This window comes from Clinocottus analis, unplaced genomic scaffold, assembly GCF_023055335.1.
Source record: "Clinocottus analis isolate CAN_PGR_092001 unplaced genomic scaffold, fCliAna1.0.p SCAF_15, whole genome shotgun sequence".
In the NCBI taxonomy this organism is placed as follows: Eukaryota; Metazoa; Chordata; class Actinopteri; order Perciformes; family Cottidae; genus Clinocottus; species Clinocottus analis.
The window spans coordinates 1,246,741-1,315,863 of NW_027175876.1; the positions used below are offsets into that span (position 1 = coordinate 1,246,741).

The 69,123-nt window shown below is 43.1% G+C and overlaps 5 protein-coding genes and 1 long non-coding RNA gene across 7 annotated transcripts in view; 2 read left to right on the forward strand and 4 right to left on the reverse strand.

The window, feature by feature from the left end:
* Window positions 1-10,346, reverse strand: part of gpcpd1 (glycerophosphocholine phosphodiesterase 1) — a 12,929-nt gene extending 2,583 nt beyond the window's left edge. The window contains exons 1-20 of one of the 2 annotated variants that reach the window (XM_068576827.1): window positions 9,993-10,346; window positions 9,641-9,725; window positions 9,142-9,223; window positions 8,898-8,982; window positions 7,545-7,583; window positions 7,341-7,416; window positions 6,378-6,419; window positions 5,950-6,073; window positions 5,472-5,718; window positions 5,198-5,360; window positions 4,913-5,042; window positions 4,709-4,763; window positions 4,522-4,614; window positions 4,294-4,371; window positions 3,846-3,885; window positions 3,480-3,538; window positions 3,172-3,237; window positions 2,456-2,592; window positions 1,919-2,054; window positions 1,329-1,489 (exon numbers count right to left, since the gene is read on the reverse strand). In XM_068576827.1, coding sequence (XP_068432928.1) covers window positions 1,329-1,489; window positions 1,919-2,054; window positions 2,456-2,592; window positions 3,172-3,237; window positions 3,480-3,538; window positions 3,846-3,885; window positions 4,294-4,371; window positions 4,522-4,614; window positions 4,709-4,763; window positions 4,913-5,042; window positions 5,198-5,360; window positions 5,472-5,718; window positions 5,950-6,073; window positions 6,378-6,419; window positions 7,341-7,416; window positions 7,545-7,583; window positions 8,898-8,982; window positions 9,142-9,223; window positions 9,641-9,689 — 1,862 coding nt within the window. In that variant the 5' untranslated portion in view covers window positions 9,690-9,725; window positions 9,993-10,346. The remainder of the gene's footprint in view (window positions 1-1,328; window positions 1,490-1,918; window positions 2,055-2,455; window positions 2,593-3,171; window positions 3,238-3,479; window positions 3,539-3,845; window positions 3,886-4,293; window positions 4,372-4,521; window positions 4,615-4,708; window positions 4,764-4,912; window positions 5,043-5,197; window positions 5,361-5,471; window positions 5,719-5,949; window positions 6,074-6,377; window positions 6,420-7,340; window positions 7,417-7,544; window positions 7,584-8,897; window positions 8,983-9,141; window positions 9,224-9,640; window positions 9,726-9,992) is intronic. The other variant, XM_068576828.1, reaches the window with a different exon arrangement.
* A 4,611-nt stretch (window positions 10,347-14,957) lies between these two features.
* On the reverse strand, window positions 14,958-19,458 carry LOC137785931 (solute carrier family 23 member 1-like). The gene is made up of 12 exons (XM_068577502.1): window positions 19,411-19,458; window positions 18,849-18,983; window positions 18,286-18,443; window positions 17,076-17,235; window positions 16,743-16,924; window positions 16,514-16,634; window positions 16,261-16,417; window positions 15,930-16,183; window positions 15,688-15,852; window positions 15,497-15,605; window positions 15,297-15,392; window positions 14,958-15,208 (listed from the first exon to the last, which is right to left on the reverse strand). The coding sequence occupies exons 1-12, from the start codon at window positions 19,456-19,458 to the stop codon at window positions 14,958-14,960; spliced, it is 1,836 nt and encodes a 611-aa protein (XP_068433603.1).
* Window positions 19,459-30,434: 10,976 nt separating this feature from the next.
* Window positions 30,435-34,948, forward strand: chgb (chromogranin B). Its single transcript, XM_068576449.1, has 7 exons — window positions 30,435-30,579; window positions 30,720-30,766; window positions 30,865-30,955; window positions 31,259-33,065; window positions 33,145-33,244; window positions 33,738-33,842; window positions 34,581-34,948. Exons 1-7 carry the CDS (start codon window positions 30,534-30,536, stop codon window positions 34,659-34,661), a joined length of 2,277 nt encoding a protein of 758 aa, XP_068432550.1. The 5' UTR covers window positions 30,435-30,533; the 3' UTR covers window positions 34,662-34,948.
* A 62-nt stretch (window positions 34,949-35,010) lies between these two features.
* trmt6 (tRNA methyltransferase 6 non-catalytic subunit) lies at window positions 35,011-40,665 on the reverse strand. Its single transcript, XM_068576450.1, has 12 exons — window positions 40,394-40,665; window positions 40,047-40,177; window positions 39,819-39,928; window positions 39,329-39,420; window positions 39,140-39,223; window positions 38,918-39,042; window positions 38,630-38,800; window positions 38,176-38,333; window positions 37,485-37,570; window positions 36,697-36,799; window positions 36,090-36,176; window positions 35,011-35,694 (listed from the first exon to the last, which is right to left on the reverse strand). Exons 1-12 carry the CDS (start codon window positions 40,501-40,503, stop codon window positions 35,530-35,532), a joined length of 1,422 nt encoding a protein of 473 aa, XP_068432551.1. The 5' UTR covers window positions 40,504-40,665; the 3' UTR covers window positions 35,011-35,529.
* Window positions 40,666-41,432: 767 nt separating this feature from the next.
* Window positions 41,433-55,093, reverse strand: fermt1 (FERM domain containing kindlin 1). Its single transcript, XM_068576954.1, has 16 exons — window positions 54,958-55,093; window positions 53,120-53,274; window positions 47,733-47,830; window positions 47,282-47,417; window positions 47,050-47,187; window positions 46,242-46,428; window positions 46,049-46,151; window positions 45,854-45,961; window positions 44,255-44,386; window positions 43,993-44,042; window positions 43,455-43,579; window positions 42,912-43,018; window positions 42,565-42,789; window positions 42,336-42,460; window positions 42,079-42,220; window positions 41,433-41,967 (listed from the first exon to the last, which is right to left on the reverse strand). Exons 2-16 carry the CDS (start codon window positions 53,268-53,270, stop codon window positions 41,794-41,796), a joined length of 2,001 nt encoding a protein of 666 aa, XP_068433055.1. The 5' UTR covers window positions 53,271-53,274; window positions 54,958-55,093; the 3' UTR covers window positions 41,433-41,793.
* LOC137785588 (uncharacterized) lies at window positions 55,042-58,550 on the forward strand. The gene is made up of 3 exons (XR_011077522.1): window positions 55,042-55,165; window positions 56,154-56,208; window positions 57,756-58,550. It is a non-coding gene; the product is annotated as an uncharacterized lncRNA (long non-coding RNA).
* The last annotated feature ends 10,573 nt before the right edge of the window (window positions 58,551-69,123 follow it).

Below are 69,123 nucleotides of genomic sequence, written 5' to 3' on the forward strand. Positions count from 1 at the left end.
CACACACACACACACACACACACACACACACACACACACACACACACACACACACACACACACACGAGGCTTGCATCATGAGACCATTTCTTGCAAACAGTGTCTTGCAGACATCAGCTACAGCCAAATCGATTACAACCAGCAGTTCCAAATGCAGAGGTTTATCCATAATGTCCACACAGAAGCCCAATATGTAACACTAACTCATGCATGAAGCAAGCCGTTCACTTTCGGTGCCGCTCTTTGCTTCCAAAATTAAATTGAATAGCATGCCGAGCACAAGATGAGAAGGCCTTTCATAACTAAAGACAATAAGCAGCTTTTAAAGAACGGGGAAGTGACCCCAGCCTTAAAAAAAAACAAGTGTAAGATAAACATGGCGGTTGACCAATCAAACCACCAAGTTTAGTACAATCCAGGAAGATAACAAACGATCATTGCCAATGAGAACTCAAGTACGGCGCTCTCAAAAAATATCAGCCAAGCGTGAGTAAATAAACAAAAACAGCACAGGCCAGAAACCAGAGAGACATTACGGGAATCTGAAGAACTCGAGTCAAAATATGGCACCAAGCATTCACAAATTCTGGAAGAAAGGAGGCAGAGTTATAAAAAAAAACAACCTGGAGGTTTTCAAACGGATTGCGATCGAACATTAAAGTCACATAAAATAATGTCTGGCTGTAAACTGTGCCTTCAAAAGCTTCTTCTTTTCTGCAAGGGTGCGTTCAAAAGCTTCTTCTTTTCTGCAAGGGGGTCTAAACGTCTGGGCTAAAGTGCAACAGACATAAATATATCGAGCAAGTGTCCCTGAGAGGTGAAAGGCAGAACTGAAACAGCTGCACAAACAGGTCACGCTGACCGCGACGCTTCGTCCTCCAGCTTTACGCAACAGCAATTTCTCACGTCGTCGCTGCGTACCAGTAACGGACAAAGCGGACAATGAGCGACCGATTCGTTTGTCATCAACAGCTCCGGCGGACGCCAAGTGGCGAACGTGTCTGCCAAGGCTTAATGATATAACCTTGAACCCTGCGGCACTTTGCTAATAAGAAAGGGCCCTTTATACAATATATATAAAGACAAGGAGCAGCGATGTGAGCGCACAAATCAAATTCACAAAACTGATAAAAATCCCAGAGAGGGAGTTTGGAATAAGAGATTGTGGCTTGAAAACACAGAAATAAGAACGTTAAGAGAAGAGAAATCAAACTGAATGTTTGAATAGTTAATAATAATGTCGCCTTAGGTTTGACATTTTATGCTTAAAGTTAGCAGAAATGGTTGCATTTGCGGTCAGCGCTGCGTTGCGTTTTCATTCCACCAACCTGTCGTAGATGAGCCCGTCGATGCCCTGCTCTCTCAGCTTCCTCCTGATCTCGTGCTCATTGTTGTCGTCTCCCCAGCTGAACACCACCAGGCCTTTGGACTGGGCGTCCGCGATGTAGGACAGGTTCTTCAGCAGCTCCTCGGAGTGGCCGCTGATGCCCTGAAGGAGACAGACGAGGAAGTGCAGTCAGAAACAACAACAAAAGAGTCGTCTTGTTTCATTTCGGTAAGTTCATGTCAAAATAATGACTGTCATGTTGTTTCATAACACTGGTTAAGTATGTATGTAATGTATGTATGTAATGACAGCTGACATAGCCGGTTTGTTGTGTGGACTGACATGAGAGCGGTGAACAAGCCCTTTGCTCAAGGGCACTGCAGCAAAGCTTGTTAAGAGAAGGTGCAACAAATTCTAGTATCTGTTCAAAGTAAAAGGTCAAGATAGTTTTAGACTGATTTCAATACATTCATACAGTGTTTTGGTAATCCTGTCTTCCCATTGTTGCATGTGGTATTTATAAAAAAGAGCTTTTGAAGTTATACAAAGTCTGTCATGACGAGTATTCGACTTCCTGCAACAGCTTCTCACCAGGATATTCTCACTCTGGGCGAAACTTATGGCGATCTGAGTGGTCTGGCAGCGGATGTCCATCAGCTCAGAATATTTCTCTGAAATCCCCTGAGTCAGGAAGAGGATCGGGTACTTGTTCTGCTTTCGACGCACCCTGAAGGGAACACAGGAAAAGACGTCAGCAGCTGTGCAGCACACCGACTGTGTTTATAACTCCATGCTGCAAAAAGCAGAAACTTGACCGGCTAAATCAAATTTTCCTTTAAAACTAAATACAAATCTCAAATGTCTAAACTAATCAAAACACATATAAGATGCACTCTTTAGAGAGGATGTACACTGAGTATTTTAGCTTTTCAACCATTTATTCAGAATAATTGAGTCAATAAATGGGATTTGCCTGAAGATTAGGAGAAGATTTTTCATGGGTCTTTGTCTGAAACCTTGTAATCCATTTAGGGAAGCCAAAAGGTTATTGCATCTCTGGGGAGCACGAGAGTCTGCAGCCTCATCAAATATCATTCTGCTTCATCCTCTGCTGTTAAATGTGCTTACATGGTGCAGATATCTGGGTCGAAGCAGGAGAAGACGATGCGTCTTTTTCCTCCTTTTTCCAGAACGCAGGACAGGATGATGTCCAGGTAGGTGTTCATGTTGAAGTAGGACGATAGGTTTCCGTCCCATGACCCGTCCTGTCGACAGAAAGCATGAATCACACACGTTCACCATGAGGACATTCCCTAAGCCTCATTTATTGAGCAAATTATTATATATCGTCGACCCCGTTGACCGATGCCGAGTCACACTGCTCGTCTTAAGCCATGTTTTATCCCTCGTTGGCAGTTTGGGAACCACCAGATATCTAGCATGCTAATATCTGAGTCTGTCTGGGAGCTACAGCCAAGAGAGAGCTCAAAACACAGTAGAGCGGAAGCCCTGGGGGGAGGCGTCGCCTGCAAAAATAGGAAGCCTACTATACTGGATTTGGCACACAGACCAAAGTTGTCGTTGCACCTCGAGGAATCACTGCTATTAATAGTCGGGGCATGTGAACAGGTGGGAATCAGACTGCTTGAGCAATAAATCATGCCTCATGGTAATTTGTCAGTTTCCGTGTCGGCTTTAGGGCTGGTGGGGATGAAATTCTTCTTCCCAGTGAGAGATCTTATAGCGCGTGAACCCCCCCCCCCCACCGCTTCTGTGACGACTTAAAGCCTCCCGATTACGAGAGAGCAAATTGTGTGGCGTGAACACGGCATCGGTGAACTCACCTTCATCTGGCAGATCCATTTGAGCTCAATGTTGAAGCCCACGTTCTCAGGAATGGCTTGGAAGATCTGGAAGAGAGGTATGAAGGACGCTGTTAATGATACTATGATAAAAGACAGGTGGGTGATGGGTAGGTAGGTAAAAATGTACATTTGCAGGACATTTGTAGTAATTTGGCAGGGAGTACCGTCAAATAGGGCGAGGAAGGGAGTTCCTAATTCTTCTCGTTAATCAAGATAAGTCCCGGGGAAGGCGAACAGCTCATAACTGATTCAATAAAGTATTTAACAATCACCATAAAGTAACATACCTGGGAGAGCGAAGGGAACGGCTGATGCTCATCGATTTCCTCCTCCTCCTCCAGCAGATCTGAAAATCGGCAAACAGATGAACGTTAATGCGCGTCACACAAACACAATCTGCTGACTAACACACACACACACACACACACACACACACACACACACACACACACACACACACACACACACACACACACACACACACACACACACACACACACACACACACACACACACACACACGTCACTTTGCTGTGAAGCGATACAAAACGTTCACAACTCTTTTGATCTACTGTTTGTAAAACACTGGCTGCAGCAGCAACAACAGACATGTAAGCATTGTGCGACATATTGTGTGTACTATGGGTGCATACCTTTGGCATCATTTTCTTTCATCGCAGTGGCATGGACCAGCTGCGAAACAACACAAAGAGTACATGATCTACTCTGTAATCGATACGCGATCACATTTCAATGCGTTAGCTTCAGTTCCATGTTTTAATCATGGATTGTTAGCAGTGTGCTATTTTCTTGGTGTCTTATTATGATGACTTAGCATTCTGTCCATTTGTAAATTGTGGGAAGTACACGATGTACTACAATGCTTCTCCCACTGAGAAGGCACTAATGCCAACAAATGCGTCAGCGGCTGATGGAAGACGCACTTACACTGTTTGTTCAATGTTTATCATATTAAAATCGGAAAGATGCAAATGCCCTATGTGACACGAAGGAAAGGACATATGCAGGAAAAGCATCAACGTAACTAATATATATAAAAAAAGGTTTATTTCGTTGTGTTTTTTTCATGCAGGTTTTTACCTTCAGAAGCTGCAGCTGATCAAAAGTCAAGTCTTTGACTGGCACTTCAATAAGCTCCAGAGACGTCTTGTCATTTTTCTGTCGAGGAGAGAGGAAAAAATGAAATAACATTAATGACACCAATAGATTTCAGTCATTCGCTTGACATCTTTAAGTTAATGAAAAATAGAAATGACAGATAGGTTCACGTGTCCTTCATTAAACTCGACAGGCCTGTCAGCGCGTTACCTTCTTGGTGGATATACAGCACGTCAGATCGTGGTAAACAATGGGAACGGCATCCTTGGAGAGGTGCACGTCAAACTCTACATAGGCAGCACCCTACAAAAAGCACACAATATTCAAACGATTGAGGCCAGAATATCGTTAAAAAGGCAAATGTTCAGTCGTGCTTTAACTCGTCCGCATAACTCACATGGTTGGCAGCGCTTTTGAACGAAGTGATGGTGTTCTCCCTGACCCTTTGGTGTCTGTAAAAACACACATTCAAACATGATTTATTGATAGGGGAACTGATGCGCCGACGTAATGAGCCTTAGTTAATGGCACAAAAGTGTGTGTGTCAATGTTTCTTTGTGGTGTGCAGTCTATCTGCTCCGAGTCCGTTGTGAAGACTCACTTAGCTGCATGTGTACTTCCAGCTCCTCTGTGGCCCACGTTCAGAGTACTTCTCTTCTTCCAGTACTTGGTGAAGGAGGAGCTCATGTCACACTGAAACGCCTGGATGGGCCGGATCACCAGGTAGTCCACTAAAAAAACAAAACAACCACAAGGTAAGTCAATAGGTTTTGTCCACGCACATAGTTTGAAAAAAACAACAAGCTCAAAACAAGTTGGGCAGCTCCTCCCTTCCAATCACATAGTAGTGAGCCAGTATGACATTTTGTTTGTGCAGAAATCTCACCTCTCACTTTCCCGATGGTCTGTCTGGAATTTAATCCCATGATGGGAAGCGTGGCCACGCCGTAGTCCTTCCCGCTCTCCGAAAAAGAGGAGGAGAGGAGGCAGGCCGTGCCCACGTAACCTGGATGACCGTCCCCCTGGGCCACGTGCACGCTCATATCCTCCTGTGAAAAACAAACACGGCAAATCAGTGCAACCGATCTAATCACAATACCCGACATGCTCACACGAGATGTGTTTTCACAGGTTTATCAGAGGCAGATCGAGTGCGTTACCTCAAAGAACTCGAAGGTGAGCTCCAGGTTGTACGGGTCCATGCTGTGGATGCTGTACTCGGTCCACTGGGAGGGCTCCAGGGCGTAGCCGCATTCGGGCTGAGAGTGCCGCGACTTGTAGCCGTTGGCACTGATCATGCTGATCTCCAGTGTGGTAGTCTCCTTGTGCAAAGGTAAAGGACTGTGCACGCCTTCCTCCTCATCTTCTTCCTCCTCTTCTTCAAATCCCTCCAAAGTCAGCTTGATTCTGTATCAAACAAACACATACTTAAATACACAGATGTCAAAAAACACAAATAAATGGTGCGATTGAGTCATGTTTTACTCTTAGTTTATCTTATTTATATTCCATAAGCGGCGCTTGTGTCCCACTTAGCTAACAGGGAGTGTAACGGGAGCACCGTGATGACCCTCATGTCACTTTCAAGTAGAACTTTCCCTGGGTGGTGTTAAATTCGACCTTGGTGTCACTGCTCACCTGAAGCGAGACTTCTTGTATTTCTTCTTGGTGATGGACACCGGAGACGTCTTAGAATGATGCAGACGCAGGCGGATCTCTGTCTGGCACGTGAGCCACCCAGAGTCAACACAATTCACCCCGTCTATAAATAGGAAGGACATGGGCAGGAAGCGTGAGATGACAGCGTACATCCATCAAAAACAAAAAAAAAAGCTGTTGGCTCTGTTGTACAAGAACGACTTTCAAAACTCAGCTGCACAAAATACAGGAAGTGACAACTCCAGGGGTTTCAATTTTCCAGGGAGATCACATTACATCGACAAACAGTTCAGTTTTACAGTACACTGACATTTTACATCATGTAATAAATGTGGAACGCACTTTAGTTACAGTTTTTGTGTTTTTGTGTTTAGTGATGACTTTGTTGGTTTTTGTATCCAACTTACTGTGAATTCCAAATTGTCCATCGTCAATATTTTGGTGTGACACTGCAATAAAGGAAAAGAGGATTAGAAACAGGGTAGAAGGAGCTCCCGAGTAAACAGGTTGAGGTGAATTATATTTTAAAACATTTCCTGACAAAAGGAAAATCTCAATTTGATGCCTTAAACGATCTGGACTTCATTTGCCTCGACTTTGACTCCAAAAAAAACTCTTTCACTCCAACTGAGCATAAGCACGTCGTTAAAGATCATTTAGCAGGTGTGTGTTTATAGAAACTACCCCGAACTCAAACAAAAACACTTCAGGGTCGAAGAAGAAGTAGAAGAAGCCTCATATTTGAAACATCATGTGTAAGGATGATTTGCCAGAAGAAAGAAGATCAGAAAAACTCAAATTGGGCAGATGTGGTTGCAACTATTGTACCGTTAAAGCTCATTTTTGAATGATCTCGGTCTAGTGCAGGGTTTAAAAATAGCAGAAAAGGTATAGATCCTGTAAATAGAAATGCATAAAGCTGAATGGACCATCATTTCATAATCGCATCGTAGCTCTCTGAACTGGGATTGAAAGGTGCCTAGATATTTTCTTTCTGCGTTCGGTTAACACAACGGCTTTCCAATGGTCAACAATATCTACTGCATTGCAGTGTTTACTCCCTATCTTTAGATTAGTGCAGCAAGTCCGTGCTCCCTGGTGGCTGGAAAACGCTGCACTCGGGTATTTTAAATTTCGTCGTACACGTTGCACAAGACAACATACCAAACAGGTCAGATTTGACTATTCCTGATACATGACCGTTCATCTTCAGGACAAAAAAAGAACGTCCTTTACTTTTAGTGTTGACGCTCAACTGTTACATATTGTCCCAAGGAAGGGGATAGGAGGTGTTAATGTGGGAGGGGGTGGGGGGTTGAGTATGAATTACTTCCCACAACGTGCAGCTTTTCTCTCTCTCCATTCTATACCTGTGGGGCTCATCATGCGGGGCTGTTGATGGGTCTCCCACATATTGACTATCACTTGAGAGGGACCCCCTGCGTTCTGCAATTCCAATGTTTGGTACAATGTTAGGGATTTCAAATCAGATACATTGCTATACTTTTCAGTCTCATTTCAAAGCCGCTGTTGGACTAGAGTCTCAGAAAGGATTTTAGAGCTGGTATAGTCACCAATCCCCATCTGGGGCAGTCAGTCCCCCTTGTTGAAATCTGAAATGGGAATTAGTTAGTGAAGAGAAGAAAAAGAAAAGGGCTTCAGTTACAAATTTGAGCTGCTGTCTTCATCTGTAACAAAGACATGGTCAACATTCACACCAATATGGTAGTGAACAGCTGGGGCGCAAGGGGGAGATGCTGTTTTTTAAATATTTTAATCAATGGGGATACAAAGTATATGGACATAAAACATTAACAGGTTACGCTTGTGTAAGCACGACTCGCCGATTCTTGGCGTTTTGCTGTTTCTGTCTTTTAAAAAAGAAAACAGATCTAAGCTCAACATTGAGCATGAATTGAGAGCGGCCGTATCAAATCTACAACTCTGTTCATAAAAGGATTTGTAGAGGAAAGCAGGCTCATTGCAGCCACTAATACTGATAAAGTGAATGCTCACATATCTGCACTCATTCCTTTTTTAGTTTTGCACATGTTGCACATTATTGTTATTATCCTAAAAGATATTCAGTGCAAAAAAAATTCATTGTAGCCACAATAGGACATATTTTTGTGGTGGGGCGTAAACATTTTTCTTCCTCCAAAGTGGGAAGTAACAAAAAAAAACTTTGAGAACCTCTGCACTGAGGGAACAAATACGGCTCAAACCTAGAATTGTGAGAAACATGGTCCCTGAGTTTTAAAGCTGGATTGCTAAGATTTTTACCACAGTCATGAGAGTAACTTTGGTTTGTTAAATTTTCCAGAATGACACAGATTCAATGAAGGAATCAAAACACTGGCGAACAGTAACCTCTTGAACATTGCAGCAACCGTTGAAAGCCAGGGACATGTTTCACTTCGCAGGAATTTTGAGCCTGTGCCATTTATAAAAGTGAGGCGCTTCACAAACAACACAGTACAAAAACATGTGAATGAGACAAGACAACTCATGTAATTATAGTCAAATAAAACCACACCCATACTAGAGGTTAATAAGAGAGTGAGCTAGCTGCATTTTTCCAGGTTATTTTCTGGCCCATTCTTTTCAGAGGAGAATGCGTTTCATGCGTGTAGATCAGAGTAAGCTAGCAGGTGCTGGCTGTTCCACTACTATACAGTAAAGGCTTGAACATATGTATACGTATGGAAAGAGATAATAAACTCTTTCAAAGTCATAGGATCAGACAAACTAATATAACTTGTTTTCCCCGTCCCTGCTGAATAGCTGTAACAGGAAAGGTATGAATTTATATGGTCTTTATATTTAACAGCATTTATCTTTAGCTACTGCTTTGACAGCAAATTAGCAAAATCCAATCAATTATTTTAAAGAGACATCACTGTAAATAAAAAGGAGACTCTGTTCACCTTTGACTGCAGAAAGAAGCCTTTGAGATAGCGGTACATGGACACAACTCCTTTAGGCACAGAGACGGTTGTTGTCCATGTGTTTCTGTCGGGGAGTAGACACGCACATTAATATTTAAGACAGATGGAATAGCAAGGAAGGCAGACCACCCTTTGCATGCAACACATTACAAAAGATCACATACTGCCATGATTAAAAAGAGTGTTTTAATGGCGGAGACATTACACGTTGAGTTTAACGTACCCATCAGGGTGTAAGATGGTGGCATTTTCATAGCGCCAGCTCCCCAGGGCCTCACAGCTACCAACAACTGCAATCACCTCGCCTGGAAATGTTCAAAATGGCCTTTTACATTATACTATTTTAGCAGAGATGTAAACAAATACAAAATAAAAAAATAATCACAAAGATGACTTGCATTTATAACAACCTTTACACTTTTAAACTACAATACTTAGATGTGAACATGTTTTAAATGTCTTCTTAAACCAGGAAATACTGATATAGGACATAAATCATCTTACGTTCTGTGTCTAATATTAAATTATAAAATCTTTAAACTTGTTATTAGCTATTTTTTTATAATCCTAAACCTCAATTTTTGTCTTCAAAAATAAGTAAGACCACTCGAACAATTATTTCCATATTTGTGGCCAGATAGAACAATATCTTGGCAACACTACACGTCACAAATAGATCATCATATATGAGAAAAATAAAGGATTAACATCGGATAACATACCTGGGGATGTTTCGCCTCTGACAGCAAAAGTCACCTGAGCGGTCTCCATGATGGAAAGAGAGGCACAGGGAAAGACTGGAAGCAGCTGAAAAGACATCAACAGATTATAACAAACTGACACTCAACAACACAATTTAGGCTCCAACTACTTCTGACTAATAACTGAAAGGTGCTTTTAATATATTATCACTTGAGAAGTCTCCTAGCTTACTCATGCTACTGCTTGCTGACACATGGAAGGAAAGTGGAATGGCTAATTTATCAAACGTTACGTTACCATTAAATTACCACGTCTACTACCTAGCTAACAGTAACTAGCTAGCTAACGGTAAAAGAGGTCGTGGGAATTTACCTCGGGGACTTTGGCCGCTGGCCTAACGGGTTCGCCTCTGGGGTCGTGAGGATGGAGGGGTCACTGCGCGCGCCCGGTTCAGCTATCCCGCAGAGAGGCACCGGTCTAACGGTACGCTTCGAGGAAGCATCAAGCAGCTGGGTCACTGCGACCAATGGAGAGAGAGAGCTCGGCGCTAACTAACTAAATATCCCGAGCGTAACACTAACGGCAGTCGCAACGCAGTTATTAACAACATGGGTGTAACGTTAAAAAAAAGTAGCTACGATCAAAATAACCCGCCCAGGACAAAAGGAGGTTACACAATGGTTGATATGTGGGAGAAAAACATATCAAGCACAGTCAATAGCATCAAGTACGATAAAATGGAGAATGGGACTTCCGGTGTCGACTTTCAAAGTAAATTTGTGCAATTTAGCAATTAGTAAAAATAGTACTAATGTCAATTTGTAGTACAATAACATACACATGTGGATGAAAAATCATTCACATCATTTATATTAATTGCCACAAATTAATAATAAAAAGTAAAAAGTGACAATAAACAAATTATACTCTGTTTATGATGTATTGTTTCTTTATTTTTTTCGACTACATAAATGTGACTTTAATATTCTACACCACAATTACATACGATGTTTTAAACTGAGAAAGCTTTAAATGAGCCAAAATCATGAAATACATTAGATAATATGATACCTTTAAAAAAAAAAAAAAAATCTAGGTCTAAATATAGGTACATTTACTTAATTTATGGACCGGGTTAAATCGATAGCACGACATCAGTCTTTTCAAAATCCTCAATGTCTTCCAGAATCGCAAATTCATCTTCCTGTACTAGTTGTTATTAGCCCTTTTACTTTGAAAGTATAATTTCCATATGTCGGGATGTGTTCTGGCTTCCGCCTGCTACTTGACGAAACTGGCTCATACCGCCCTGTTCTGGATCCTTGGCGTGTCCGTTGCTGCATTTTAGGACGCTCGTAAACACGATCTGAACGCTGGATATTACAAAAATAATATGTATATAATTAATATGTACAATATACATATTATAATAATTATACGAATTGATCCCTTTGACCATTTACGACCAAATATTCAAATTTATAATGTACGACCAAATGATAAAAAAAATTTAAAAAGCGATGGTTTAGGAAAATTCACGTGCACGTAAATGACTCTGCATGTCAACGAGGTCACGACACGTCACCCCACGTACAGTCCAGAAATCGACACAAGTGCACGTGTTGGGTAAAAAAAAACTCAACTTGTTTCAAAGACAAGGCGAAAGTGTTCGTGGAAGTAGGATTGTGGGTGTTCCTGAAAGCTGTACCAAGAGCAATGCCCTCGACTTGTGGCCGTAAACATTTTTTTTCCATTATGTAACCTACAATAACAGAGTCCCAACTCGGGGAAGTCGTCTTCTAGGAAAAGCGTCCAGTTGCACAACTGCAGTGTAACTTGATAACGTGCAGCTCCTAAGACACTTTCACTTTCAGTAGAATAATAGAAATCAATAGAATAAAAACAGTTGATGAGCGTTTCCACATTTTCCACAAGTGTCTTTGCGCCAGGATGAGGTCAGATTTATTTATTATTTTTTTCAATGAAGCTGCAAAAGAAAGAGATGTGACCTTCCTCTGTGGTTCAGACTGAATATTAAAGTTGAACCTGTAGCCCCCTCCAGTGTTTGAATGAGCACAATGCAGGTAAGGAGGAGAACACAGTTTGCAGTATATATTTAAAGTAAATCAGAATGTGTCTTCCTCATCTCTTGCATGCAATATGCATATTAAAATAATCCGACATGTGAGGCAATAAAGCCCGTCAAGTCTTTTGGTGAATCAGGGATTGCAGGGTCCCTCTTGTGTTGGGTAAAGCAGACACGGCAGAGTACTAATGAGCACAATGAGAGCTATCGTTTAGGGATGAGCGGTTTCTTAAAGCTGGCTGTCTGCACTTCTTGTCTGGCTTTGTTAATGAAGACCAACAGGGACCCCGCTGTGATGACGCAGGGCCGGGTCTCAGAGGGGTGAGAGAGAGTCACCTGACCAGGGGGAAAAGTCTGCATGGACATCTGCCCCCACCACCGGATGCTTCACGCGTGGAGAGTTTGGAGAGCCAACTGTCAGAGTGCGTTTATGGGCCATGAAAGAGGAAAAAGGGAAACAGAGAGAAATCCTGACGAGTGAAGAGAGACTGCAGCATTATGAATATTTCAGGCTACTTCTCAGCACCCAGCTGTGCTCTCATGACTTGCAACTTCTTCACTCATTCATTTACACATATTTTGCACACACACATACACACACACACACACACACGCATATATATCTTCCATTGTTGTCGGTTAATTATGGAGTAAGGGGCCATGAATGCTGCAGCAAAATCACCAGAACGTTACTTCGTAGAGGTATTATAGTATTATACTATCATACTTATAGAGATATAATAATACATAACACTGGAGAATAGGGCATACCAAGTAGATCAAATGTCAACACATAACGAATGTTACGTGCTAAAATATGCTGTATATGACATTTAACAGAATGGAATATTAAGAAAAAAAATGAAGGAGAATAAAATATTCCATAAAAACAAATTAAAAAATATATATTAAGTAGGTAAAAGTTGGGTAAAGTTGTACATATATGACATGATTTGTATGTAAATAAAAATGATATGAATAGTACTTCTTTGTAAAACTAAGTCCTGCCAGAGTAAAAAATAACTTAAGAAATAAACATTTTGGGAGATGTATGTTTCTATACAGCCTGCGGACGCTATATTCTAGTTTCTGATGAGAACCTGTGACTGTTATCAGAATTAAACCTTCCTGATGATGTGTCCACACCGCTTGTCAAACAATCATATGGTTCCATTGTTTGGATCAACCTGACGTCAGAATCCTGCAGCATTAATAAGTCAGATTCAGCTCAGCCTGGGAGTCAATAGTCACGACATTCTTCAGATTAATCGAGCTCCAGTTTCACCCCGGCGTGCTGACTCATCCAGTGGTAGCAGATATACGGAGCTCAGCAAAAGAACAGACAGGATTCACACGGCTCGCTGAAGGAGTCAGAGACTTTGAAGCATTATAAGAATATAACGTTGTACAGTGCACAACACCACGTTTCCTACAGCATGGCTGCATAGAAACACACACATACCCAGGATGTGTGCACAAACAGTGACGGATTCATCTTTATCGCGGATGTATTTGCATTTGCTTTCACATCGCAAATCAATTTTCTAAGAATAGAAAAATAATAACAGTTCATATTGAAATTCCTGCTCAAATGTCATGGAAGAAAAAAGCAGCTCCAGCATCGCCTGTTTGCACATAACAATCAGTCATATGACTGAACGTGGGTACCATAAATGAGCTGAGGTGTATTTACTCATGGCTTGAGTCATTGAATCAGCAGTAGTGTGCAGAGGAGTCTCTCTCATTTGCCTGCAGTTTGATCCTCATCTGCTAGTGATGAACACTCTCTCTCCCTCTCATTCAGTCTGTTTGTCTCTCTTCCCGTCCTCCCTTAAACTCTGTTCAACGTCCACAAGATAAAGTTGCCGCTTGAAAGCGGTCGAGGGCTTTACAATAAATCTCATAAAGTGCCTGAAAGCTGAGGGAGGAGGAGGAGGAGGGGGACTGATGAGATCATGTAGATTTCAGAAAGGAGAAAATAAAAGCAATCTCTCAAAGCTGAAGTCTCAAAAAAAAAAAAAAAAAAGATACATAAAGGAAGAATGCTGCTGGTACATTTGAAGCCTGTGAAGAGAATTGCTGAGTTGGCATTATTAGACACCCAAAGAGAAGATGTCCAGCAAATTGCACGTGCACTATTGTACCACCCTTAAAAAACAACATCACAGTGTGCAGCCAGCCGCTGAGCAGCAGCCCAAATGGACCTGTGGGGGGGGAGACAGCGCCACGCAATACCCCACCTGCCTGCCAAGAGGCCGAGGAAATGAACAGAGAGAGAGAGGGAGAGAGAGAGAGAGGGATGAAGGGAACGGTGGGTCAAAGAGACAGATTGAGATGGTCTGTTATCGGTGTTCTAGCTTCTGCTGGAAAGAAAACACAATAACAGCCGGAGGGTTGAAGCCGCCGACATGAGAGTGAAGAGAGGCGCTGGGTGATAACACGTTTATCCACAGACACAATTCAATTTCCTTCGAAAGAGGAGAACCAAGAACCCATTGCTCTAGTTCTCTGTGCCCCGCTGTGTGTGTGTGTGTGTGTGTGTGTGTGTGTGTGTGTGTGTGTGTCATGACCGTACTTGGACACACAATGTTGTAGCAATGCATAGTGTATAAAGATACAATGAGCAATACTATTGTTATTATTATCATATTTATCGTTGCAATAATATTATATTTTTGTGCAATAGTGTTATATCTTTTATATTTTGTGCCTTATTTTTTATTTATACATTTTTTAGCTTAAGTTTATTGTAATTCTGTGTTAGGAGGACCGAGCAAAACTTTTCATTTTATAGAATGTTATCTGTGCTTATGACAGTAAAACATCTTGAATCTTGTGTTTATTGTAAGCATTTGGAGTAAAAAAACAACACTTTTTTTACTCGTTCTCTTTTCATTATTGTTGACAAAATGTGGACGTTCATGTGCAGCTGTTTTTATTTCTCAGAGAGTGAATCACATGGTTTGCACAACCAAAAATAAACCCGCTCCGGGCCGCTTTTGCAACAAGTCGGTCAGAATGTAACATGCTTTAAACATCCCAGTGATGGCTACAACAATCCTGCAGATTGACCTTGTTCGATTAGAAACAGCCGTGTGACCTCGAAAGAAAAGGCTGATGTGACTTTACTTCCGCCGTAACAGACAATGCAGCTCCACAGATTGGCACACCATCACCAAATGTCCTCTCGACGGATAGAAAGAAGTCGAGGTCAGAGCCGCGTAGCTTTTTTTAACGTTCCATTTCACGACTTATAAAGCGAGTTCGTCCGTGACGGCTGTGCTCCTGAGCGGCTCCTCACTCCCCCGGCGGCCCGGCGACCCGTCTCCAGACCTGGAACCCTCCCGCGGGCAGAAAGGGACGTAGCGAACCCAGGATCGGGACGAGAGGCGGGAGGTGATGCCGAAGGGGAGGTCGTACACCTCTTCGGTTCCCGCGGCGTAGGCGGAGTCCTCCGGATCCCTTTTGTCCCAGGTCAAGAGGCCTCGCTCACGTTTGGTCCCTTAGACAGCAGAACGAGAAAGATTATTCCACGACACGTATAGTTCACATGCTGTTTGGTTCAATAGCAATCTTCTACTTCGGCTTACCGGGAATTGTGTTATCCAGGAAGAAGCCCAGAACCCCTCCCACGAACATATTTGTGGTCAATAATATGCGTAACACTTGGTCTACCTCTTTAATACCTGATACACATCGAGGGCGAGACAGAGAAAAGTCCAATACAGTCAGATTGATATGCATCACAGACAGAAAGCTTTTTAAAGAGATGACACTTCCTGTTCGGTACCTGTTTGTAATACATCTGGATTCTTCATTATAAAGTTTGGAATGACGAGGGCAGAAAACATGGAAAACCCAAAAACAAATATATTCCTGGAGGAGTTCATGTCTGTGGACTGTAAAACGGCACGCGTCAGCACATTTTTTAAAAGCGTTTAAAAAAACAAATATGGCCGCATATCAAGTCCTATATGTTACCTGAAGGTTAGAAACTCCCGCGGCGGTTATGACGCCGAACATGACCAGGAACATCCCTCCCATCACAGGGGTGGGTATGGTGGTGAAGACGGCGCCGATTTTACCCAGCATGCCCATCAAGATCATGAAGACTCCGCTCACCAGGATCACCACGCGGCTCCCGACCTGCAGCAAAGCCGTCAGCCATGAATTTACGCAGGAAAAAATGGAAGTTTGGACGTCGAAATATCTCCTCTTTTCACCTTCGTGATCCCCAGGGCGGCCACGTTCTCGCTGAACGACGTGGTGCCGTTGCCCGTGCCGAAGGCCGCCGCCATCAAACTCCCGAGGCCTTCGACGCCGATGCCCCGGCTGATGGCGTGCTTGGGCGGGGGCGGCGCCCCCGACAGCCTGGCGCACGCGTGGTAGTCGCCCACGGACTCGGCCATGGAGCACACTATCCCCGCCATCATCCCGAACGCACCCGCCACGCTCACGGCCGGCGCGCCCCACCGGCCTATTCGACGGTCGCGACAACGGCGGTTATTATTATTGAATAGCCGAGAGATACGGCGGCCTAAGAGGTGGACCTACCGGGATACGGCAACGTGAACCAGGGCGCCTGGTTCAGCACGTCTCCCTTCACGTCGGTGCGCGCCAGGTGGCCGTACCGGGCCGGATCGGATGGCAGGACGTCAGTGATGGTGAGGAGGTAGCAGACGAACCATGACAGCGCAATGCCCAGCAGGATCTAAGAAGACACCCCCCAAAAAATGCATGTTGCATAAGAGAGTAGAGTATGCAGTATCAGTGTGTATCTGTTGTGAATACTTTCCATGGGACCTACAGGCATAATCTGGAAGATGTACAGCTTTGAGGTGTGCAGCTTCTTGGCTCGGCTGTATGCAGGAACAGGGATCGGTATGCGACGGAGGTACTGGGAGAAGAGGATGATGAGCGCCGTGGTCCTGCGTTGTCATGAGGAGAGCTGTCATTAGCGCCATGGAGCTGGGAAACGGGCCGGCGATGACACCGCCGGTTCGTTTCCCCCTCCTCGCCGAGGCGCTCATACGCACATGGCGGAGACGCCCCAGTGGCTGCCGACCTTGGCTCCGACTGAATCGTACAGCGACAGGCCGATGAGGGAGACCGTGGGCGCGATGGTTAAGGGGCCGACGAAGCGCATGAGGAAGCCGATGAGGCCCGAGAAACCGATCAGGATCTGGAGCAGAGAGGCCACCATGATGGAGCCCTGCAGCTGTGGACGGCAGCACAATAACCCGGATCATTAGCATCAACGTCACCGGTCTCTCCCTCTCTGTGTCTCTGTAGAGTGATGTACTTTGAGATGAAACTACAAGGGTTCACTGAGCTTTTCATCGAGTTCTGTGCATGTACAGGTGTCTCACTGTTCTCATGCGGGTCTGCCACACTTCTATGAAGATTGGCGAGGAGGTGTCGACCAGGCTGGCGTTCTGGGTCCAAGCCGGGCATCTCCACTCCGGCATGGACAACATGGCCATGGACGGGGTCAACAAAGCAAAGGTGCCTCCCTGCAGGATGGGAAGCCTGCAAGCGGGACATAAACAGTTCAGTATGCGGCTGCGTAGATCGCATCAAATGGAGGTTTTTCTTTTCCTTTTTTGATGGGGTTTTGAATCCATTTTTGCCACTAAAATTTGCCAAAAAGTTAACGTCACATAACATGGACATACTTCCAGAAAGTACTGAGATGAAGCATCCTCACATGCTCACCACATGCTGATGTGTGGAGCGGATGGGACAGTCATCGGTCACGATCATTAACAATCTGACACGTCTCCATCCTGGTGGAAAAAGCACCAACACGGCTGCATTTCTTGAGGGAACGGAGGCAACATTCCTGTGTTTAAATTCGCTCTCCATCTTGTTTATGCGTTTAGAGGTGTAACTTTTCTGCTGCGTCGTTAACGAGAGCAAAAAATTCAGTACAAACGACCCTTGATAGATCTCACCTCTTAATTTTTCCCCCTCATAGTGCATCTATTTTTTTATGGAAGACCATTTCCGCAACCAAAAAAAAAAATAGGACCAAAAAAAATGTTTTTTAAATTACGACCAACAAAAAAAATAATAATAATAGGACCAAAAAAATAAATAAAAATTAAACAACTTTTTTTTTCGGCCATTAATATATATATATTTTTTACTGTCCTAAATTTTTTTTCTCCAATTTATTTATTTTTTGGACCTAATTTTATTGGATTTTTTTTCTCCTAATTATTATTATTATTATTATTATTATTATTATTATTATTATTATTATTATTATTGTCCTAATTTCTTTGTGTGGCGGAAATGGGCTTCCTTCATTTTCTGTGTTGCCCAACGACGGGGTGCTCTGGATTAGCTCCTCTATTTCTCCAACAGCTAACTTTCTTAACTATGTAGCATTTAGTGCTGGGCAACAGGAAGTTTACCAGAGATGTTGTTTTTTCCCAAAACAGCTAATTGCTGCTGCTTAAAACTTTAAGACTGCGCCCATAAAGAGTTCAACTTTGCCTCCATCTAACTATCTAACTATCTCGCCAACCGTCCAGGTACCGTGCAGGTCATGACCTACGGCGCCGTCCTCCTGACCTGACACCGAAGGTGACCTGCAGCAGGGTGATCAGGCCGCCGGCGAAGAAGCTGGTGTTGATGAGCTGACTCTGGGTCAGGCTGTCGTGCTGCAGGCACAGCCCCTCCGACAGGATGAGGGGGATGGAGGTCATCGCGCCGAAAGACGTCAGGTAATGCTGCGCAGGAGAGGAAACAGCAGTGAGAAGGATGAAGCCACGGTATTGACGACACGCCGGGAAACACAGAAGACGTTCAGAATGCTGGTCTGCCGTTAATCAGACGTCATTTATCGGCGTTAAAGAAGAACCAGGGTTGCTTTTCAGGGACCACAAACAAGATGGAAGCCACGAAGATGTAATGCTAAGCTGGTCTTGATTGCAAGATTTGAACAGTGAGTTTGGCAAGTCGGTTTAAAATGTCTTATACGACAACTTCGGCACCAATTGACGCTTGTTTTTGAGTTTGAATGAAATGTGTTTTAGGACGTCTCGCAGCCCATTTGTGTCGGCGTGAGCACCGTTCTCGTGATGTGGGTTTAATAAAGACATTTACAAGACTTTCAAGGGCACTTTGACACCCACCTGCATGGCCAGAAACATGCAGAGGTACCACGGGGGAACGTCAGTCACACAATACGTTGGTTTGTTTCGATCCTCCTCTGATTCACAGCTGCTCCCGAGTGTCTTCTTCCCTCTTTGTTGATCAGTGACGTCCAACTGCAGCACATTTATAAGCTTATTTATTACATTGTACCTTTCAGGAACCCTTCGATCTTAACCATGTCTAAGGAATAACTTTTTAACCATGCATTTTTACATCAATACTGTTGTGTAAATCATTTGCATAATCATTTAAATCATTTGCATAACCGTATATAGTCGTAGTTTATTGTTTTAACCTGGTTAAAGCTTCTTAAATTCAAATTAAAATAGCATCGTGTGCTGTGTGGGCTCTGGCTGAGGGCTGTGTGAGCTTAGTAAGAATGTCAGCAGAATATGCACAACTTGTAAAATGTGAAAAGCCCACAGGGACTCAGTGAAGGTCAATCCTCTCTATTAAAGAAAATACACAAGTAAATGCAGTACTTCTCGGTTTAAAAAGATTACCTAAGCACATTTAATATGTATAAATCATTGTACTTACATCAAATACAACATTGTTGGGTCCGTTGCTTCCCTTCCCTGCAGCCATTGTGACTTCTTAACGGTTTTAAGCTCCTTGAGATGCAATTCTTCGAAAAAAGAAGCAAAATTGTAAAATATAGACAACTGCAGAGAAACAACTACAGTTTAACACATTTCACATAGTGTGTGTTTAACTAAGGACAAAGTTCAGCTCTCTTATCAGGTATAATATGTTATTTATTACTTAGCACAGGTTTGCAAAAGTTCAGTCAAGGAGACTATATGTTTGCATACCAAAAATCTGCCCATCACTTGTCACGCATACCTCCTTAATCCAATAAGCACAACGGGACAGTTACATCACAGCCTATCATCTGTCTCCTTTTGAATATGACTCTGTACCTTCAGTTCATTTACGACTTTATCATCTATTAACATCAAACAATCATCTTTTCTTCATCTGACTTGTCTCCCCTCATTGAACTGACATCCATAAGGATGGATAAATGGATTCATAGATGGATTCTCTGATGATTCGATGGATGTTTTCTTGAGAGGAGGCTGCTTACCTTTTAAGTTCCTTACAGAAGTGTTATTAATTCATGTTGAGGAACAAAAACAAAACCCCCGAGAGCTCAGAGAACTCTGACGGTTTTGATCGCGGCTCGCGATTAGCGCTCGAGCCTCAAACTGTCGCCGTCGGTTGACGGGAATTAATTGGGAAGATGGTTATAGATAAAGAGACGCAGGCCTTTTAAAGAGAGGGGCTTCCCCTCACTCGCGGCGTGGAGATTTGATATCATCGTCTCTGTGAGATGCTGATGAATGTGTCAAGGCAGGTGCAGAAAAAAACACATCTCTGTGACAACACCCTTCTAGTTTTATAGCAGAGAGGACGCTTGCTAGTTTTAGGGCAGCGACAGGTTCAAGTGTAGTGCTTCACAAGCTTGAAGCAAGTGACATCATCGACCACAAAGTACTGAGGAACGCAGGCAAGCACTTTAAGATGCTCTTTTTTTAATAATAATAATGATAATGCTAATATGTGCAGTCGGGCTTCACACTAAGGGAGTCATTTATTTTACTTAAATATGCTCTTTGCAGAGCATCAAACTTTAATGTCATTGGCTCCGATGCAACACATCGTTAGGCCCCTGCGTCATTATCAGTAAGTAATACCGCTTTATCATCTTGGGACTTATACTGGCAAGTTATTTTTTTACAATTTAGAGAAGCAACTTAGCCAATTTGTAGGGAGAGATAGTGCATCCTGGTTTGAGCTTTTACTTAGATCACGAGATCTTTCTTCTGTTGGGTAGCTGCTCCTGCTAACGCTAACTGTAGATAAAGGGGAACACATATTACTTCTGCAAAACGCACAGACACACACATACCGAATCACGCTGCACATCGTCCTGCACAACGGTCACGGACTAATTGTGACACGCTCTGACAGGGAGAAGGAGGACGCAGCGATGGAGGCGCTGGGGTTTGAGAGCAGCAGAGAACATTCAGTCAACAGACGTCACGGCGCATAAAGTATTTGTTCACGCGGCAGCAATCCATTGTGTGTCAAGAAGCACAAGAACAACAGCTCTCATTGTTTCATAACCTGCAGGAAGCATCGTCGGACAAGCGTATGAAACTAAATCCAATGATATTGAGCTTGAGCGTTCAAATGCATACGAAGAAACTAATCAGAATCAGCTTTAATGGCCTTGTACTTTTGCACAAACATGGATGAATGTCTCTCGGAAAGGTTTTAAAGCAGCAGTGTGGAGGATTCAGTGCCATCTAGTGGTGACGTTGCAGATTGCATCCAACTGAAGAGCGCGTCGGAAAACTGCAGTGACCTTAATGTGAAAAACGTAGACTTTGCATAAGAAGTGGACTCAGTCATCGTGTCGTCATCCATCGGTTTGAAGCTTTGAGTTCGTCATTGAAACTAACTACAATAATAAAAACAAATATATATTATATTTTGCCAATAAATAGACGTATATCGCACACAATGTTCCTTTTAAAAGACTCAAAATGTGGATGTGTGTGGGTCTCCCCCCGAGGAGGTAACAGCGTCGTTGTTTCAAAGACTTTATTGTTTTTTTAATGCCACGCTATCGCTTCTCATGAATGTCTGCAGTGAGCGATAGTGAGCAGTGAGACGTTCACACAAACTAGAGACTCGGCCTGAAGAGCATCGGCACGTTTTACATCAAACCATGAACATGCTTCTTGAACTAATCTCCTCCAGCTGAGTAAAATCAGATTATCGGATGAATGGATTATACTTGTCTCGGGTTCAGTTCAAATGTGAGGTTGAAAAGAAAAAACCTTCTTAAACTGCCACAGATATCTTTACACAAGTGTGAGTGTTCTAGCTTTTGATTTATTGATTTTTAGACAAGAAACTTCCTACAAATTCAGTGTTTTTGTACCTCGCCCTTCATATCCAAATGAGAAGCGATTTGCATAAAAACCTGCACGCCTGAAACACACACACACACACACACACACACACACACACACACACACACACACACACATACACCGTCTCTGAATTGATTTGAGTATTGTTCACATTTGGGTGTTTTTCTTTTTGTGAGGGAGCACGAATGCAAATTCATCAGGATCACACGTGGAAGGCAGAGACGCTCGTGTGAATATTTAGCGAAACTATTTTGCACAACAATCACAACAAGCTCGTTCGCTGCCTCGTTGAACGAGCAGAAAACAAGCGGCACAGATGTCCAGGTGGGAATTGATCCAACAAAAAATGAACAGAACGATGATGTGTGGGTTTATTTAATTAACTAAAGTGTAAAGATGTCTCGGTTTTCCTTTTTTGTTTCTTTTATTTTGAAGTTCCCGGCCTCTTTGTTTGTTTCCCGCCTTTTGCGATCGTTAGCCCTCATTAGCTCCACCTGGCGCTCGTCAGTCCGGTGGACACCTGTGTTCCTGTCGTCTAATTACTTTCTCGTGTATTTATAGTCCTCTCTTTTGTCTGCCGTCGCTCTATTCATCCCTTCGTTCTTGTCATGTCGCTGGTTTCCGGACATTGAGATCTACGTTTTCCTGATAAAACAAAAGCAGCCGAAACAGAAGATAAGAATCAAGTTTTCCAGCCAATTATCAATAATCTACGATGTTGACGTCGAGCACGGCGGCTCAACTCTCTTATGACAAGTTTGCACGGGAGGCTTTAAACGCACCAGGAAGCTAATTAACCCTTTATCGTCCAAGTAACCATATATGGTCACTTCTGCACCCTGCACATATGAAGTCTTTCTTTAACCAGCCTTTATGACCTCAACTGCTTTCATGAACCTTATTAACAGGCTGTCTTGGAGGCTACTTTTATTTAACAGTAAATTATACTTTAAATTCCTCTCAATACTCATGAATGTTAAGCACCTGGTGAAGTCGTTTAACATTCACCTGTGTGGTATAATAAGTACAAGAAGTCCACTGAGGGATGGGTCAAACTGTCACAGTGCACAATGAGCACAATAGAAGCTAAAGCAAATGTATAAGTGGAAAAAACACGTATCAGAACGCTGGAAAGACAATTAAATTTGGCGTTGACGTGAATCCTGGGAAAAGGTTACCTTTCAAACCAAAAGGCCTCCTTGAATGTCACTCAGGCGTCGCCCTTGAGGCTCGAGCTAAGGTCAGTCCAAACTACCTGCGTGGAGATTTCTAATTTTAAAACCCGAGGAATGAAATTTAAACAAAATAATCCACTTTCTCTCGACTCCACGGCACTCGATGCGCTCGCCCCGCTGTGAACAGCGTTTAACGTCAGTGTCACTTTAACCAATGAGAAGAAGGTCACGGCGGGAGGGCGGGGGGGGGGGGGGCGGCGGCGCTTCAAGGCGACATCAATCACCTTTAATATTACGTCAACGTGAGAGACTTCTGACTGTGAAGACGCTGCTTCACTCTGTCACATCGCATGCGAGGGAGCAGTAAAGGAGCACCATTTGCAGACGATGCATGCTTCCCTGCATGGAAAATAAACTGTATTATAAGATATTTACACCCTCACCAGTCAGCCTTATTAAGTAAAGTTAATCCTGGAGGTATTGTGTGTGTTTAATCCCTAATTGCATCCATATTTATGCAGCGCAGGATATTCCCCAGCGTTTAAACAGAGAGGGGAAACAAACAACGATCACTGAGACGATTACCAGTAAACTGCTTTCCTCCAGAACGCTGAGTCTTCGGTGATTTTTCCTCGGCGGCAATTAGGAGGAAAAAATAAATCAATGAGCTAAAAAAAAGAAAGAGAAAATATGAAATTTAAAGGATCCGCTGGCAAAACAGTGTCATAAACTCGAAGGGACACAAACCAGAAGCTGTTGTCCACCCAAACGTGTGCAGGTATAGTTTAACCTGGGTTAGCTCTTATGTGCAATATATCTGTTTGCAATATTTTAATTTAAAGTGTTCATCAATGCACATTGTTCCTCTCGAGCAGATAAAAAAAAGACTAGACGTCCTCCCTCTGCTGAGCTTTCATGTGACACCTTGAAGAAGAAGAAGAAGAAGAAGAAGAAGAAGAAGAAGAAGAAGAAGAAGAAGAAGAAGAAGAAGAAGAAGAATGCAAAAAGAAAACATCATTTGATCTCCTTGGCTTTGTGCTTTGTGGAGAACAAATGCATAAAACCTGCCTTTAATATGCAAACAACAAGATCACACAACACAGTTCAATAGAAGTGAATATAGTTAATCCAGCTGCAGAGATAATAAACTGTGTGGCGACCTCGGAGCAACGTTTGTAATGATCTCCTCACATTGAGCATTGTGCTCCGCTGGTGTTTTAAAAAGGCCTGGTTGGCATTAACGCGTCAAAATCAATAGTTATGATGAAAACGCAGCAGAGGAAATGCAACACCGCCCCGTTAAATGATGTTATTCACCGGTGGACAATGCTTTGTTATCTTAGGGGTGATGAAATACGACTGATGAGCAGTAATAGTGCAGGAAAGAGCAGCTTTGTGTCTGTAAAAAATTAATATGAAAGTTTATTAATGCTGTATACTACAATACGAGCTAAAAAGAAACGATTATCAACACATTAAAGGCACTAAAACGTATGTATTACGAGCAATAAAGTCCAACATCAAGACACAATCTTCTGCTAAAGTTGCGTCTTTACTGTTGGGGTTTCAGCAATCAAAGTTCATCAACATTTTGATTTAAAATCGGAGGACTTTTGTTTGTTCATGTTCACACTGTCCATCAAATCTGATCCTCATGACTCACTAGACTCACTAGTGAATCACCAGAAGCTCAATCAGAAGCCCGAGGCGCACAAATATAACACATTTTCTACAAATATAACACATTTTTTACAAATATAACACATTTTCTTCTTGTAGTCACATAAAACTGCAGAGGGACTCCGGTGGAGCTCGACAGGCTTTCAATTATTCATATAAAAAATATATTTCATACAATAAAGTTGCTTTCAAAACTATACAGCCACGGTGCAAACTTACCGTGGCAGGCGAGGATTTTCAAGAAGAAAAAAAAGATAAAACATTAACTGGAATTGAAAGAGTAATATTTCACCTCTCGGTTACATACAAGTAGAAATCATATACTAAAGTAATCTTTAGCGAGCTGACGATCGACTGCAGCTGGATTCCTGTTACATAAAAGTTAAATACATAAATATACAATTGCTCTGAATATTGTCACAATACTTATAATGATAATATCTTTATGTATAAAGCGCTTAACGAAACAAAGTTATACAGAATAATGGAAAAACACAAATACCCAAATAGAAGTACTAAGGAAGGCAAAGTGTTTTGAGGAAATACTTTAAATAAGTAACTCAGCCGAGTGTTGCAGAGTCTTGGGGCTCTTTTCTCAAAAACTATTGGTACATTATTTGTACCCTTATTATAAAGTGTTATAATATTGTTATATTATCCAATATCTACATTGACGCGAGCAACAACCTGAACACAACATAAACAATTCAATAAAGCAAAAAAACGCAAAAAAACACAAACGCAACATGGATCTTTAGCGCCCATTGTGTAGGATTAATATGATTTTTTTTTATCACACTCTTTTTAATGGTCTGTTTTCCATTAGTTTCCTTGAAAATGAATTATAATCTATTGCTGTAAATTAACACAAACTAATCCATACCGCGCGTTAAACCCATTAAAAATGAGCTGGTGCTGCAGAAGTAACTATAAACGCGACTAAAACAAAGAAAGACTGACCTGTGAAACGAGTCACTTTGCTCAAGTTAAAAAAAATACCTTTCATATCCTCTCACTGTGAGAACACACACACACACTGCTAGTGAAACTGGCTTAATATCCATTATTCTTCTGAGAACAATACACTTTAAGAGCTGTCGTGATATTATAAAAAAGACCGGCCTGTTCTGCACAATTCATAATTTATTCACGTTTACCCTTCCTCAGTTTTTACTCATCATTCTTCTCTCTCAAAAGACCTCATTACGATCTTCCCCTCGCCGCATATTACTGAAATAAAACTAAAACACAGTGTGCCTGATTTAAATAAAAGAAAATACTCATGAATGATGGCAGTAGCAGTCCGTTCTGCCGTTGTCCTTCAGGTTGTTTCCAGGATGTTTAATTATGAACCTGGATCCATATTCTGATTCACAACAGAAAGAGGAGCTAGCGGATGTGATGAAGGAGCTCCCATAATTAAGGACTGTGCATCATAATCAGCCATCACCTGCTTGTCTGGTAACGAGGATCATTCACAGCCTGTATTACACAATAAATCAGAGCCGGATCCTCTTTATGGGCCGTTTGAATCCTTTGCAGGCCTCTTGAGTCCTATTGAGACGGCACGCTGCTGCTACAATAGTGACGCTAATAGCGTCACTACATTGCTAATAGCATTACACTATCCAGAGTATGAGCCCTTCATCATCCTGTTTTGATGAATGCACAAACAACCAAGCTTATGCATTCTTATCCAAGCTTTATAATGACAGCTGCACGGGTCATTGGTCTCACTAGTTCACCGACAGTGAAAGGTAGCGATAGCCGCGATGTCTGTGAGGGAGGCTCTGCAACAACATGGGCAGAGTTGGATTATTATTGGGGCAAAAGCAAGTAACTGCTGCAGGACCTCTGACCTCCAGGCTCATTATGTGCTTGCTGTTTTTTTTGTGCTATTTTTTGTTTGGGAACATAAGATAAGAAATATTTTATTGTGCCCCAAGGAAATTTGTCTCGGGCTCCAAGCCGGTGCACTAAAGAAAATGAGCTGGTGTGACATAGATTTTAAGGTCTGTCCTTCTTTATTACTTAATCTTGACGTCTTGTTCTTGAAGAGCGTCCCTGTGTCAATGGGCTTTGTGCTAAATGCTAGCCCGACATGCTAACATGCGGATGTTTTGCAGCGTAGCATGTTCATTGTCTTAGTTAGTGCTGGTTAGCATGCTAAAGTTCGCTTAAAGAACTGCTGTACTGATGGAAATGTATTTAATTTAGCAAGTATTAACATTTTTACCTGGTAATGGTGCTGGATTAAAAGTCAGGATATCACTAAACTTGTTACAATAAAGAGCGACAGGGAAAATGTTTTTCTGTCGGCTAACCAGGAAGTTAGCATTGCGCGGCTCTTCCAAACGAGGAAACCGTGGAAAAACGTCCTAATTTCTGGGTTTTTAGGACTAAACTCTGCAGCACTCTATTCATTAAGATAGATGCACGTTATTTATTCATCATTTTAGGTTTCATTCTGTTATTACTTATTAAAAAAAGAAAACTGATCTGATAGCTGTTGGCTGAACACAGCAGCTGCTCAGAAGATGAATGATTTCTAAGCCATTGATGTATGCGTACATATTTGTTTTGTGAGTGTGCTGTCAGACTGTCATGTTACATAACTATTTGAGCAATAATAAAGACGTTAGGGATGAATGGATGTTTGCTAATTAGTGAGAACTTTGCCTCAGATCTTACATCAGATTGTTTCAACGCGACCAATTATCATCGTCTCCACAAAAGAAAAAGAAAACGGCGCCATTAATGTCAGACATTAACCCAAAGGTGAGTGCGTGGCGACAGATGACCACGCACAGACTCCCCTGTTGTTCTTGGACCGTCATCAAAGTCCCTCAGCGGCTGCGAGCCAAACCTTAAAGCCGAACATCAAAGCCCGGCCGAGGCTTTCAAGCGGGCGTGTTGCCTTGTGCTCATCATGAGCCACTCTGCCTTTTTGTTGTCGCATGTAAACAGTCGCGATCGTGGCGGTGCAGACGGCGGGGACAACTCTGAGTCGTGCACACAGAGCCAGCCTGCAAACTCCTATATCTTCATGGCGCACTAAAATATTAATCAGGCCTGGAGCAATAGCAGTAAGGGCATAAACAAACAAAAAAAATACACACACATACAGCGCCACATGAGTGCACAGGCTTTCTCGGACACACACACACACACACGCGCATTGTTCAGAGCATCGGGCTTGTATAATTTAGTGCTTGAGCGCTTTTGATATCTAGTGGCTGAATGGCTCTCCGTGGAGCATTGAGTCTCTCTCACAGACATCACTTCCTCCCCAGAGGCCTGCAGAGTAAAACTGCAGAGCTTCTCTCACCCTGCTGCTGATGCTCAACACACACACACACACACACACACACACACACACACACATTCACACAAAAGACTGTGTTCGCTTGCTGCTTTAGATTAGCGCGCGTTGCTCGGACATACGATATGTTGTTCTAAGCCCTGACCAGTAATTATGTCCGTTGCCACAATGGCGGTCTGTCAGCGCCGACAAAGATGGACGTCAGCAGGCAGTCATGTGGGCACGCGAGGCGAGAGCGCAGATTTATGGAGCACGCATGTTCTCATTCTGCTCGCAGCTGTTACGCTTTCTGGGCTCATGGTTTTCCAAGACATGATTGAATTTGAATTCACTTTGCCATAAATATAAAGGTCAGTGCTTGTTGTGTAAACACCCCATGTATACATTGTTTTATCCTCATGCAGTTCAAAGCATGCACAGAGGCCCACATGTATACAAATAGAATATATACACTCGTTTTAAAAAAGAAAGGGTTTTTCAAAGGTGCCACAAGAAGCTGTTTCTTCTTAAGGAACCTTTTTTTTGGAAGAAAGAGTTCTTCAAACGTCCGCAACCGAACCAACGCAACTGTGATTGTCAACCATGATTGTTGTAGGTTACACTGCACTCATTAAGCTTAAAGGTTCTACATGAAACCCTTGGGTTGTACAAGGGTTCTCTAGTAGAACCGGGTGGACTATAGATGAAACTTTTGGAAGATGAATGGGTTCTCGTTAGAACCAGCGGACCGAGATGAAACTTTTTGAATTTCTCGGTAGGTCCTTGATGAAACCCTTGGAATACACAAGGTTCTCGATAGGTGGTTCTTGAAGTTGGAAAAGAGAGGGTTCTGGGTGGAGCTGGAGAACCTTTTCCATGATGGTTGTAGGTATAATCCTGGATGCTAAGCTCCAGGTATTACCTTTACGAAAAAGGGTTTTCCTATAAGCTGAAGAACCCTGTACGGTTCCAGTTATTTAGTTTTTAGTCTCAAACAAGTCTCCGTTTGACTGGTGTTGTTCTCGTGTCAGAACGAGAGAAGGAACCGAGGGAGAACAAGTTGCTGAACGATGAAATGAGAACAAAAACAGTGCCAAAAAGAAGATGCCAGCAGTTGTCAGTTTGGATGTTCCCAGCCGCTCTGAGCCGAGCACACTGTGTTTGAGCTCCGTCGCCGCCGCACATGTCGGCTCATCCTGTTCTACGGGAGATTAAGACACCGCTCATGCGTTGTCTACTTTCCGTCGGGAAGTTGGGGATTCACATAAAGTTTGAGATCCGGAACAAATACAAATAAGCAAACACACACTTGTCAACGCAATGAGTCCTTGCAGCTGTGTATAATACTTCGGATCAATGAACAACCTCGGACGAAAAAAAACTGCAAAAAGATGTACACAATCCTCTCCACGTCACTCGAGTGTTTACCCACAACAATCCAGGTCTTCATTCACCAGTTTTCATCTAAAAGCTGGACGGTGATGTGCTGAAGGCTGAATGAATTATTGAGGAGCCCGGGCTCAATCCTGGCTGGTCAAACTCCACGATGGCGACATCAGCCTAACGTGTTGTCACCTGTGAAGCACCAGCGCCTGATTTTTTCGAGAAAAGCAGGCATTTTTGTTGCGGATTTGGATCCCTTAGGTCCTAACCTTTCCAAAAAAAGGTGTGTTATTAGTATATGGCATGTTGTTAAGGCCCTGAACCATGGAGTTGGAAGAACTCAGCAAGTATTAGGACTCATTTGGGGTTCATACGATGGGGAACAAGAGGTACAGACCCATATATGGGATCCATGACATGTAGGGCACCATTGCCGTTGATGATACAGGGGTGTTGCATAAGACCGGAGACTGAAGGGTGAGCCCCGTCTGAAGAACAAAGACATCGCATGTCGAGTGATTAAACCACAGGGCACACTAGCATGAGTATGTCTTGACTTTCACATTCAAATATGTTGCTTTTTCTGCACGAAGAACAACAATAACAACACCGGCAGCATAAACACACTGAAGGCTGAGCTGAATCAACTCCTCTCTCCGACATGAAAAAATAAAACAGCACACTTCATTACAAAGTAGTGTTTCAGGGCTTGAGGATGCGGCTGCAGAAGAGCGCACGGATATTCATGATGCCCCACCTCCCACCACCACGTACCTACATGTCCTCTGGCGTGACATGGCATTAAACACAAACACAGTGCCAGTCCCCCCCTAGCCTAAAAAAAACAAACAGTTTAAATGATCAACCTGAATGAACCGTGACAGTAATTGCGAATCCGCTTTTTCTGCAAAATGTCAACATTGTGCACGCGTCACATTTCAGTCGGACCGCTCTCTCTTTCCAGGTCTAATGAGTCATGACATAGCGAGAGCCCTCCTCCTCCCACGCTCCCCTCAGCCCACTCCTCTCTTTATTAGAGGAGCTCCTCTGCTCCAGTCTTCAGAGCAGCAGGCGCCCAGTCAGCGCAGCTTCTCTCCCTCGCTTTCGGATCGGGACTTGAGTTGGCGCTTTTTTGCCTCGCACAGTTCCTCGGATATAAACCTTCATCTCGCCAGGATGAGACTTATTTTCGTGGTCGTTGCGGTGGCGTCTTTGTTGACAGGTAAGTGATGCAGTCGTGGTTTTCCTCTTCTTGCAGCGCGCTGTAAGTTAGTGAGCATAGTTCAGGACCACGGACAGAGGCACTTTCACTTTAATACATGCAACCCTTCGACCATGCCTTTCTTTCTTTCCCTGATGCAGAAAATCTAACGCTTCCATTGGGAAAAGAAGGGCAGAGAGACGATGTGGTATGCTTTATTTCTTCAATGCAATTTGATTGTTTACTTTAAAACAGCAGCTTTGCAGAAATGAAAGCAGATATTTGGTTTATTTTGCGGTGTTGCAGGTGGCACGCTGTCTGGTTGAAGTCTTGTCCAAAGCTCTGTCCACACCGGACTCACAGCTGGACCAGGAATGCAAAGACATCCTCCAAGCAGGTTTGTAGCACACACGCACATTTTCAGAAACAGGCGTATTTAAAGCATCAATGCACTCTTTTAACTGTCAGGTCGATGACACATTGATCAGATTCAAACGCGTTAAAATAAGTAGAGCTATTAATATTGCTTACGGGTTTCATGCCGCTTCTTCACTCAGGAGACCGTGTCCTCCAACACAATTACTTCAACACAAATATCAAGTGATCATCACATAGGAGACGGGATTTGACCTAAAGGTTGAAGTCTCAGAGCGACACTAAGTCAATGTTTATACATCTCTTTTCTTTCGTCCCGTCACAGGGGTTAAACATGCCCCGCTGGACAAGAAGATCGCGGAGGGGCCGGCGGCGGCGGCCAAAGGTCAGCCAGAGGTGCCCGAGCCGAACGGAGCCGACGTGAAAGACATCGAGGATCTCCTGAAATCCATCGAGGGGAAACGAGAAATCCCAGAGGACGAGCGCAGCCAAGAGTCCTGGAGTCTGGGTGACGAGAAGGAGAAGAGACACGAGGACGAAACGGAGCGCGAGAAGAGGAGCAGCTACCGGCCGAGGTACCAACAGAGGAAGCACAAACGGGGGGAAGGGGAGGAGGAAGACGACGACGACGACGACGACGACGACGGCGAGCGCAGTCAGGAGAGCTGGGGGCTCGAGAAGAGGACCAGCTATCGGCCGAGGTACCAACAAAGGAAGCAGAAACGTGGAGAAGAGGAAGGGGAAGACGACGAGCGCAGTCAGGAGAGCTGGGGGATCGAGAAGAGGACCAGCTATCGGCCGAGGTACCAACAAAGGAAGCAGAAACGTGGAGAAGAGGAAGGGGAAGACGACGAGCGCAGTCAGGAGAGCTGGGGGATCGAGAAGAGGACCAGCTATCGGCCGAGGTACCAACAAAGGAAGCAGAAACGGGGAGAAGAAGAGGAGGAAGACGATGAACGCAGTCAGGAGAGCTGGGGGCTCGACGAAACGGGGCGGGAGAAGAGGACCAGCTATCGGCCGAGATACCAACAGAGGAAGCAGAAGCGGGGAGATGAGGATGAGGATGAGGAGCGCAGTCAGGAAAGCTGGGGGCTCGAGAAGAGGACCAGCTATCGGCCGAGGTACCAACAGAGGAAGCAGAAACGGGGAGAAGAGGATCAAGACGACGAGCGCAGTCAGGAGAGCTGGGGTCTCGAGAAGAGGACCAGCTATCGGCCGAGGTACCAACAGAGGAAGCAGAAACGAGACGAGGAACCTTTAGGCGACGAGAAGGAGGAGCCGGAGGAAGAGCGCAGCCAAGAGTCTTGGGACGTGGGCAAAAGGCAAGGCGACGAGGGCGAGGAGGAGGAGCGAGAGAAGCGCATTTGGAAGCCCACGCATCGCTACCACCACAAGAAGAAGTACCACAAGCGCAGCGGCGACGAGCCTTCGGAGGACCTGGGAGACGGCGAACGCAGCCAGGAGTCCTGGGGCGTCGACAAGAGGGACTGGAGGGCCGGACGGTTCCACCAGAGGAGGCACAAGCGCGACGAAGAGCTCTCGGAGGAGGCCAGGGAGGAGCCCGACGAAGAGCGCAGCCAGGAATACTGGGACTTCGACACGGGGATGGAGAAGCGGGACTGGAGGGCCGGCAGGTTCCACCAGAAGAGACCCAAGCGCGACGAAGAGCTCGCGGAAGAAGAAGCAAGAGAAGAGCCCGACAACGACGAAGAGCGCAGCCAGGAGTCGTGGGGCGTCGACAAGAGGGACCGGAGGGCCGGACGGGTCCACCAGAGGAGGCACAAGCGCGGCGACGACGAACCCTTCGAGGGCGAGGACGACGGCGAGCGCAGCCAGGAATACTGGGACTTCGACACGGGGATGGAGAAGAGGGACTGGAGGGCCGGCAGGTTCCACCAGAGGAGGCACAAGCGCGACGAAGAGCTGGCGGAGCCGGAGCGAGACGAGGAGGACGAGGAGCGCAGCCAGGAGGAGTGGGGCGTCGACAAGAGAGAAGAGGCGGGGATAGAGAAGCGCATTTGGAAACCGACGCATCGGTACCACCACAAAAAGAAATTCCACAAGCGCGGCGGAGGCTCGTCAGAAGACGACGAAGAGCAAAGGGAGGATGAGGACGAGGACGAGGCGATGAGGTACTTCTAGCTTTCGTCACAGGGAACAACTGCTGCTACGTTCGGCATGAACATTAATTTTGGCTTTTTTTTTGCTCAGGTATCTGGCCGAGAAGCGTAATCCCTGGATCTTTAGGGGTTTCTACCATCCTGCCTGGTACAAAAGGGATTCAGATGAGCACGCTGCGACCCCAAACAAGGTGGGCATTGTGTTGTTTTTGGGGGGGGTTTGCATATATAAAACAATGATTTAGTTGCAAATTGCTTAAGAACAAAATCGGACCATGGTCCTTGGTCAATTTTCTCAGCATTTTAAACGCATGTATCCAATGTTATGAAGTAGTGAACCCAGCATCTATTAATTTTATTAATACACTTATTTTTCAGGGTGGGTACACATTTTGACCGATGGATTTTTCATGACTTTAAACCAAATTTTCATGACCAAACATTTTGTGAAATCTCGGTGAATGACATGAACACATGAATATAACACATTTCCATGACTTTTCCAAAACGTTAAGGACTTTTCCAGGCCTGGAAAAAACCTTTTTCTTTTAAAGTCCATGACTTTTCCAGGTTTTCCATGCCCGTGTACAAACCCTGCTCAGTTACCAGTGAAGTTCTGATTGGCAGAGTGTTATTTATTGTAGTTTATTCAACGTAACCTGACGTTGCCTTCAATGTGTCCAGATGGACGCAGTGGCCCAGCTGCTGAGCTACAAGATGAACCAGCTGGCCCACCACTCCAGTCCAGAGGAGCCCAAGAGGAGCATGCACCAGAGAGGACTAAGCCAGGTAAGAAAAAAAAAAGGACCTTCATGACTGATGTGAGGAAGCGTTTGCTGTCACGTTCACTTTGTTAAACCTCCAACGAGCCGCTATCGTCCTGTGATGTGCTGATACGGATGAACACCACTATGTCGCAACGAAAGACACATTATGCAAATGCTCATTATGGAAATCTCTCTGTGGAGATGTCAGGCCTTCAGAGCCACAGAGCATATTATGCATATGTTCAAATGCACATCAAGAGCCGCCTCCTCGTGAGCACGGCCCCAAATACATGAAGGAGCGATGGAACCGATGTTCTCAGCGACGCGTTCCTCAACTCCTGAATGCTTCAGATGAGTTTTTATTGCCCTCTTTCCCTTCCCTTCATTTGCATTTTCCACATGGACTTTTTTTTTTTATGGCTGCTGCAGTAATCACACTAAGAAGCGCATGATTATGGCCTGCCAGAGCAATCAAAGTCATAATAAGCCCATTAAAAAAGAGCGATACGGCCTTGGAGATCTCCCGATCTTGTCACATAACTTTGGATCAGCAAAACTAATCAGGTCGGGTGAAGTATCAAAGGGATGATAACGGGAACGCCGATTAACCTAAATGACCAATTTATGCAGATTAGGAAGAGTTATCAGTAAACAAAGCACAATTTATGATGATGTACTCCTTATTTCTATTCCATAAATGGAAGGAAAACATGTGATGTGTTTAGGTGCTGATGTATCTACTTCTTGTGGTTTTTTTTAGGAGAAAGAGCTGGAGAACCTCGCGGCGATGGACACAGAGCTGCAGAAAATCGCCGCCAAGTTGCATGACAACAACGCATAAGCCGGGATGTTACTGTGCGTTAGCGCCTTTAGTTTGCTTACAGCGCTAACGAAGAAAACTATTCTGGAGCCTTGCCAAAAAAACCATCAACTTGTTTATCAGCGTATTTGTGATATTTTGATGTTATGAAATTACTCAGCATGGGAATGGTTTTGATGTTTATGATTATATATATATAAGACAAAATATGCGATTATAAGAGATACATCCGAGACAAATTATTCAAATCATTGTGTTCTGAAGAGTTTGTTGGATCTGCACTCAATAAAAAGGAGTTATTCTGGGACCAAAACGAAACATCTCTCAAGTTATTTCTTGGTTTAAAGAAAAGAGTGTGTTCACATAGAAGGATCTTCAGTTCTGCTCTTTAATTCTGTGAAGACACAGATGCAATTTACAGCTGGGTCATAATATAACAAATGGCACTTTCTGCACGGGATCAAATAAAAACAAATGATAAAAAAGTGTTAAACCTAGAAGCTGGAGAGCATCAACTGTGAGGGGAAGAATGAGTTTTTACTCTGGTGTCTTGAGGCATAAGAAACAAATGCGTTACTTACTCTCAACACACATTATTTCCACGGTTCCTCACACAACACAAACACTGAGCTCACTCTCCGGCTTGGAGGTCGACTCGTCAGCGTTGCGCTCTTGCTCTGCGCTGATCTGACTACACAAGACGGGGAAGAAAGAGCTCTGACGAATGCAAAACAGACACTCCGTCTCGCTTACACCCAGAGGAGTCAAAACCAGTCCGGCGGAAAAGACGAGTCGATGCTGGAGAAAAATAAAATAAAATAATAATAAAAAAACTCTACAGGCCGCCCGGTAATGCGCCCTGAAAAGATTTGACTCTCCTTGCGTTTGTTTATCCTTCAGTGTCTGTCACTTTCGGCCTCTTCGCCGGCGGCGGCTCCTCGGCCGGCTGCGAGCGCTCGGGTTTGGAGCGGTCCGCCTCGACCGTGATTCCTGAGAGGATGTAGCCGCCGGCTCCGCTCATCAGCAGCACAGGATGCGTCCTGTTAGGCAACACCTAGAGGGACACGAGGCAGGAACACAGTCAGGAGACATTAGGAGACAGAGGGCTGAAAGGAGAGAGAAGGGGGAGGACAACACTCTGCTCCTGAGGGGGAAGATCTCTTTGAGTATGCAAACACTTTGCTTTTTGTCATCCAGAGAGAAGCAGCAGCAGCAAAGAAAAACGAGCAGTGGGCAGTGAGAGCAAAGTCTCTGTCGCGATGGATCAGGAGCAGAGACAAGTATCTCTGCTGCCGATTGGAGAAGTTCTGCATCGCGGTTCAAGCGACAATAAGATAGAAATGACTTTCTCCCTCCAGCGCTAAAGGAAGGATTTAGAGCTGAAACCATTGACAGAATATGTGTCTGCAACAGTTTCCTCGTTCGTTCGTTGAGGGTGTGGATTCGTACCTGGTAACGTCTGAGCCAGGTGTCCGTGAGTCTGAGGTTGACCGTGCCGCCTTGCACCTTGAGTTTTGTGAAGCACTCGATCAGAGGCTGCAGAGGAGGGGAGCAAAGCAGAAGGAGCGTCAAGAGGACTGCGGCCAAGTTGACACACCGACACACAGGAAATAAATAATTGTAATTTGTCATTCATTTAAAAAAAAGGTTAAAAGTATATGTTATCATATAATAATGCAAGTCAATGCAACCTCCATTACAGTTAGCCATTAGCTCCGTTAGCAGCAGGAGGGCCATGCCGTCACTACGATTACTCTGAGCAACATGCATGGGGATTAATTGCAATAGAATGAGAGTCTGATTTAGTTAGTTGATCCACAAGCTTATTTTAGACTTGTGGAACAACACCGACAATGTCCGTCTGTCTCCGTGTGTGTCGACGTAGGACTATGCACGGCACACACGCGTGTGCATCTCTACATGTAACAGTGCCAGGAATGTTATTGCATTGACGCAATCAGGACATTTCTCTCCGGAGCTCTAAACAATGTAATGAGCGATCTTTCTCAGAGCTCTAATGATCCTTGTAAATACCGCCGGCCCCTGATGAGCTTACCTCTTTGAATTGGGAGTAGACCACAAAAGGCCTGGACGGGGAGAGGAATTTGATCAGGCCGAGCACGACGGGACACGGGTGGAACCGGCTGGCTATGACCAACCTGCATGCGGCGGCGGGGGGAACAAACGGATGATCAGGCAAACCTGTCCAAACATGAAATACACTGTAAACCACACACTTTGTTATTGGGGAATGTGTTGGTCGGCAATATTGTAATTTAGCTCAGTGGGTAGTGGAGGACCGTTATGATGGGGAAGACTGGGATTTAGTGGCTACTGCAGACATTAATCTCATCCTTTATGTAGCTGTGTGCGAGTCGGTAAAAGAGGTTGATTTAAGACACTGTGGGAACCTCCGATACGGCTCCTGATACAGCTGCTCTGATGTAGAGAATGTCGATAGGCTAACCAGATCAATACGTGTACTTCTGGCTCACTGGTCACACCCTCACAACGCTTCATCCATCAATCAGGGAAAAAAAAAACTATGAATCAAGTCTTCATTTCACATGACAGGAAACCGCAAAGCGATAACTTTGTTGGGCTTGAGAGGACACGGCGGGCTAATGGTCGCGCGCGCTCAGGGGAACGACTTTTATGAACACGGTTAATTTAACAATACGTTTAATCATTCAGCACTTTCTTTTTTTTAATATCCTCGTAGATCTGTTTTATTTGCCGTTGTTTACTGCAGTGTCAGTCCAGCACGGATGAAGCACAAGAGGAAAGAGAGCTGATGCAGACAAGACAAAGGCAGACGCTTCAAGCTAAAAATCCGACACCAACCCGTCAGCGTTCCTGCCCTCCAGCAGGGCGGCGGCAGACGCCAGCTTCTTCCGCTTCTCCTCCAGCTTAACCTTTTTTTCCTGAGCCTAAAAAAACAAAGTAAGGACAGTGACTCTCTTTCAGAGCCATCTTTTTTCTTTTATAGTATTTTTCCTATGGAAGCCCATTTCCGCCACAAAAAAAAGAAGTCATAATTATGACAAAAAAAATGTAAAACAAAAAATGACTTTTTTTAATGACAAAAAGTATGACCAAAAAAAATCTTTCCAAAAAATTCTGAAAAAAAAAAAAATCAAAAAAATCATACTGACAAAAATTTCTTTTTTTTTTTGTCAGTATGACTTTTTATTTTGTCTTTTTCCTATGGAAGCCCATTTCTGACACAAAAAAAGAAGTCATAATTATGACAACAAAAAAGACGAATAAAATATTTTTTCAAAAAAGGAAAAAAAAAGTATGACCCAAAAATATCTTTAAAAAGAATTATGACCAAAAAATATTTATTTTTTTTAATCATAATTTTTGTTTGTCATGACTTTTTTATTTTGTCATAACTTTTTTTGGTCGTAATTATGCATATTTTTTAGTCCAAATTATTACCTTTTTTGTGCGTAAATGGGCTTCCATATTTTCCACAGTAAAACTAAAAGTAAAGATGTCCCGAGTCGGGGTCGGTAGATAGTTTGCATACTTTGGCTTCGATGCGTTTCTCCCTCTCTTCTTTCTCCGGGTCAGGGCTTTCCTCATCGCCGTTGTTGGACTCCATTTTCACATCCACTGGACAGCTCGACGCTTCTGCCTTAGGCGGGTTCAGCCCGTCCCCTGCAGCCATGTCGAACTGCTTCGAATCTGCAATGAGGAGGGAGATCATTTACATCAAATGAATATCACACACGTAGTTCATAAAAAAGGTAAAAGGACCAGAGGAACACATCCAAATTTATATATATATATATATATATATATATATATATATATATATATATATATATATATATATATATATATATATATATATATATAAATAAAGAGAGCGAGAGAGAGAGAGAGAGTCTAGTGTTTGCAGCTACTGTTTCATCTGAAGACAAGGCAATAAAACATCTTAAGAGAGATTCATAAAAGCGAATATAAAAGGCAGGCTCTACCAGCAGAGGGGTCTTTGGACGTGGTGTCCAGAGTTCCAGCCAGCAGAGCGTTGACGTGGCAGATGGGAAACTCATGCAGCGTATCGTGAAAATGTGCAGGGAAGCCAAAGCTCTCAACACCCGCCCGCACGGGCCCACCTCCCGGGTACATTTGGATCACTGAGCCGTAGCCTGGAGGAGGAGGAAGAACGAGAGGGTGATTATGCCAAAGGACAGAGAGACAGAAAGGGCTTTTTGCATTATTTGGACAGCTCGAATCGGACGCTCAAGTTCACGGGACCGACGTACCGCCCATTCTCTCCATGACGGAGCCCAGCACGAGGCCAGCGCAGGTCTCGAACACCAACACTTTACTGCCTGCGTGGATGTTTGCCAGAGTCAACATCTGGGCCAGCATGTCGTACCGCAGGTGGCTGCATCAAAGGAAAACACAGGCATCGGACCTTCATCGCTCTCTCTCTCTGCTCTATTAAAAGACAACGCTCACACGAGCTGTTCGTGCTGACTCACCAGATCTTCCCCGGTTCCCGGCCGTGGTACATCATAGCCAGGATGCGGCAGGACGGTTTTAGAATGGTCACAGTATTTTCGTACCTGGAAAAGAGGAGGAACGGGGGAGAAAATAGAACCGGTTACAGCCCACTGCGGGATTTTTAAAGTATGAAACTAATTGAGGGTGCATCGTCGGATGTGACTCACTTCTTTTTTTTCTTCTTGATGTACTTATCCTGTGCATATTTTGTCTTATCTCTGAATGTAGCGCTGTTGTCTACAAGCTGCTGGATGATTTCCTGTGAAGCACACACACACACAGACACACAAAACAGTCTCTATTATTGTTTCTGTTACACTTCAACATTGTATTTGAGCATTAGAAGATAAGGTTCCCATGACAAGCCCAAAAACAACACATTGAACCATCTATTCGGCCCAATGGTTCCTCCTTAAGACGTAAATCATACCAATGGATCATACATATTTAACGTAATATTTCATTTAGAAAAAGGCTAAGTAATTCCCTGAATGGCATGGTAGTTTTACTTAAACAGGACTTAATGGTGCATTTGTTGGGGTCTGTTTTCAGCTGCGGATTGAAAAACATTTCCTATTAATGACACCAGGAGCAAGTACGTGGATTAGTAGTACTTCCCCACCACCATGCGTGTCATAGCAAGCTCCCTTATGTTACCTGATCCTTCAGACCTTGCTCTTTCAAGTTCTCAATGTCATCCCTGGTCAGCTTCTGGGACTTCCCGTCGTCCAAGATGTTCCTGTTGTCTGTGCCTGCCTCCTTCGCATCTGGTGAAGAACATGTGAAGGGGGTTAATGAAAACACAGTAGCCTGCAATAGTCCTTCAACGAGCCCAGATACAGGACCAGTGCCAGTTACTGGTGCATGAATGAGCAGGTAACACACCGGTGGAGCTCTCGGTGTCTTTGGGCTTCTTCGGCTGCAGGATCCCCCCGGGCCCGATATCAAAGGTGGTGCCGTACAACTGGCCCACAGCGGTGTCCGGGAGGAACCACTGCTTCTCAAAAATCGACTTCCTGTGAGTAGATCATGCGGAGGTAAGAAACACAAATCCATTAAATGGCATCCTCCCAACGTGTGTCGCTCGTGACATGTCAGTTATGAGTTTAGCGCGTGAGATGTCAGTTATGAGTTTAGCGCGTGAGATGTCAGTTATGAGTTTAGCGCGTGAGGTGTCGGCTATGTGTTTAGCTCGGCCTCTCGAGCCTTTTTGTTTAGTTTCGTTGACTTACCTATTCGGTTGAATTTGCACAGCTTTGAAGATATCTTCTCCCCGTTTCAACACCACGTAGTCCCCGTTTTTGATTCTCTCCAGAGAATCCTCGTCCACGTTGTCCGCCATGATACTTCAAACCGAATAAACCAGCAGCGAGGGAGCTGTGCTTTCCCGATAATAAGGGGGTTTAACAGAAGGCACCACAACACCCCCGAAGTGAAAGCAAAATACGGCAAAAGCACTATTTCCACGTGTTAGCTTTGGCTTCCCTAGCTCCCCAGGACGACTAAACGATCGCAGAGTGATGTCATCGCGACGCTTTCAACAAACTCCTCTGTGATTGGCTGGATATCCGTCGGCTGTTTAGCCAGCCAATAGGAGCGAAGTGCGATGACTAGGCGGAAATGTAGATTTCAGAATCATCGATGAATGAGAACTTCTCGTCTGTCTCCGAGTGGAAGGGGGCGCTAAAGACGAGAAACTTGGGCTTTCTTTCTCTTCAATTTGGGGAAAAGTAAAGATTATAGGAACAGTGCTAATGAAAGGACGAGATTAAGATGAAAACTGTTGACAATGTGTGCAGGCGGCAGTGTTAGGAGACGGCGCATGTAGTGAAGACAGACTTTCAAAGGGCTACAAAAACAGATCCTTACATTTGTAAAGTAAAATTACATCAAAGTGTTGTTCAGACTGACCCCAACTCTGTCCATGTGCATGGCGTTGAGATTTTACTGTACAGTTTTGGAGAAAAGTGACTTCAAAGTCAGCTTACATGTAATAATGATATTTATAACTTCACAATTTTCAATATTCAAACGGCTGTAAAAACAGATCCTTAAACTTGTAAAGTAAACTTACAATTAATTCTGCTTTCTTTAAGCACAGAATATACTGTTTGTGAATTTGCATTCCAGCATGATGAGCGTCAAAGCTCATTACAGCACATAAATTAAGATACCTTCGACCTGAAATGAACAAATGTGAAACAAGTTGTGAAATACAAAAAAAAAAAAAAACATCCTTTAATGATTTTTTTTTACAAAATGATGTTCTGTCTGTTAAACGAGGGCATCTCTTCACCTTCAAAACATCTTAATTCCTACAAATATCAATGCATCCAAGGTTTGAGAGAATCTTGACTTGAAATATATACATCAATGCCATCATTTTTTTTAGTGCAGAGTGAACGGCTACAACTGTTCACAGCAGGATATATAACGACAAAATAAACTGTTCTGTGTGCGAACATGTCAACATTTACAGTTCACAGGATTACGTTGTCCTCGGCAGTGATTCGCTCGGTGTTGTCGTGTTACCGTTGCCACAGTGGAAGATTGCTGCACTTTCACATTGCAACACAGGAAAATAAACGGACGTACGAAAAAGACGCACAAACTTAAAAAAAAAAATCTTTCCTCATTCTTGGCCTCCAGTTAGTTTATGGAACAGTTCTTCGTCTAGCGTCTCGTTCTGGTCTTTAGATCTTGTGGAGAGGAAGATGTAACCGCCGATAAACTCGTGGACCACCTTGCAGTCGCAGCTCAAACAGCAGAAAGCCATCGACACGTTCTGGTCGAACTCTATGGTCACCTGCAATCACACGGAAAGTGTTAATGCTCCCTAAAGCAAAGCCGTCTGATAAATCATTGGAATAAGTGGCGTCCCGACCCCCCCCCCCCTCCTCCACACCCACCCACTCACCTGTCTTATCTCCCAGTTGACGTTCCACTGCTTCATGTTGGCGAACCTCCATGTGGTGACAGGCACACCGGAGGACATGTCCATGCGGATCAGACGGTTGTAAGAGATCCCCAGAATCTCATCCTTCTTGCTGCCTTTGAATCTGAAACACGCAAACATCAAAAGAATAACCAAACCATCGTTCGTAAAACGTCATTTTGCTGTGCAAATATGTCATTGAAGTGCGTGAAATGCACTTCAATATACACGCACTGTACCTGACAATGTAGTAGTTGATGCCGAACTCCGGAAGCGACTGCCAGGCCTGGATGAAGCGCATCTTGGCCTCCATCAGAGACAGCCGCGCGATGTTCTGGTGGGCCTCCAGGATGCGTGCGGTCAGCTTGAAACAAAAAGTAGGCGGATTTAGCAAATAGGGGATGAAAAACTGTGGCGTACCGCCATGGACGGTGTCGCGTGATGCCGACACGTCGCCCTGAGACCCACCTGCTTGGTCTTGTGCTTCTTGGTGTAGCGCGGCGAGAAGAAACATTCGGCGTTCATCTCCATGGTGTCGAGGTCAGGAGCCGCCTGACCAGGAGGGGGCGCCAGGCTCTTCATCTGCAGGAAGGACTGGATGTTCCTCACTTCTGACTTGTAGGAGCTGTAGGCCATCGTCTTGCCCTTGGAGGCCAGGATGCATGCAGCTTTCCACTTGGCGTACTGCGTTTGCTGCGGCAAAATGTTAAGGACGGTTTACGACATCGGTCAGGGATTTAGAAAAAAAAAGAGATGGAATTGCTGGTTATTGCAGGAAAAAGCACAATGCATTGGGACAAAGAGGAGGGCCTTACGTTGTCACATCGGATGTACACCTCGTTCATCCCGTCGGCGACTGGGAGCAGGAGCTTAATGCCGAACTTCTTCTCCGTGACGTTGACATCGGGGACTACCTCACAACCTGTCCGGTGAAGAGGAAGGATAGTTGTGAATTTGAAGAGTCATTTTTGTATTTTCAACGTGAACCTATAGTTTCATGTTTTTGTGTTACAAAGAGCTGCAATGTAGTAGCTCAGTGCACTTATCACTGTTCTTGTATGGAACCACAAAAGTGCCTGTTTTTTTGCCCCTGACGGGCTCAGATTATTGTTTTAAATGTGTGACGATGTGTGTGATGTAGTAACAAACAGCCTGGCTCAAGCAAAAGGTTAAGAAAATGGCTTAATTTCTTCTGAGCGTGTCGGTTGCAAAAATAGGGTCCAGGTTGAACAATATCAAAGTCCTCCTTTTACTACAAAAGAAGAGATACAACAGATCTGCTCATATGAGTGAATTGTGTGTGAAATGTGTGTGAAATGTAACAGAGAGAGTTTTTCACATCGGCCGACTTCACTGACCTCGGAGGTGAAACTGCTCGACGGGTTCTCCGCTGGAGGTCTCCTTGCTCTTGTAGTAGGAGATGGTGGTGTCCTTGAATACAAACCAGTACTCTTTGTACGGCCGCAGCGTTAGTCTTTTGGGTCTGATTCAAGGCAGCGGGAAATAAAAATAAATCACTGCTTTTTGGCTGAAATGCATGTTATGAGTAAAAGCCTCGAAGCGAAACAGCGTAAATGTTTTATGGAGGTTATGATATACATACAGAGCAGTGAGCAGCTCAAAAGAAGGTCATTTCCTTTAATCAATTATCAGACAACATATAAGCCATTATGAGATTAAGAGGCATAAATACACACAATAAATTGGTATTGAGAATATTTCACCCCTGTCCTATAAATCAAACCGTAAGGCTGCAAGACACTACATTAGGCAGATTTAAAAGCACTAAAAGGTGAGGGTTTAAACGACGGGAAAAGATCAATTTCAGATGGAGGGATTTCACTTCAGTTATTCATGATGGCATCTTCATTTTATAGGAACAAAAGGTGGGTTTACCTAAACAGCCGGAGGGTATCTGCCAGCTCAGGAATGTCTGTAATGTCTTCCTGGGGGCGGGACAAACAACTGTCAATTATCCCGTGACTTCTCTTGACATCACCGTGTTAAGACATGCAATCAACGGAGACCTAACAATCACTCCTGCTAGAAAAAAAAAAACAGGTGTTCTGCTGAAACAGACCTGGAAACCTTAAAATCACACTCAACATCCATCCCAATGTAGCACCGTCTAAAAAAAAATAAAAGTAAAGATGTTTACCAGAATTCGGTCGGTGAGTCCGCCCTCAAGTGTCACCTCCAAGTTGGACAGGGCGGCCTCCACTTCGTCTATTTCTGGCTCGTTGGAGTGGTCCAGTGGTTCACTTGACATGGTCAGTTTACAGATGTGATACTGAAAAAGGAAGTAAAATGAAAGCTTTTACTTTGGTCTCCGTCTCCGAAAAAAGACTGAAGGATTTTATTTCAAGACCACGACTGTGAGAACTGCGTGTGCATTGTCTGAATTATATGTTGACATAATTACTGTAATTGTTCATAGAAAACACAACGGATAAATCCCACACATAAAGTGCCCTCCTCCCCCGCGATGCCTTTTATTTTAACAAGACATTTCTCATGTTGCAGTTACCAATGCAGTATAATATATGATGGCAAAAAGAGGTGAATTATTGCTTCCTTAAAGCAAACATTCATTGCTTCCTAAAAAAGGGAATCTTTTTCTGTTTTCTGTGGGTGTTTTTGTGAGGATGAGGATTTTTGTTCCACATTTTAACATTAGTGTGTCCTGCAGTGCGAGACTTGCCCTAATTTGGTTTTGACTTGGTCTCAACGCTTAACAGTTTGGTCTTGTCAAGGTCTTGATACCTTCTGGTCTTAAAGTGGTCTCAACCCTTCAAAGTCTTGGCTTCATGGTCTTGGTACCTTCTGGTCTTAACTTGGTCTCAACCCTTCAAAGTCTTGGCTTCGTCATGGTCTTGATACCTTCTGGTCTTGGCTTTGACTTGGTCTCAACCTCTCAAAGTCTTAGTCTTGTCTCAGCCTTGATACCTTCTGGTCTTGGTCTTGGTCTCAACCCTTCAAAGTCTTGGTCTTAACACCTTCTGGTCTTGGTCATTATTTGGTCTCTCCATTTAGGTGTTCTTGACTACAACACTGCCGTAGGTAGAAAAACTCAACTTACTTTTCTAACAACAACGATCAAAGTATTCTCACGAGTACACGTCATCGTGCCTTAAGACGGTTTTCGCAAGGCAGGCATGAGTCAGAGCGAGCGCTGTGTGCAAGCCACTACGCCAACGTGTAGGTGAGTGATCTCTCTTTGAATCACTGCGAATTCTGAATCACCACAAAATATCCGCTGAACTAATCAGAGACGGCCTGAAATTTAGACACAGAGAATGTCACATCACACACTTTATCATGTGGATCATTAGTTCGTGAGAGCGAATGTATCTAATGGGGAGCTTTAAGTTTTACCATACTACTTTTCCCACCACTAAATCTCTCTTCCTATATCTTTGCCCCTCCCATCCCTCCTACCCTCCATCTCCAGTGGGATTTTCCTCATGTCCTGACACGTCCTCGCATGGATTCAGACACCAAACCGTCTCTTCCGGACGGATACTATTCAGAGCTCCAAGACCGCCATAGACTGTACGTACAGCTGATTTAGGCCACATTGCCAGCATGCCAAGTTAAATCAGGGGTGCCGTACGTTAGTATAGTTCTAGGTGTATAATCAATGACAAAATGTATGATTTATCGATGTGCCATCAGTTTACTTATGCTGAAGAATTGACTGTACCTTCACCCACTGAACCGTACGTCAATTTAATGGCCGTGATGGCGTGTTATTCACCTGTAATGAAGCAAACATCAGCATTTCCTCCTCCGTGCAGTCTATCTCCTCCAGCAGGATGGACCAGCGAGCTTGTTCGTACAGCTGGGTTATTCTGATGGCGTCGTACTAAAAACACAAATCCATTCGAATTGAATTCGAAAACCTTAAAATTGAGTCGAAAATCTTTAGTTTTTACATTTTTGCCTCTCTTACTTTGGGATTGAGGTCGAAGAAGACATTGTACTTGAAGCGAAGCAGTAGCTTTTCTTCATCTTGAATGTCTTGCTCCATGAGAGAACGAGACGAGTCCAACCACCTGTCAATCACAGCGAAGAAACAGTTAGACGAGATGTGGGAGTATTAAATCTATGGGCGTAAAAAAGAAGAGGTAACTCTGCTCGTCTACCCTGCATTGTTGATTGCTTTGTCCACCGGCGAGAGCGGCTGGTACATCTTGGCCAACTCGGCAGGCGGCAAGTTTGGCTGCGAGTCGGCCAAAGGGTTCTCTCCAAACCAAAGGCTGGTGGCAGACACCGGCATCCCGTTCTCTGGGTCGTAGGTGGCTGTCATGGTCTTACTGTTGTACACGGGGCCTTTGTTCAAGGAGAATAACGGAGTGGATAAATGATTAAAATCTTCGGCATACCTTCATAGCGCATTTAAAGGAATTGTAAAAAAGGAGACACACTTGAAGTTGAGATTATCTCCACTGTCGGATTGCATAACAGGACGCTTAAAAAGCAAAGGGAACATTTTCAAAGGAGGCCGAACGGCGAGAATAAAAGTTTGACAGGAAGCTGGAGACTCTTTAAAAACTAAATGAGACACGGTGAAACCGGGGAAGCTACCAACATTAAAGGCGACAGAGATCAAAGGTCTTAATAAGAGTGATCTTTAGGTTGGTGTGAAACCCGAACTGGATGCGAGCGGAAGGGAAAACCCCGAAGAACACGGCGGCATACTGAACAATTCTTTCAGATCTCAGTGATGGGAAAAGTGTGGCCCGCCGGATCTCCGCAAGCGCTACGAATGGACGTTTCTCACCTATACTTGCAGAAGTAACTCAGACATACCAGACGCTATCGCTTCCAGGGCCAATGAGTATTGGCCTGAACCTTTCCAGAGATGCTGCGGGTCGCTTTTGGATCGAGCTCAGGTGCTCATGCGCTGGGAAGCCATGTTTTTTTTGGGGCTTTGTAAAGAAACAGCAGTACCTGAGCTCCCCGGTCCCCCGCTGAATAAATCAATGTCCCAGATGTCTTCTTGTGCCGAGTTCTTGTCTTTCTTCTTCTTCTTCTTAGAGGGATCGTCGGGAGGCTTCAGCAGGGACAGTTCCTCTGATCTCCTGATGTCTGAGACCGGGGGAGGGACGAGGAAGAAGGAAGCAAGGTGAGTCTTCATTTCAGATCAATCAAGAATGCAAAAACGGCAGCGGAGAAGACTCACTGAGTATTTGACAGATCTCCGCCACCGCCTTGAAGACCACGCTGGAGAAGCTGACGGTCATTTTGATGGTTTTCATATTGGGGAGCTGCAGCAACAGCGGTTTGTGCTGCGGTGTGTAGCGCAGGTCAGCGTCAGCCTGCGGAGAAACAATTTGGATTTTGAACCACACACTCTTTCCTTTCTCATCCACGTGTAGATCTTTGCAACAGAAACTAGTACATGTACTATAAAGGGTTCACACGCGCAATCTATAGACACTGAGGTTTTTTTCATGATGGAACTTTGACATAAATGTGCATTGAAATCCTATCCTCGTCTTTTTTTCGTCTTTTTCCTGCATGAATTGGGTCGTTATAGCTAAATAGTTTTCGGTTATTTAAAAAAAAACATTTCTAGATTTTTTTAAAAATTAAAACAAACTGATTAAATCACTTCGGCATCGACGTATTACCTGAATCCCATACTTGTCCAAGGTCCAGTGGGTCTTGAGCAGCCAGCATTTCCTCTGCTCCCACCACAGGGCGTGGTCTGACCAGTCCTGGGGAGCCTCTGAGGACGCACAGATGAAGTAAAACTTATTCATTCAATTCAATTCGGTTTATTTTGTACAGGGAAAAAAGGAAAGAAACCTTCATAGAGCAACAGAAGAGGATCCCTCTCCCCAGATGGACAGAAGCAACAGATGTCATGTGACCAGAATAAACAACGCAACAGAGTTACAGCAGATTACATAATTGTGACTGAAATTATTAATATAAATAGTAATAGGTATGGACTACGATTACAACAATGCTGCTGCCATATCTCAAAGTTTAAAGGGCCTCGAGGTGGAGCTTTGGCTTCGTATCTACAACCAACACACACACTTCCTGTTCCCAGCGTTGCGTGGGTGGCCGAGCGTGATTAAAGTGTGGTTTCATGAGTCTGTACCTGCAAACATGTTATGGTGCTGGGCCCAAAGTCGCCCGTCGGTGACAAACTACTTAGTCATCCATTGTGTCTCGTGCCGTTCGAACCACCTCACTAACGTTGCCGTCACACTACAGTTTGCGCCTGTGATTTTCTGGAGAGAGAGATGTCAGCTCAGGTTGTTGCTGAACTTTGGCCCCTGAGGCTACACAAGCCACGGCATTGTGGCACAACAATAGCACCGCGCTGGGGAGAAAAATGCAGGACAAACAAGGGTGTGGCTTGACTCACAGAGGTGTTGCGCCAGCACGGGGGGAGGTTTATGAAGGTAGATTTGTGTCTATTTTTACCTTTTTTTTGAGAGCAATTTATTAATTTTTTAAATGTTTTTTTCTGAGCAAATTTGAGTTGTGAGAGCGTTTTTTTTTTTTTTGAGAGTAATTTTTTTTTTGAGCGTTTTTTTTTTGAGCAAATTTGAGTTGTGAGAGCGTTATTTTTTTTTCAGAGCAATTTTTTTTTTGCGTTTTTTTTTTAGCAAATTTGAGTTGTGAGAGCGTTTTTTTTTTTTTTTTTGAGTCATTTTTTTTTTGAGCGTTTTTTTTTTGAGCAAATTTGAGTTCTGAGATCATTTTTTTCCGAGCTTTTTCTAAAGCGTTTTTTTTTTTTGAGAGTAATTTTTTTTTTTTTTGAGAGTAATTTTTTTTTTTGAGCGTTTTTTTTTTGGAGCAAATTCGAGTTGTGAGAGCGTAATTTTTTTTTCAGAGCAATTTTTTTTTTGCGTTTTTTTTTGAGCAAATTTGAGTTGTGAGAGCGTTTTTTTTTTTTTTGAGAGTAATTTTTTTTTTGAGCGTTTTTTTTTTGAGCAAATTTGAGTTGTGAGAGCGTTATTTTTTTTTCAGAGCAATTTTTTTTTTGCGTTTTTTTTTTTAGCAAATTTGAGTTGTGAGAGCGTTTTTTTTTTTTTTTTTTTGAGTCATTTTTTTTTGAGCGTTTTTTTTTTGAGCAAATTTGAGTTCTGAGATCATTTTTTTCCGAGCTTTTTCTAAAGCGTTTTTTTTTTTTGAGAGTAATTTTTTTTTTTTTGAGAGTAATTTTTTTTTTTGAGCGTTTTTTTTTTGGAGCAAATTTGAGTTGTGAGAGCGTAATTTTTTTTTCAGAGCAATTTTTTTTTTGCGTTTTTTTTTGAGCAAATTTGAGTTCTGAGATCATTTTTTTCCGAGCTTTTTCTAAAGCGTTTTTTTTTTTTGAGAGTAATTTTTTTTTTTTTGAGAGTAATTTTTTTTTTTGAGCGTTTTTTTTTTGGAGCAAATTTGAGTTGTGAGAGCGTTATTTTTTTTTCAGAGCAATTTTTTTTTTGCGTTTTTTTTTGAGCAAATTTGAGTTTGCTCAAATTTGCGTTTTTTTTTTTTTGAGAGTAATTTTTTTTTTTTTGAGAGTAATTTTTTTTTTTGAGCGTTTTTTTTTTGGAGCAAATTTGAGTTGTGAGAGCGTAATTTTTTTTTCAGAGCAATTTTTTTTTTGCGTTTTTTTTTGAGCAAATTTGAGTTCTGAGATCATTTTTTTCCGAGCTTTTTCTAAAGCGTTTTTTTTTTTTGAGAGTAATTTTTTTTTTTTTGAGAGTAATTTTTTTTTTTGAGCGTTTTTTTTTTGGAGCAAATTTGAGTTGTGAGAGCGTAATTTTTTTTTCAGAGCAATTTTTTTTTTGCGTTTTTTTTTGAGCAAATTTGAGTTGTGAGAGCGTTTTTTTTTTTTTTGAGAGTAATTTTTTTTTTGAGCGTTTTTTTTTTGAGCAAATTTGAGTTGTGAGAGCGTTATTTTTTTTTCAGAGCAATTTTTTTTTTGCGTTTTTTTTTTAGCAAATTTGAGTTCTGAGATCATTTTTTTCCGAGCTTTTTCTAAAGCGTTTTTTTTTTTTGAGAGTAATTTTTTTTTTTTTGAGAGTAATTTTTTTTTTGAGCGTTTTTTTTTTGAGCAAATTTGAGTTGTGAGAGCGTTATTTTTTTTTCAGAGCAATTTTTTTTTTGCGTTTTTTTTTTAGCAAATTTGAGTTGTGAGAGCGTTTTTTTTTTTTTTTTTTGAGTCATTTTTTTTTTAGCGTTTTTTTTTTGAGCAAATTTGAGTTCTGAGATCATTTTTTTCCGAGCTTTTTCTAAAGCCTTTTTTTTTTTTGAGAGTAATTTTTTTTTTTTTGAGAGTAATTTTTTTTTTTGAGCGTTTTTTTTTTGGAGCAAATTTGAGTTGTGAGAGCGTAATTTTTTTTTCAGAGCAATTTTTTTTTTGCGTTTTTTTTTGAGCAAATTTGAGTTCTGAGATCATTTTTTTCCGAGCTTTTTCTAAAGCGTTTTTTTTTTTTGAGAGTAATTTTTTTTTTTTTGAGAGTAATTTTTTTTTTTGAGCGTTTTTTTTTTGGAGCAAATTTGAGTTGTGAGAGCGTTATTTTTTTTTCAGAGCAATTTTTTTTTTGCGTTTTTTTTTGAGCAAATTTGAGTTTGCTCAAATTTGCGTTTTTTTTTTTTTTGAGAGTAATTTTTTTTTTTTTGAGAGTAATTTTTTTTTTTGAGCGTTTTTTTTTTGGAGCAAATTTGAGTTGTGAGAGCGTAATTTTTTTTTCAGAGCAATTTTTTTTTTGCGTTTTTTTTTGAGCAAATTTGAGTTCTGAGATCATTTTTTTCCGAGCTTTTTCTAAAGCGTTTTTTTTTTTTGAGAGTAATTTTTTTTTTTTTGAGAGTAATTTTTTTTTTTGAGCGTTTTTTTTTTGGAGCAAATTTGAGTTGTGAGAGCGTAATTTTTTTTTCAGAGCAATTTTTTTTTTGCGTTTTTTTTTGAGCAAATTTGAGTTGTGAGAGCGTTTTTTTTTTTTTTGAGAGTAATTTTTTTTTTGAGCGTTTTTTTTTTGAGCAAATTTGAGTTGTGAGAGCGTTATTTTTTTTTCAGAGCAATTTTTTTTTTGCGTTTTTTTTTTAGCAAATTTGAGTTGTGAGAGCGTTTTTTTTTTTTTTTTTGAGTCATTTTTTTTTGAGCGTTTTTTTTTTGAGCAAATTTGAGTTCTGAGATCATTTTTTTCCGAGCTTTTTCTAAAGCGTTTTTTTTTTTTGAGAGTAATTTTTTTTTTTTTGAGAGTAATTTTTTTTTTTGAGCGTTTTTTTTTTGGAGCAAATTTGAGTTGTGAGAGCGTAATTTTTTTTTCAGAGCAATTTTTTTTTTGTGTTTTTTTTTTAAGCAAATTTGAGTTGTGAGAGCGTTTTTTTTTTTTTTGAGAGTAATTTTTTTTTTGAGCGTTTTTTTTTTGAGCAAATTTGAGTTGTGAGAGCGTTATTTTTTTTTCAGAGCAATTTTTTTTTTGCGTTTTTTTTTTAGCAAATTTGAGTTGTGAGAGCGTTTTTTTTTTTTTTTTTGAGAGTAATTTTTTTTTTGAGCGTTTTTTTTTTGAGCAAATTTGAGTTGTGAGAGCGTTATTTTTTTTTCAGAGCAATTTTTTTTTTGCGTTTTTTTTTTAGCAAATTTGAGTTGTGAGAGCGTTTTTTTTTTTTTTTTGAGTCATTTTTTTTTTGAGCGTTTTTTTTTTGAGCAAATTTGAGTTCTGAGATCATTTTTTTCCGAGCTTTTTCTAAAGCGTTTTTTTTTTTTGAGAGTAATTTTTTTTTTTTTGAGAGTAATTTTTTTTTTTGAGCGTTTTTTTTTTGGAGCAAATTTGAGTTGTGAGAGCGTAATTTTTTTTTCAGAGCAATTTTTTTTTTGCGTTTTTTTTTGAGCAAATTTGAGTTGTGAGAGCGTTTTTTTTTTTTTTGAGAGTAATTTTTTTTTTTTTGAGAGTAATTTTTTTTTTTGAGCGTTTTTTTTTTGGAGCAAATTTGAGTTGTGAGAGCGTAATTTTTTTTTCAGAGCAATTTTTTTTTTGCGTTTTTTTTTGAGCAAATTTGAGTTGTGAGAGCGTTTTTTTTTTTTTTGAGAGTAATTTTTTTTTTGAGCGTTTTTTTTTTGAGCAAATTTGAGTTGTGAGAGCGTTATTTTTTTTTCAGAGCAATTTTTTTTTTGCGTTTTTTTTTTAGCAAATTTGAGTTGTGAGAGCGTTTTTTTTTTTTTTTTTTGAGTCATTTTTTTTTGAGCGTTTTTTTTTTGAGCAAATTTGAGTTCTGAGATCATTTTTTTCCGAGCTTTTTCTAAAGCGTTTTTTTTTTTTGAGAGTAATTTTTTTTTTTTTGAGAGTAATTTTTTTTTTTGAGCGTTTTTTTTTTGGAGCAAATTTGAGTTGTGAGAGCGTAATTTTTTTTTCAGAGCAATTTTTTTTTTGCGTTTTTTTTTGAGCAAATTTGAGTTGTGAGAGCGTTTTTTTTTTTTTTTGAGTGGTTTTTTTTTGAGCAAATTTGAGTTCTGGGATCATTTTTTTTTCCGAGCTTTTTTTAAAGCGTTTTTTTTTTTTGAGAGTAATTTTTTTTTTTGAGCGTTTTTTTTTTTGAGCAAATTTGAGTTGTGAGAGCGTTATTTTTTTTTCAGAGCAATTTTTTTTTTGCGTTTTTTTTTTCAAGCAAATTTGAGTTGTGAGAGCGTTTTTTTTTTTTTAGAGCAATTTTTTTCCGTTTTTTTTTTAGCAAAATTGAGTTGTAAGAGCGTTTTTTTTTTTTGAGAGTAATTTTTTTTTTTTGCGTTTTTTTTTTGGAGCAAATTTGAGTTCTGGGATCATTTTTTTTTTTCCGAGCTTTTTTAAAAGCGTTTTTTTTTTTTTTTAGAGCAATTTTTTTTTAGAGCGTTTTATATTTTTTTAGAGCAAATTTTTGTTTTGAGACTGTATTTTTTTTATTTTTTAGAGCGTTTCTTTGAATTGAGTGCAAAGATTTGGAGATAATTAAAAAAGACACAAATCTTCCTCCATAGAGGTTTAGAGGCACTGTCGAATGGACGCACGCTTTTATTGGGGTCTGAGGCACTCACTGATCTTCTCCACCAGCTTCAGCATGAGGCCTCCGATGTGCAGGTCTCCCTTCACCCTCAGCTTAAACTTCATGGACTCGTCTCCGTCCTTTTGATCCACCTGCACGGACAGCTCCCACGACGTCTCTCCATACTCGGCGGCTGTGATCATGGCCCTGTTGTGAAGAGAAACAGGTGCAGGTGGATTACAGAGAGAGGGTTGCACCTGGTTTCGGGGGGAAACGCCATCGAGTGTTAATTAATCACACGGTGGGGGAATTCCACTATGAAATGTGGATTCTGTTCTCCATTTGTTTGGAGGATTAGGAAACATCTGGGATTGAAAAAACATGACTCAGAGGGATAAGTGTTTCTCAACATCCTGTGGGAACGTTCAAATGAGTTAGCAAACACAGATTCTCAGTGTTTCTGTGCCTCTGCAGTATTTCACTGCAATGATACCGCAGCCCCTGGAGGACCTATGCTCGGCCGATACGTTCATAAATAAGAGATCAGGGAAACGCGTAGACTGGCAGATGCACAAGCTGGTGCCGAAAAGAAAGAAAGAAAGTTGATGAGAGGAGCACAGAACAGATAGTAAACACAGTAAACGTAGCACGGCTCAAGGCATTGTTGGATTGTAATTGTGAGAACGGGTGAATGGATGAAAGACATCAGGCAGGTAGAAGAAAGGGGAGAAGAGAGGAGGAGGAGGAGTAGAAGGAGGAGGAGGAGGGCACAGCTGTGGAATGTGTGACGAGCAGGGACACGAATCCTCTGCAGGAGAGAGAGCATGCAAAACAACAATTTCCACACGCTGCAGCAGATCTCCCCCTCTTTTCACATCCGAACAAAGAGATGCCAACTCACTCACATGCACACACACACACACACACACACACACACACACACACGTACGTACATTCGTCTAGACTGGGGCTATCTATAGAAGTGCCTCTTTCATTTGTCCGGGCAGCCCAGTGAAAATGCAGAATGTTGCTGTGTGAAAGTGTGTTGCCGGGAGGCTGGGTTTAATGAACACGCCGCTCCCTCTCCCTGCGCAGCTGCAGGGTACAGTTAAAAGTTTTAAAGCGTGCGTTTCTGCGGCGGGAAGGCTTGTTGAGATGTGTTGGAGCGTGATGAATCGACTACCACACCACAGTGTTACACCAGCGCAATGAAGGCGCAGATGAGCAATGATGTAATTTGGGCCTTGTCGAAATGCAAACATGAAAGTGAAATAAATTACTTTTTTTTCATATCAAATCTGCAATGGTCTTAAAGAGCTTTCATTCTCTTAAATCCTTCAAAGGTGTGACAAGTGTTTAATCTGCTATTCATAATTTACAGATGTTTGATATCCAACCAATAACTGCATTGCAGGAGCGGCCTTTATATCGGAGCAACTAGAGGAATGCAGCGCTGCAATAAGACATCCACACTGCATGAAAACGATCCCTCTTTTACAGCAGGCTATAAACACACACACACACACACACACACACACACACACACACACAAGTTACTACCTGAGACAATGTCCACAGCACTGTGCATCTTGTTATTACATAAATGAAGGACATAAACTATACAGTGGTAGCCCCGCCTCAGTATAGCAATAACAGCACAACAAAGTTCTACAAATGAACCATTAACTTTTTCTGTTCGGGCCTGCCACAGACACACACACACGCACGCACGCACACACACACCCAAGTCCCAACTGGACCCAATCATAGGATAAGTGTGTGCGTGTGTGTGTGTGTTTTCTTTCTCGTTTGGGTCATGAACAAAGTCTGCTTCATTCAATAACCTCAAATAACGGTCCGACAGCATCAAGACTCTGAAACCACTCTTACCTTAAAAGTCCAAAAGTTTTCTGCCGGTCAGCTTATTCCTATTAATGTTTTCTTGTGAGGTGGAAAGATCCAGGAATGAGGCACCTCCGGGAGTGAAGCCACGCCCCGTGTCCTGAGACAGGTAGCGCTCTCTGGGAGGAGGAGGAAGAGGAGGAGGAAGAGGAGGAGGAAGTGCGCTGGGTTCAGGGCTCAGCGGGTTGGAGCAAAGGTGGGTTTAGTTTGACCCGTCGTCGCTCACGCGATTTCTCATGTTTCAATAATTAAAGTGTAAACCAACGTCTGCAGGGCTACTTCCGTTTGTAGTGCACAACTGGCGCGCGAGGCGACGCGAGCACGCGCATTCAATAACCGAACTAGAAATATCCGGTTCGTTTTTTTTTTGTTTTTTTTTTACAATTATAAATTTGAACAGTTTGAGAGTAAAATGATGTATTTGCATGTTACACAATTTAAACCTGTCTGTGTTAAATGTATGGAGCCAAATATTAATTAATGTTTAGCTAGCTTAAAGCTAAAATGCCATTTTGTTCTTCAGTTGTTGTTTTTTTAAACTATTTGTCTCCAATACTCTGCAATAGTACTGAGAACAAAACGAGTATCTCGACAATGAACTTTGAATATTGTATTAATTACGCTTTGTTTCCTTAACTTGTGGCTAACTGTCACAGTTAAGTCACACACGGTTAATACACACCAGGTGATACAGGTGTGTGTTAACCATGTGTGATATACAGCATTTACATTGTTAGCTCGGGCTAATTCAAGTTATTTCTAAAAGGGAAGTCCACCAGTGGGAAGTTATTACTGTTTACTGAGAATGTTTAAATAGTGTTTAACTAACTGTAAGAAAGAAGAAAACAGGTTGAATGAGGATCGTCTCACAGGGGGTTTAGACGTTGTGTAAATAGCAAAGCAGGGCTGTTGCTCACGTTTAAGTGGATTTACAGAGACATGATGAATAATAGTTTACCTCAGATGAATCAGCCCACCTTCTTTAAAGCCCACACCCTGTCCAATGAGTAAAGAGATGAATCACTGCAGTCTGGGTTTTTTTATTCCACATAATGATATTGCCAGCTTATGAAACCACTATAACAGAGTAAAAAGTAAGTTTTCGGCAGTTTTGTGGATTATGCTACATGTAGGCGTAATCCTAAAGTGGTTTGTGCATGATGTGGACTTTTCTTCTGTTCCAGCCACTTGGGGATGAGGAGCCGCTGTGTGAAGCCTGCCACCCCCTGGAGTGTATTGGTAAGATCACACAGCATACATTAAATATGTGATATGATGTACATTTAGGGGTATTTATCTTGTACTTTTTAATCCCTGATTTAGACTTGTCCCTCACAAGATGAAAGGTCGTTTAGAACAATCTATTTACTAGTTTTTGTCAAAACAGTGGCAACAACAACATGAATAAAATATATGAATAATGTAAATTATTTGATCAATACATAAATACATATCATCTCTGTTTTCACGTGTTTTTCCATCTTTAATTTTAAACACACGTGTTCCTCTTTGATCACCTTCTTTTTAAAACTTTTTTAAAACATTTTTTTTAAACTTCTTCATGTTTCCCCTGCATTTAACGTCACATTGCAATGCATTGTGGGTGATGGGAATGTATGTGATTGACAGTCACAGTAATATTCATAAATGCTTTCAGCTTTTCTATATTTTAATAAAGATCCTTCTGCATTTAGATTTTATAAATCAATTTCAAAAAAGGTTCCCACGCATCCTGGAAAACATGGAAAACAGTTTAACAGAAAAAAAACATGAAAATAAGAGGAAAAATTCAAATGTCCTTGAAAATATTGGGTTTTCCTGGAAAATTATTGTAGTTTTCTTTAGCGGTGAATCAACTCTCAGCTATATTTATCACAGATCCAGAGAACGTGTAACATTGCCATCTGAAAGGATTAAAATTCAGGATCATCGACAATAAAAGGGTAGTTTTTGGACCACAATATTTTGAAAAAAAAAGCGTTTCTATTGTGGAAACGCTTTGAATCTGAGTAACATCATCCGTGAAGTGTAACTATTAGTCACTGCTGGCTGGAAACTGTGGTAGTTTTTATTATGATATGATCGTTGTGGCCATAGACTGCACGTCATTTAAAACCAGACTTCCACAGAGAAGACGCGATCCCTGCTCGTCAGAGCCGCTAGATCTTCACTGAAAATACAAACAAATCTAAAGGGAACCCTGTTTGAGATATTGTTCTGTTGAATAAAATAAGTAGAGGACATCCTAGACCTGCTCGTGAACTTTTATTACTTCAATAAAGTTGCTGCCACACAGTGGCGCCATCACACCACAGCAGAGCTGGAGGAAGAACAGCTCCGGTATCTAAAAAGGAAAAGGCGCTCCGTGTCTTTGGCTGAGAAACGGGCCACTGTTTGCTCAAACTCCGTAGTTCTTGACATGTGTGTTTTATGAACCACGGAAGTGCCGCAATCCACAAATTGAAGCCTGTTTTTTTTAAATTAAAAACATCTTTTTTATCATCTCCTTCCCATCACATAGAAGAAAGCAGAAGCCACTCGAGTGATCACAATATGAAAAAAATAAACACCTCTGAAGGAACACGGTGCTCCAAATGAAAGGCAATATTTTGGAGTCGCTGTTAATAAGCGTCATATTGCTCGCTGTGCTCTACTTTCTAGCTCCGTGATTAGGAAAAACCATCGCGGGGGGAAGTCTGGAACGCTCTCTTGCTTCTTTTTTGATTGGATGACGTCATACTTCATTGATTAAGTGAGGAACTTGTCTCTTTATTTGTCCCATCCAGGGGGGGGAGGAGATGCCAGTGTGCCAAAAAGGGAGGAAATGGGAGGACAGCTGCAGAAGGACTTGCCCTAGAGTCGGTTTGGACACTTCAGCGCGGTGGCCGGACGCCAACGCGAGGGCTCAAACCCTTCGCGCACCAGTTAAAAGACACTTTCTTTGACCATTTGATCATTTTGACCACGCCCGAAAGATTAAGTGCAGCAAACACGCCCGTGAGTCTCTCTCTTTCTCTCTCCTTCTCCCTCCCTAAGCTCTCTGTTCCAGCTCAGTCTTCAGCGCTGGCACACAAGGTCGCCTTGAGTCCTTGTGTAAGAGAGGAAATGTAAATTCCATGACAAAAACAAACAAATAAACCCTGAGCCTCATAAACTGTGTCATTGGTGGACAGACACATGGAAAATAACATCATTTGGACCTGTCAGGCCTGGATGGAGTACACACAAAGTAACACCATGTCCATGTCATCATGACACCTGCGGTCCTATTGGCAAGGCAGCGCGCGGAGTCCAGGCTAAAAGGAAAAGGACAAATATCCACTTTACTCCGGGGCCTGGGAGAATGATAAAATGCAGTCTTTTTGGAGTGATGAGGAGAGAGGGAACGAGCGAGGGAAACATTTTGGACTGTGGTTTTAAACACAATAAATTACATCTACTGCCTGAAGCTGGTCTGAACCTACTTGGAAGCGGGTGGGAAACAACATCTGTAGAAGCCTTTTTCGACCGGCTCTTTCTGTATTTATGGAAAGAGAAACCTCCTGGTGACCTGGGAACACGCTTACCCAATTAGCAGCCTCGCCGACGGATCAAATGGAAGTGAAAACATTCACCGCCGTGACGGAGACGCATCACAATGCCCTATTCATGCTGCCGAGCCCCGTGCTTTTTTTTTTTCGGGGCGAGGTGGGGTAGCGGGGGGTTTGTTCTTCGAGGGATGCGGTCGGGGAGGCGGGAGTAAATGCATGCAACGAGAAGCTAACTCACCTCACCGCCCCTTCTTTGACGTGTCGACGACGACGGAGGCCTCGCCCGCGGCTTGAACACGACACCTGGGGAGGTAAACACGGTTCAAAGGTGTTGTTTTCAGAAGGTTTGCCGACGGTCCACATCCCCTTCACCCCCCACCTCGAAAACCCGACAAAACCTCGGGTCTTGTGGGACTAATAGGGGTCAGCAGGCCTGAGAAATCGGCCCTGGAGGAGAGGCTCTTGAGCAAACGGCAACGTGTTGCAGCTCCGCTCCACTTCAAAAGCTGTCAAAATCACGTCTTAGTTCTGTTTCTTACTTCATTTTTTTTTAAGTAGGAATAGAAGCTATACCGAGATATTCCACGCCAGTCCCCCTTTTCAAATAGAAAAAAAAAAGCCACATTCGGGAAAAGGACAACCTTCACCTGGCAGGTTATTTGTTTTACAAATGTCAGTGAGATGTGACATTCTGTCGTGATGAGAGTCAGGCAGCAGGTGTGATGGTCAAGGGAGCATCTATGATGAAGGGAGCAGAGTGACTGGCTGAATACAGGCCGTGTGTGTGTGTGTGTGTGTGTGTGCGTGTGTGTGTGTGTGTGAGTGTGTGTGTGTTGACCTGCCTAAATATTGGACCGACCCTCAGATAGACTGTGTGTAATCCTCGCTCTGCAGTCGGAGGCTCAGTGTATAAAGGGCTTCTTTTATTTCTAAAATTAATTGTTTATTTATGTGGGTGGAGCAACGGGTGCTTCGGTAAGTGGCGTCTTACGTCCACACTTGTGGATGTTTCCATTGAAGCTTATAGACACGAGAAAGAGAAAAAAAAAAGAAATGAAAGAGGTTTAAACATGCAGAAAAGTTCACGCATTTTGAATTTTATTTGAACTTTCCGCACCGCACAGCCAAGACTGATTTTCTGTTCACCTCCCCTCGCATGGAAACATGTGATGGAAATAAAACTCCTCATGGTGTCGGGTCAGATGGCCATAAATACGGGCTTGTCAGCGCAGTGTGACCCTCGCATCCAGAGGAGAGGCCGCTCTGAACCGTGGCCTGGAACAGGATATCACATGTTTAAATATTGCACTTCTTTTCTGAAAAGTGGCTACTGTAAAACAACTTCCATTACAGAGGATCGCTTTACCTGTCACCGGCAGTATTTCATCCCTCGTGCAGCCCAGAATCATAAAAAGATATAGATGAGCACAGCCATGTGGAAAGATGGTGATCATTCACCTCGGGCGGATACTCTGCTCGTCCAGAATTGAAACAAAGAAAGACGAATAGATAGACTTTTAAAAAAATAAAAAATATTAAGCCTGACAGATTCATTGTACCTTTTGTTCCTAGAATTTATGAGCAATTGCTGTTGCTCAGATAACTGTCTCCATCCTCCTTCTTTTAAATCGCTTCTTAAAACCCATTTTTTATAGAATTGCTTAGACGTGACGTTGTTCTTTTATGTCCTTTTATGCACTTATTTTTTGCCCCTGTTTTGGTAGCACTTTATGATAACTATTTAGCATTAGAATAAACACTTAATTCATCATTTAAAAAGAAATTGCATATTAATTATTTACTAATGAGTGTTCATATTGGAACAATGCTTTATAAATGATGAACTAAGGGTTTATTCATGCTTTACTATTGCTAAACAGTGTGTAATTATTATCTAATGCTACCGCTCTTTTTAGTTATCTTTTTGTTTTTGTTGTATTCATTGCCTTTATGGTATGGTCCCTTATATTTTGACGTTATGTATGACTATGCTTCTCTGTAGAGTACTTTGCAAACTTTAGTTAGCATCCTGTTTAGCTTGTTTTAGCAGGTGTGCATTAGAATTTGAAGCAGCTGACATTTTGGTTCTCGTGTGAATATCAGATGTGTTGAATGAAGCCATATGCAATGCTGTGAGTTTTATAAGGGATGCCAGAGCTCAGGAAGACACTGCACGTATTCTGTTAAAGATTAAAAAAAACAAATAAACCCCTTTTCTTGCAGAGGATGTCGGGCGATCTGGCCTCATGTGCACGGAAGCGTTTCAATGCCGTCCTGCCTCATCGTAAGCTACAGAGCTAAAGAGCTATTTAGCTACAGAGCTACTTAGCTACAGAGCTAAAGAGCTACTTAGCTACAGAGCTACAAAGCTATTTAGCTACAGAGCTACTTAGCTACAGGGCATTTCAAAGCCGTCCAGCCTTGTCCTGAGTTACAAAGCTAAAGAGCTACTTAGCTACAGAGCTACTTAGCTACAGAGCTCAAGAGCTACTTAGCTACAGAGCTACTTAGCTACAGAGCTACAGACGTGGAAGGAACATCCCTCCACGCTGGCCTTGAAGTCGCCGTGACTGATCTCACGGGTACGGCGTGAGAGGAAGCGGGGCGTTGCGTTCCTTTCCTCCCCACATCAATTTGCCAACCGTTTGTGAATGGGTGCCATTTTGAAACATGCAAATGTGGGCTAGCCTCTCTGCCTGTATCAGCTGATGCGGGTCAGTGTTGTTTTTGGCCGGGCCTTGAAAGGCCTGAGGGGGAGAAAGACGTACTGAGAGTTAGAAAAGGTCGCATAAACTCCGGCGGGATTACTTTACCAACACTTTCCATGGCTGAGATCCTGTGAATGGATCCATTGTGGGGTGGGTCTGTGCTCGCGGAAAGCAAACCCTGTCAGGATCCAGTTCATTAGCACCTAGTTTACTGTTTGAAGTTAGTTATTTATCCGGTGTCTAAAGGGGAACCCCGTTCCGACGCTTGTGTGTGTGTGTGCGTGTGCGTGTGCGTGCACAGGTTATGTGTACTTGTGTAAACCTACAGTACTCATAGGATCTACAGGGGGTTTCCAGAGCAAATTGCTCAAGAGCAAATAAAAATTTCCGTGGCGCAATAAAATGTATGGAGAAGGAACAGGAGGGACATTGGTGCGAGTCTGAAGGTGGGAAACAACCTTGGGAATTTTGTTGAAAAAATATATACATAAGGGGTTTGATATAAATATGTTCTGACAGCCACTGACCTTGACTCTGTAAATAAAAAAAGTAGTATTTCAAGCATAGGAAGTCAGAAATGTTAAACAAATAACATGTATATCACATTGTTATATTTTTCAGGAGGAAGGGTTTGCCGAAAAATGGACAATGACATTATATTATTGTAGTTTAAGCTGTTCAATATGAAGAGTTGGTGTCAGTGAACACTGATTACTCGTGGAATAACACTGAAGCAGTTATTCGACTATCTCAAACTATCAAACTGCGTTTTTCTCCTTTCCTTTGTGACCTGTTTGTTCTCTGGAAGGCGTCCCCGGGCCTCTGGTCAGACAAAAGTGCCGCGTTGAGCAAAACCTCCACTCCAGTTTTATGGTCTGTGTGGGCCGTCCTATTTGTACATGCTTAGAGCAAATTAGACCAGCAGCTGCGCATGGCCGTCCCATTCCGTGTTGGCTTTTTTCGTGATAAAAATATGCCTCGGTAAACCTCGCGGCTCGGATCCAGAAATACGCCGGCCCAGTTCCTTCTGGCGCTGACACCTCTCCATATTTACTATCAGCACTTCCCTCTTCCGGCGGTACAAAGAGAAAGACATAAGGACGCAGAATAGAGGGGTGGGAGTAAATGAGGGGGGCGGAGAGAGAGAAAGAGAGAGAGGGAGGGGGGGCAGAAGGAAAGAGAGGGACCACCTATGCAGATGTTTTCCACATGTGGAAGGAAAACAAGCTGCAGCAAGATGAGCATGAGGAGAGGAGGCTGCACCTGTTGTGGGGTGATGATCAGACGTCAGAGCTCGTAACGCGTCGCGCTGCTTAAGTCTTGAACCAGCTTTTCAGAATATCATCTTCTCTGTTCACGTTGATGCAAAGTCTGGAAATCTAAAGTTCAAAAGAGGATTGTTAGTGTTTAACTTTGTAAGCTACGCGTTAACTGGTTTTGAAGTTATTAGGGGCCAGCACGTTTTCTTTTATGACTTTCCGTATTATTTTCAAATGGTTATTTATGAAAGGAACTTTTTATTTTGTTGCATTTATAACAAAACAGACATTTAAATCATTAAAAAAAACAATTAAAGAAAAATAAATGCAAATGGTAAATGAACAAAACAGTAATATTAGTATCAAAAGTTTAGCTAGTAGCGAGGATAAATGCTAACATTTACATACACGCACATTTACACCGACAAGGAACTCTCTAAAGCATAAAAAGCCCCCCCAAAAAGAAGTATCCGTATTAATATAAGGGCTTTTTTCAACTCATGAGATCACCTGTGTGTACCTGAGCGTGATCACACATTCTGCAATTTAAATCAATATCTCACTCCTGCACGATTCCCATTGATCGGTCAAATGTCCCTTTACGTCTCGGGGGGGAAAGTGGTCGGCAAATATAATTTCAGAGCGCGTGACAGGAATACGGAATAGTCGCCGCTCGTAAATTGAGTTCTTTCGGGGGCCGGTCCGTCCATGATTACGGCGTCGGAAGCCAAAACACACTCGGTGTGTTGAAAAAGACCAAAAAAACACACTCGGTGTGAAAGAGGTCGTTTTCATCCGCGAGCTGCAGCGGCACGGCTGCGCCGACAGAGTTACCTCTTCTCCCCCGAGGCCGCTCGCTCCCCCCTTCGGCCTCTCCACCGGACTGACCCCTCGCGGCCGGTCTCGGAGCCCCCCTGGGAGCTGTCCTGGGAGACCTGGACAACATTGGCAGCAGGCGGCTTCAGCGGTGTCGTTTCGACCGCGGTTGAGCGCCGCGGTGGACAAAAGCATCTCTTGTTGTCGCCAAAGCTGGACACGGTGCTGCTTTCCCAGCCCTGTGGAAAGGAAAGGACGGCCAATGACCGATGCCAAACAAACCTGCTCCAGCTCACCTGTGCAGTGAATGTGGAACGGAGTGACCCAGATCTGGATGGAAACCATTGCAAATATTTCCCAGCAAGGTCTGTGGAAGAAGCATTTAGCCGGGGCCTCTCAGCAGGGAATTTAACTAACTGTAAATGACTCTGACTCCTTCCAGTTTGTGTCATCTGTTCCTAAGAAGTAGTAAACAGTCGGTTTACCAGCAAACCATCCAGCACGTAGCTCGGTGCAACGCAAGGTGTGGATTGAAGCGCACTAAAACGTCAACGTCTGTTTACCCGCACAAACGGAGCGAGGACCAACAACAACGACGGCGTGACTCGCTGCCCCGAGTTGTTGTCGATGAACAGTGGATCTGTTTATTGCCGCGTCCGTGCAGCGCTAAGCAGGCGAAGGGCGAACCTCTTTTTTTTTTTTTTTTGCCCCAAACTACAGCTCAGTTTAGAAGCGAAAGCCATGCTGCAAATATTTGGCTTGGCCACAGAAATTGAATTATATTGGCACAGAAAAGCCTCAAAATAAAAAACAGCAACCTTGGGAACAATTATGCAAAGTGAAACGCGGTTAAACCAAGTGCTACTGGTTTTCCTTTCCATCCAAAAAAAAGGAGGGGGGGGAAAGGAAAACAATCTGCTTTAGCAAAGTTTATCTCCCTTAATAAATATGTTAACGTTTATCCTCAGCCCTGGAAGATGGAGCTGTAGCTCATTTTTGTGGCGTTGTATTGGCTTCCTGGTGTGTGACACACACACACACACACACACACACACAGCATTAAAAGTGAACACATCTCCAGGGTTCATGCATGTGAACCCACAGCTGCGGTGACTCGATGGACCATTTCAACCACGGGTAAAACCCCCATAACACAACACATTTAATAAACGTTTTGTCTGTTTCCTCAGTGCGTGTTGTGCTCTGACAACCCAATAAATATTGTTTGAGATAAACAGTAATGATGTCAAGACAAATAGAGGATGGTTTATGCGTCTGTTCAAGTATTACTAAGATTTATTGGAGAGCAATAAAGAAATGACACCGGCCACAGTGCTATATATTCAACAGGTTACAGAATCGCTTGTTATTGCCGTCCAATAACAACTCCGACGCAGCTCTGCAAGGTTTACACTGAAGGTGTTTTTTTTTGCTGACAGTGTTCGAGTTTAATTTTAAGCTTTCACCACCTGTGACAGCCGGCTAGCAAACACATCGCCTCTTTATTTGGAGAAGCTCTGGACAGGATGCAAAAGCTGAGTCGGCTAAATAAACTGCGTAAAAAAAAAAAGCCAAGAGGATACACAACATCAAATCGAACAGTGTCTGTAATGTTATTCTAATACTGGATGCAAAAAAAAAGTACAATAAAATGTGATGAATTATAAACAGACATGTTTGGATTAGGTGTAGTTTAAATGAGGGGTGTCAAGCTAATTTTAGTTAAGCGGCCATTTTGATCCAAAGTGGGCCGGACCAGTAAAATCACAGCATAGTGACGCATACATAACCACAATATGTCTCCATGTTTAAATCATCGGTGAAGGTTTTTGGATGATGAACTCTATTTTAAAAAGTATTTCTACAATAAATTAGAAACATAAAGACCAAAAATTCAGACTCCTCTGCAGATGACCTCGCTTTGTGACGCCACTTTTATGAACTGATCCATTTTTAACAACCCATCTTTCACTTATTTTTTATTTAAAAACAAATTTAATTTAAAAAAAAATTTTAAATAGAAAAAATTCCACCAATCCCCAGTCACCTCAAAAAAAAAAAAAATCTTTTATTTATTTTTCTTCTTTTTCTAAATAAAAATAATTGTAACTGACTCCGGCCCGGGGGCCATATGTTTTTACACCTCTGGTTTAAATAAAACATTGAGAGACAGATGAAGTTTAAAAACAGGAATACTGTTCCTGCTGCATTCACCAACAGCGCAGTCGTCTGTAAACACCTGTTTGAGCCGACGTCGCTGATAAAGCCGTCCAACTTTATCCGTGGACGGATTTAAATGTGCATGATCCCAAGTGAAATCGATGCGTTTCCAGAGTTGGACGTGTGTGACATACCTGCTGCCAACCAACATCTCAACAAGAATAAACCCAACGACAGTTAAATTCATTGAGTGTTTAATTTGGATGACATTAGGAACCCTTGAGCTCCACTAACCATAAAAAAACACACACAAAAAAACGTGTTATTGGTTTTCATAATGGCCTCATCAGTGCAGCGTTGACTGGGTCCTCGCTCATTAGCCATTGAAGCCCCACCTGCAGAAACACAGGAATCACAAACTCCATTGCTCTTATTGACACAAACAATAACACGGCTAGCCAGCTAGCCAGCTAACCATCATGCGAGCCTTTAAGCCAGCTTTGTTTGCTCACAGCTGAGGCTCAAAAGAAAGGCAGGGCCGGTGCAGGAAAAAGGGCCAGCTTTGACAATTTTCGCACAAAGGGAGCACTGTTGGCTAACAGTGAGCGGCCTGTTTCTGGGAGGTTTGCACTGTTCCTGGGGCCCATTTCATGGAACAGTTAGCAAGGCCAAAGGCAACCCCGCGGACTGGAGTGATAGTTAAGGCCTTCGGGGGCCAAACCCTGGGTCCAGACCCCTCTGGCTCTCCCCTCTTCTCCCCCCCAACCCCACCACCACCACCCGGTTCAGAGGCTTTCACAAAAGCCGACTGGGGACGCTGGGTGCTGCAGGTGTCCTCTCATAAAGACCCGCATCACATGGGCCGCTGGACCCGACTGACTTGAGTTGGCATGTTTGGCTTATTTTTTTTCTCCCCCTCCTTCCTCTCGGGTGTTGGAAAAATCAAGACAATATTAACACAATATTACACCGAGTGCCACATGCTCCGTACAAGACGAGTTGAGTTATTAGTTTTCATATTTTGGCTCTGTGTAAATAAGCAGTCGGGAGGTTTAGCGCCGTTGTGTCGATGGTTTACGGTGCCATTACACGTGAGTGATCTGCATGTGGATTTAACAGGAATGCGGTCGGCTTCAGCGGTCTTGAGTGTCGGGGGAAAGGTGTGGTTGACTTATTCAGGTTGAAGTAAAACAGTCCGGGGGCGATTTATTAATGGAGAGATGAACATAGAAAAATAACCCGCGCCTCAGCTCGGGCTGCCGGTACTATCCATCACTCTGAACTGGGTCACGAGCCAGATCGTTCATTCCTCCTTTTCTTTTTTGTCGACCTCCCCGTCCACAGCGTTGCTGTTTGAGAGGACACTTCCTCCAGCTGCAACTGTAATTGCGACAGCTATCAAAATGAACCGTCTCAGCCTCGGTTTGATTTAGCCCTAATGGGATGGAGAGCGCAGGAAGACGGCTTGGCGTGGCGGGAAGGGAGGAGGGGGCGAGGGGGAAGGAAGCATGCGAGTAAAGACGAGAGCGAGAGAGAGATTAATATCCAAGCTTCTCTCCTCCAGACCACAGAGTGGGCATAAAGAGTTCGGCGCCTCATTGATGTCAACCCCGAGCTGCGCCCGTCCTGTAGTTTTCAGTTTTGGTTTTGGACATGACGGGCGGCCCGGCCTGCAGGGGTTGGGAGGACAGGGCCCAGGGTTTCCCACATCACTCAAGCGCCTCTGATAGGGCGGTTCACGCGGCCCTGTAATGACAGAGGGGGGGAAGAGAGATTTAGTATTAAAAGTCTCCTCTCGCTGCCTCCCCTGCTCCCGTCTGACGTCAGGCTGTTAAATACGGGTGGATGAGAGCATGGCACGGCCGATGGGGAAGGGAGCTCGGACCTTAAATGTACAGCTTTGTGTGAGAGGAAGTGTTGCTGAGGAGGAATATAGGCATCTGCCATAAATATGAACAAGGTAAATGGTGATAAGATTGAAGGAGGAAAGACTTCCCTTTACCAACACAGTGACTCATCCTAAGTGGTTTATAATTCACTGGGTGGACTCTGGGTTAGCACAACACAATACAGCGAGCCAAGAACTACCAAGAAAAAGTATTCGTCGTAGTCTTGACTTGTTCGGAAGTCCTGGCTCGCCATCTTTTCTGTTTTTTTAAACCACCCTCGGCGGACAACACCGAGGGGGTTTTCCTTTGGTTATTTGTCGAGCGCTACAACGTTTGAGTTCAAGGCTAATGAACTTGGTCGGCTGCTTTATAAATGTCATGTACTCTCCAGTTAAAAGACCTCATTGTCTTTGCCCGGTTTCGCAACTCAACCGCACGACCGATAGACCCCCCGAAAAAAAGCCGCGGCGCGACATTAAAGCAGCCGATCGCTGCTGCACCTGCACCCGCAGATCATCACACCATTGTGGCATTTAAAGAAAAGGCCTCAGTCAAACACGCCCCCCTGACCTTCCCCGGCTAACATAAACTAATTAGGCTGGCTCTGAAAGGACCGGCCCCCGCCGTTGGCTTCATCAGCCTCCGCAGATCTGGATCGTGCAATTCTGCTCCGGCCAAGCTTCTCCCCACTAGAACCTCATTATCTCACTGTTTTTTTGTTTTTTTTTTCAAAGGAGCGCCGTGGGGGGAAAGTAGCAGAAGAGGATGGAGATGGAGATGGAGGTGGCGGTGGCGGTGCAGGAAAGGGGGCTTCCCCCTAGTTCCTCCTCTCTTCTCACATCGGACTCAGAAAGGAAATGTCAAGCGTGAAGCTCAGAGAGTGGTCAGTGCCGCTCGGTCCAGCGGGCGGCACAGAGGGGGCCTTTGTCCGCCGTCACTTAGCGCCAATTACAGCGCCGTCAAAATAGTTTTTTTTCTGCTGCGGGGCGACGTGTTAATGGGCCCTGGAGTTGGGTGTGAGGAGCGACCTTGTCCACACACACCGACCAGGGGTCAGGGGTTAATAGGGGCCCCCTCTGATGTGGCGGATGAGATTTTCGGCAACCTTTGGCCGGCAAGGGAACGCCGGGACAAAGCCCGGAGAATGTGATACAATTAGGCGGACAGCTCGCCGTCCTGAATGCCGCCATAGAAGCGGGACGGCTGCATTAGCCGATGGGAGAAGATGGGCCAAACAGGTGCCACGCGGTCAACTATCCGAGATGCGAAAGAGGACACAGGTGAGGACGCGGACGCCAGCCAAACCTCGGGAGCCGGTAGCAATTAAAAATCCTGCCTCGGTCCTTTTCGGTCAGAGAGCGTCCAGTCTTCTGTCGAAATTTCCCGTCCCAAGATCCTGAAGCCGTGGCTTCAACAGAGCCCGTAGAGACCGACCCTCGGCCCAAAACGTGGACGCCGTCTACTCTCCCATACGAGGAGAAAAAGGGAACCTTGGCACGCCCGCCGTCTGACCTTCGCGGCGTTTCCTGAGTTTAAGTAATCAGCGATTATCTGATGTAAGATGAAAAAAAAAATCGTGCCGAAATGGATTGCAAGTCAACGTAACGTTGACGTGTGCTACGTGTGCGCCGGTCGGGGCAACGCCAGCACAAAGCCAGGCCTCCGCTTACACCATAAGTGTGGGAACAGAACCGATGCCAAACTATAGCCTTCGAAGAAAAAAAAAAAAAAAGGCCCACAACTCGCTGCCAGGGAGAGCTGGAGATTTTTTTTTTTTTTGAAAAAATATCCT

Coding starts and splice junctions, on each gene's coding strand:
- chgb (XM_068576449.1), top strand. CDS start 30,534: ATGAGACTTATTTTCGTGGTCGTTGCGGTGGCGTCTTTGTTGACAG. Junction 33,066..33,144: donor GACGAGGACGAGGCGATGAG/GTACTTCTAGCT, acceptor TTTTTTGCTCAG/GTATCTGGCCGAGAAGCGTA. Junction 33,245..33,737: donor ACGCTGCGACCCCAAACAAG/GTGGGCATTGTG, acceptor CAATGTGTCCAG/ATGGACGCAGTGGCCCAGCT.
- fermt1 (XM_068576954.1), bottom strand. CDS start 53,270: ATGATCACAGCCGCCGAGTATGGAGAGACGTCGTGGGAGCTGTCCGTG. Junction 47,418..47,732: donor TGGACAAGTATGGGATTCAG/GTAATACGTCGA, acceptor GTTTCTCCGCAG/GCTGACGCTGACCTGCGCTA. Junction 47,188..47,281: donor GGAGATCTGTCAAATACTCA/GTGAGTCTTCTC, acceptor CCCCGGTCTCAG/ACATCAGGAGATCAGAGGAA.
- trmt6 (XM_068576450.1), bottom strand. CDS start 40,503: ATGGCGGACAACGTGGACGAGGATTCTCTGGAGAGAATCAAAAACGGG. Junction 39,224..39,328: donor ATCAAGAAGAAAAAAAAGAA/GTGAGTCACATC, acceptor CCTCTTTTCCAG/GTACGAAAATACTGTGACCA. Junction 38,334..38,629: donor GTCCAAAGACCCCTCTGCTG/GTAGAGCCTGCC, acceptor TCCTCATTGCAG/ATTCGAAGCAGTTCGACATG.
- LOC137785931 (XM_068577502.1), bottom strand. CDS start 19,458: ATGGCTGCAGGGAAGGGAAGCAACGGACCCAACAATGTTGTATTTGAT. Junction 18,444..18,848: donor GCATGTTTCTGGCCATGCAG/GTGGGTGTCAAA, acceptor TCTCCTGCGCAG/CATTACCTGACGTCTTTCGG. Junction 16,418..16,513: donor ACATCTTCCAGATTATGCCT/GTAGGTCCCATG, acceptor GTGTCTTCTTAG/ATCCTGCTGGGCATTGCGCT.